Source organism: Sorghum bicolor, chromosome 6 (assembly GCF_000003195.3).
Source record: "Sorghum bicolor cultivar BTx623 chromosome 6, Sorghum_bicolor_NCBIv3, whole genome shotgun sequence".
Lineage (NCBI taxonomy): Eukaryota > Viridiplantae > Streptophyta > Magnoliopsida > Poales > Poaceae > Sorghum > Sorghum bicolor.
The window spans coordinates 33,700,290-33,770,462 of record NC_012875.2 but is presented as its reverse complement, the minus strand read 5'-3'; the positions used below and the strand labels follow the sequence as shown (position 1 = coordinate 33,770,462).

At 46.0% G+C, this 70,173-nt stretch overlaps 1 protein-coding gene and 1 long non-coding RNA gene across 11 annotated transcripts; one reads left to right on the top strand and one right to left on the bottom strand.

Annotated features, from left to right (window-relative positions):
* LOC8070793 (dynamin-related protein 3A) lies at positions 9,579-40,042 on the bottom strand. 2 transcript variants are annotated; one of them, XM_021462924.1, is made up of 20 exons: positions 39,582-40,042; positions 37,924-38,206; positions 37,793-37,821; positions 37,607-37,708; positions 37,164-37,232; positions 37,007-37,066; positions 36,388-36,501; positions 35,597-35,645; positions 35,153-35,259; positions 32,108-32,203; positions 31,928-32,020; positions 31,712-31,849; positions 24,318-24,431; positions 23,467-23,571; positions 23,330-23,345; positions 11,615-11,706; positions 11,139-11,279; positions 10,834-10,886; positions 10,639-10,738; positions 9,579-10,570 (listed from the first exon to the last, which is right to left on the bottom strand). In XM_021462924.1, the coding sequence occupies exons 1-20, from the start codon at positions 39,918-39,920 to the stop codon at positions 10,397-10,399; spliced, it is 2,274 nt and encodes a 757-aa protein (XP_021318599.1). In that variant the 5' UTR covers positions 39,921-40,042; the 3' UTR covers positions 9,579-10,396. The 2 variants fall into 2 exon arrangements, with proteins under 2 accessions (XP_021318599.1, XP_021318600.1); XM_021462925.1 differs by having other exon boundaries at positions 32,108-32,200; positions 39,582-40,041.
* Positions 42,749-46,821, top strand: LOC110436550. Of its 9 annotated transcripts, none has more exons than XR_002454329.1 (7): positions 42,749-42,956; positions 43,142-43,366; positions 43,825-44,960; positions 45,123-45,284; positions 45,757-45,883; positions 46,122-46,431; positions 46,519-46,821. It is a non-coding gene; the product is annotated as an uncharacterized LOC110436550 (long non-coding RNA). The 9 variants fall into 9 exon arrangements; XR_002454328.1 differs by having other exon boundaries at positions 43,123-43,366; XR_002454326.1 differs by having other exon boundaries at positions 42,749-43,012.

The following is a 70,173-nucleotide window of genomic DNA, read 5'->3' as shown; positions in this document are numbered from 1 at the left end:
AGTTTTAGTATATTATTCTAGCTAACTGCTATAGTATACATGTGTAATGTTTTGAATTGTTATAAATTATAGTATATTTGTAGCATATTAATATTATTCTTGTATTATTTTGTAGTATTATATTTTAGTAAATACTTTATGAATTAGATTTAGATTATTCTAGTCTATTACTTGGCTTAATATATTCTAGTAGTGTTTACCTACCAAATTTATTCTAGTAGTGTTTTGTATATATTATTGTTTGTACTATATTATTCTAGTATTGTTTTTTAGTATATTATTCTAGTGTATTACTTGGCTTAAAAGATTCTAGTATTAATTTTTAGAGCACTCCATTCTAGCTAGTATACATTGTAGTGTTTTGAATTGTTATAAATTATAGTATATTTGTAGTATATTAATATTATTCTTGTATTATTTTGTAGTATTATATTTTAGTAAATACTTTATGAATTAGATTTAGATTATTCTAGTCTATTACTTGGCTTAATATATTCTAGTAGTGTTTACCTACCAAATTTATTCTAGTAGTGTTTTGTATATATTATTGTTTGTACTATATTATTCTAGTATTGTTTTTTAGTATATTATTCTAGTGTATTACTTGGCTTAAAAGATTCTAGTATTAATTTTTAGAGCACTCCATTCTAGCTAGTATACATTGTAGTGTTTTGAATTGTTATAAATTATAGTATATTTGTAGTATATTAATATTATTCCTGTATTATTTTGTAGTATTATATTTTAGTATATACTTTATGAATTCTAGTCTATTACTTGGCTTAATATATTCTAATAGTGTTTACCCACCAAATTCTAGTCTAGTAGGGTTTTGTATATATTATTGTTTGTACTATATATTATTCTAGTATTGTTTTTTATTCTAATGTATTACTTGGCTTAAAAGATCCTAGTATTATTTTTAGAGCACTCCAACACTTTCATTTGTAGTAGTATTAGTGTATTTCTTATCTTATATAGAATATATATATATGTATGGTTGCAGACATAGAAATGGCTGATCGTCCTCATGATGATCCTGATTATATGGAAGATGCCATTCAAAATATGATCGACGACGGTAGTCAGTACTTTGCTGATTACCACGACATCATGCAAGGTAATCCTACTGAGCAACAAGAGGGCAATGCCCCTGAGCAACAACTTGTCGTGCAACAAGAAGAAAATACTGGCGAGGTATGTAAATGTAAACATATATAAATAATGCATCTCTTACATTAGGTTTTAGACTTATTACTTGGTTATTAATTTAGTATTTTTGTTTCTATATGTACGTGTAGCCTTCTGGATCGACCTCTACGGGAAGAAGCGTACCTCCACGAGGGCCAAAGAAGCCGTTGGAGGGCCGCTATGTAATCTCTGAGTTTGAGATAGCTACAGGCAGACCACTTGGTGAGCATGCAAATAAATATGTTAGTCACTGTGGATATCTTGTAAGAGATCAAATACCGATCAGTTGTCGTGAATGGAGAGAGAAGCGAGGTGCTCCTGAGATCAGTTTTGTCTCTGATCGTGACAAGGAGTTAGTTTGGAAAGCCGTCACAGACGTTTTCACCTTCGACACCAACGATGAAGAGTTGAAGGTGCGAATTTATGACTGGACTATGAAGAAGATGGCAGTACTCTTCCAGAATTGGAAGAAGTCTTTGTACAATAAATATGTCAAGAAAAATGAGACTCCAGATTTCAACCTCAAGCAATATGTAAAGCTGAGGGCCTTCTGGGATGATTTTGTGCAGTACAAAACATCAGAAGAGGGCGAGGAACGAGCCAATAGAAACAAAGAGAATGCCAGTAAAAAGGCATACCACCATCATATGGGATCAGGTGGTTATAAGAGTGCTGCTCCCAAGTGGGACCGAATGGAACAGGAGATGCTTGCTAGGGGGGTGACACCCGAGACAATAGCAAAGAATTGGAGCGAGCGCTCCAAGCATTGGTTCTACGGTCATGGGGGAAGCGTGGACCCAGACACCGGGGCGCTAGTTTGGGGCCAAGAAATCTCTAGAGCAGCAGAGAGACTAGTCCGTGCACGAGAGGCGGTTCAGTCTGGTGAGTTCAGGCCTAACAGGGAGAAGGATGAACTCACCTATGCGCTTGAAAATCCTGAGCACGGTGGGCGTACGAGAGGCTATGGGGCAGTTCCGTGGCTGCAATCATTCCAAGCCGATCAAGATACCTACAGAAGCCGCCAGAGAAAGAAGGATGAGGAGGCAGAGCGGATCCGCCGCCTGGAAGCTTTTGTTCTGCAGTCACAAGAGCGCGAGAAAGCTCGTGAAGAATGGATGCAGGCAGAGATTCAAAGGCAAGTGCAAGCAGCACTTAGTCAAATGACGAAAGGGCAAGGTACATCACAGCCTGAGGTCAATGTTAGCCCCCCAGGCCAGTTGAAAAGCAGCTGCGCATCCACGGAAGTACCAACCATTCAGGATGACACGAAGCTACACTTCCCCGTGGATGATGTCACAGAGGCTTTTACTACCTGTGAGCTGCATGTACCAGATGGGAATGCCACCAAAAAGGTGGCTATCGCTGTTGTCAACCCTATCGACCGAACGGGCACTCCAAGAATCCATAATCGACCAGTACCTGGTGGATATGCTAGCGTCTCGGTTGATAGGGTTGAGAAAGGTTGTGGCAATGTGCCACTAGACATAGAAGGGGGAGACGGAGAGAAGACCTTAGGTGAAGCTGAGAAGACATTTATTTGTTGGCGCAAGCGCTTCATAATTATTCCTCAGCATAGGTTTGTGTGTGATTTTACTTCTTATATTATTTATTATGTATTGAAATTTAAAAAAAGTTTACTCACAAAACTTGTAATTGTTTTCTTTGCAGGGACTCCTCCAACCTAAGTCCAGTTCTCTCCCCAGCGCATCATAGTGCTGCGGGCGGTGACAATGCTGGATCTCCTCCAACACCTGCGGCGGCCACACCGACCCCGCCACCGCCTCCACCACGGTCTCCACCTCCTCCACCGAGGTCTCCAACTCCTCCACCGCGTTCTCCAACTCCTCCACCGCGTTCTCCAACGCCAAAAAGATCGGCCCCACCCCCTCCACCACCTGCACCGCCCTCTCCAAAGAGTGCACGGTCGGTCCCCTCGCCTCCAAAGCGAGGTAGTAAGAAGCGGTCCGCCCAAGAAGGACCGAAGTCATCGGTCCCACCTCCAAAGAAGGCTGCCTCAGCAAAGAGAGCTAAGACGCCAGAAAAATTACCTTACGAAAAGAGTGAAGAGGAGGTAATTGCTACATCTAAAGCTGAGGTCCAACAATTTTTTGATAAAATAAAGGAGGATAGGAAAAAACGGCTTAACCTAGAAAAGCCGTACTTTTATGTGAAGCCATCGGAACTGAGGCAGAAGGTGGCGGACCATCAAAAGAAGCAACGCGAAGCTCAGAAAAAGCTAGCACTTTCGGACTATGAGCGGTCTCTGGTCAAGTCTTCACAGCCTACTAAGAAGAGAGTAGGAAAGGGGGTCCCACAGCTCGGAGAAGTATCAAAACCGGTGCCCCCTTTGATTGTGCCAAATCAATACGGCTCAAATGAAGACTTGATGCCAAAGAAATCCTTAGCGTTGTCTGAGCTAGACTCGCTTGAGAGTTACTTTGGACAGAGCGGTTTAAATATAGAAGAAATTACCGCCATTCTTGGATGCCATACATTTGAAAAAGCCGAGGTAGTTGATCAATGGAGGGCAAGATATGAACCGGGCAGGAGTCTATTCGACCCTAAGCGTTTACACGAGCTCGGCACACAAATGTTTGCAATAAACAAATGGTGCATTGAGGCGTTTAAAAGGGGAGAGAATTGGATTTCTGTTCGTATTAGACAACATCACTACTTCCGTGGAGATGACCTCATATATGTGCAGTTCGAAGAATTGCACCAATTATGCCACCTCGACGCTCTTGACAAATCTCTTGTCAGCTGCTTTTGTCTGTAAGTATTTTTTTCTTTTTATTATACTTCTAACTTCTTTAATTACATGTATATAATCCTTACACACTTAGGATTTGTATGTATATATGCAGGCACCAAATGAGAGAGCTCAGAATGAGAAATGACAATAGTATTGGGTTCGTTGACCCTTATATTGTTTTCAAGGCTCCGTAGGCAGTGTGGACAGCAGATTATGAGACAGAAATCTGCACCAATCTTATGAGGTTCTTTGTGAACCAAAAAGAAAAACAAAAAATACTCTTCCCCTTCAACTTCGAGTGAGTTATATAGTTATTAAGTGCATGCATATTTTATTTTACATTATAGGACTGACCCTATATATGTGTGTGTGTAAACAGCTTTCACTGGATACTTATGGTCATTGAAATTTCCAAGAACCGATTGATAATCTTTGACTCAATGAGAAAACCACAAGAAAATTATCAACAAATGGTAAACGTTATTCAAAGGTACGTAATGTCGATCTCAGCTAAAAAATATCATAATATGACTCTGTAATTATTAGTTCATGATCCACAATGGCTGTGTATAGGGTTTGGGAAAGATTCATTGACCGTGAACATCTCAGTGGATGTAAAGCGCCGCTTAACATAATACATCCACAAGTAAGTTCTACTAGCTAACAAACTTTCGCTAACTTTTAGCCTTCTTATTGTCGTGGTCATGAATATTTTTATATATATACATCGTACAGTGGTGTTTAAGACAAGAAGGGGGGAACAATCTATGTGCATATTACGTGTGCAAATTCATGATGGCACAAGTCAATCAAACACCCACAGAGACGCTCAGAGTACGTTACATGTCTCTTTTCATTATCTCCTGAATTATATTGAATAACTTAGATAACTAATACCTTTTTTATTTATTTCAAATTAAAGACGGAATGGCTGAGGGAAAAGGTCCTACAACAAGACCGAATCAAAGCTATCCAAGAGACGATAGCAGGATTTCTCTGCGACCAAGTGATCAATCCAAACGGCGAGTTTCACTTCAACGGCAACGAAACTCTTATACCAAACAACGATGATCATTTGTATCGTTTGTAGACATTGGGAGAACAAACTCTATGTATATATGTGTTACGAATTTTGTACATATAAAACTATATATATATAAAGCTTTTTACATATATATTTAATTTTTGATGTGGTCTATTCATTTTATTATAGGCAAAGCTTAATTATTAAGCTAAGCCTATAATTTTCATTTATATATGCTTAATATGCGTGTAATAAAAATATATTATTGTATCAGCAAAACATGTATTGAAAAACCTATTATTATATATTATATATAAACAATAAACATAACCGAAGAAGTGAACCAAAAAAAAAGAAAAAGAAACCCTTTAACACCGGTTGGTAATACCAACCGGTGTTAAAGGGTCCTGCAACGTGGCAGCCCTGGCAGGACCCTTTAACACCGGATGCTATTACCAACCGGTGTTAAAGGGGGGGCTTTAGCCCCGGTTACCGGAACCGGGACTAAAGGGTGAGCCTTTAGTCCCGGAAGGGCAGCACCGGCTCGGGAACCGGGGCAACAGGCCCTTCCCGACCGGTGCTAATGCCCGAACGTGTGGCAGTGTGACATACAACTTTTAAATGTCACTAAGTCACTATGCCTAACATATAATGTCACAAAATGGATGATATAGTAACATTCTAACAATTGTTATACTAAAAACGTTAAAAAACCATGTATTTCTTGTAGTGATAGCAAACATACCTAGCAAAACCTTTGTTGCATAGCTAGATAGTTTATTTATTCTATAGGTTTCAACTAGTGGAAATTAGAGGTCATAGTAAGAAGTAGATTTTAAGTTGCCTAATTCACCCTCTCATAGGCATCACAGTCCCAATAAGACCGAACATGTCTAATTCATGTTAGTATTGAGTCATCATGTCATATCAGCATATATAGTTGAAACCTATTTGGACCTTTGTTGGAGCCAAGGACAAGTTTAGGGACCTAGAATCAAAAGATAAATAATTTGGGACCTAGATGACATTGTCCTCCAAATTTAGAGACCACTATACTCAAATTGTTCGTTTAGTTTAGCCGCCATGTCATCCTCTTTCTCCAGCTCACGTTTTAGTCCCACAAGCCATGTTTGGCATCTTAGAAATATATTGGAGCTGATGTATTTTCTAGTGCACAACAACACCATTAAAAATTTCTATTATAATTGTAAAATTTGTTTTGGTATTCACAACAATACCCTAGTGGCTAGCAAAATGTAAGAACACAAGAATGAGCAAAAATAAAAGAACGGAAAACAATACGTCGTGTTGTAGCTATAGCCCAAGACCGCAAGAAGAATGCCCACCAATTCATGAAGCGGATGCTTGTCTACCTCCTTGTTCCTCACAGTTTTTCCAGCGGGGGTCCTTGTTTGCCTCCTTGTTCCTCACAGTTTTTTCAGCGGCGGGTGTGGGCGGCACGACGATCTAGCATGATAGTGAGTCTGCAGCACAACGGCAGCGGCGGGTGATGGCGGCGCAGGGCGAGCATGCAGTAGAACAGCAGCGAACTCAACGGCTAGTCCAATTAACATGCTTTTTCCGTCTGCTGACGAAGGTCACCGACCCACCGTGCTACCACCAGCGCCTTTGAGTCACCAAGTGAGAGAATCGATGGTCGCGACTTGCGAGAGGATGAGCCCGGTTTTTTTTGGTTCTCTCTAGAGCAGATTTTTATTTTGTGATTGGATTGGACCGAGTCGGGTAAAAAAATTCTGTAAAATACCACTTCTTTTATCGTGTGGTCTATTAATAAAAGTTTTTCAAGAATAACTTAAATTTAACTATGTTTGTACAATTTTTTTAATAAGATGAGTAGTCAAATTTAGGATTAAAAAAATTAAATGTTTTATAATTTAAAATGGAGGGAACATTTCTTGAGAGAATTCTTGTGAGCCACTATAAAAGATCATGATTCCTTGTGAGCCACTGAAAAAGTTCAACGGACTTCAATGCCACTACTCCAATTTTTTTTTGCCCTTCAGGCCTGCCGTTAGATTAAGCACTAACGGTGTCAAACTGCAAATGTAAAAACTCAAAAATACCCTTAGGTGTAAATATGTTGTAATTTTTTTTGATTATCTTAATAACTTTAAATGGAAAAAGTCAAAACTACAAAGTTATAGATCTCATCGGGATCTATAAATTTTATATAAAAATTATTTTCATTCAATAACGCAAAAAAAGATATGTTTTTTCTAAGATATATATTAACCATATCAAAACATATCTTTTGCGAAATTAAATGAAAATAATTTTTATATGAAAATTGTAGATCTCGACGAGATCTATAACTTTCCAGTTTTGAGTTTTTTCATTTGAAGTTGTTAAGATGTTCAAAAAAATTAATAGCATATCTTTTTTAATAACGGCTTTTCAATTTGGATATGTACCTTTTCAAACAGCAAATAGTTAAGATCTACAACTCATCCAAACAGCTTTTCTATCTAAATTGAAAAATTACGGGCTTGTATTTTACACCTGCTTTAGGTCTATAAAACTATGTTTCCAAGCAGCCCCTAAAGAATATTTGTATCGTTCAGTAAATACCAAATGATATAAGCCAAAAACTATTCCTACGAGCTGTTGAGCTAGTGATAAAAAAGTACATATCTTCTCATAGTTATCTCTTTTGAATCCAAACTGGTGCAGCTAATAAAATAACTAATTATTAGTTTAACTTTAAGATAATAAATATCTCACTAGTTGGACCAAATGAGATAATAGCAACTACTAGTTATCTTAGTAGCATTTTTTATTAGCTATGTATTCAAACATCCTCCAGCTAATAGTAAGCTAGCTAATACATATTAGATATGAGCTATTAGTCAGCTAATTAGCAGATAATGAATCCAAACAGGGCCTAAGTTGAAAGAAAAGGAGACATAAACATATACATGTATATATGGTCCCATTTTGTAAAAAGCATGTGTCTATACGATAGTGGCATAAAGTTTTGCTGGAACTTCACGAGTCGTATCAAGGCTTAGTGTTTTGCTTTGTATGTTTTGCTTACTAGTTGGGCTGAACCTTGCTTTTGTTTCCTCTTGTGTGTTTAAGTCTTATGAAGTTAGTTTGTACTGACTATCAGCTATGTATCATCCTCGGAAGGTAGAGTCTAAAACTTTATTCCATTATCTAAAGTAGCAGAATCAAAGTTTATATGACCACCAAAAAGGAAGGCTATAAATCAAGAAAATGTGCATATTTACATTCTGTTGAAGTGAAGTGTATTGATATAAGGTGGTATTCAAAGTGAAGAGATCAATTTCAAATGTGAAACTATTATCTTGATACAAAGCAAGAACTTGACTTGAGGAAAGATGGAAGGTTTTGTGCAACCTCTCCACTGAGGAAGATCTTTCTAGTGTTGCTATAACGTGAGGTTTAGGAAGAGCCAAATGCACAATAAGTCATACCAAACAAACCTTTAATGTTCAAATTCAGGATATATTGTGAAGGGACCATGACATCTAAAAGAAGCTGAATTAGTTGACTTAAAAACTCCTTGGCCAATTAAAACCTACTCCCTCCGTTCCAAATTATAAGTCATTACAAGAATCTTGGAGAGTCAAACCATTTTCAAGTTTAACAAAAAATATAGAGAGAAATATAAAGGTTTATGTCATAAAATAGGTACCCTATGAAAATATAACTAATAAAGAATCTAATGATACTTGGTTGGTACCAAAAATGTTATTATTTTGCTATATAAATTTGGTCAAACTTGAAAAACTTTGACTCTCCAAGATTCTTGGAATGACTTATAATTTGAGACAGAGGGAGTACTTATCAAAACCATGCAATATATCTATCTAGATGTGTAACATTTTTTTTGCTAAGTGTCATTCACCTCTACCATAAAAGAAACCCTAAGTTTTAATGCTACACAACCAAAGGAAAGCAAATGATGTGGAAGCTTAAGTGAGATAGGGAATGTAAATTAGGTAACTCCGTGAATAGCATGAGCTTTTCCAAGCGCAAGTGAGATCTCTGAGATGGAATCTCCCAAGCCAATCCCCGCCATCTTCATTGTCAAGCTCCTGACTCAAACACTACGGATCTCATCCCCTCTGGTACAAGTTAAGCAATCACACCATAAACGCAGTTATTGTGACCTTACAAAATTATACAAGTCCCTAGTGTGTAATAATGGTGCACTCAAACACCGTGTGGCAAGAGATATGCAAATCCCACTGAACATTAAGCTTAAGCCTAAAGCAAAATGCCAATTGAATATTCAAACTAGCCTAAGCACTCCGCACTAATCGTTTAATATTTCCACTGCACATATATGCTAACCATCAAAGAGTGGAAATTTGTTCGCAAACTTCTGACTTGTATCAACAATGCACCTATGTAATAATGTGGTCATTGTAGGAACATGCCGAATAAAAAGACGTGGAGGTAGCCGATTAGATTTGACCTACATCGAGTCACCTCAGTACCTCACCAATGTGTAATGCTGATGGTCTTAACAAAACTTAACCCATTGAGCGAGATAACATCATTTGTTGACAACGCTGATGAAATAATTGCATCAATCACACGCGTGCACGCACACACAAAAGAAAAAGAAAAACACTTCGATAAAAAGCACTCGTAAATGAGACTTCTCACTTCCAAGTAGTTCCAAGATATTCTGGAATTTAGATGAACAAAACACAACAGTAAAAAAAAGATCCAAGGCCAACAATAAGGATCAGTCTAGCCTACAATATTGTACATCAATATACAAAACAAACAAATAAATAGTACGCCTCAATCTCCTTGGCTTTTATCCCAAAATCGTCAAATGATTATGGCATGCCAGAAACAAGATATTGTTTTGCTTTCAATCATAATACTGATAAGAACCAAGAAAGCAATTGTTTCCAACCTATTCAACCAAAATCCATGGACTCCAAAACTCATGGTGCCTCAGAAATGGGGAGGCCAGACAATAGTTGCATGAATCCCTCCAGCATGAATGCGTGATGGATCAGTTTTGTCCAGCATGAATCCCTCCAGCAGAAATGAAGTTTCCACTTGGCGATTGCCTCAATGTCTCGTAGTTACACTAGTATGTTCCCATTCTCATTGGTGACAAAATTGATACCTAAGGCAAATTGGAATATTGGATATAGTCCTATACAACTACCCTGTTACCCCTATTCACTATTGCATTGATGTGGGCTGTGACAATTTCAACAGTACACAATTAAAGTTCTCTACCAGCAAATAGCTTTCTACTAGAAAGCAGTTTGCTCGCTAGCAAGACTGGAATTTACAGGTAAATCTCAAGTTTGTTGCTTAAAAACCTCAAGAATTGGGATCAAGGTCCACTGTTGCGGAAAGGAAACTCCATCGGGAACAGGTACATACCACTGGTGCGGATAGGCAATGCTGCTCTATAGGACCATATGAGACGCTTGATGTGGAGGGTAGCAATTAGGGGAGGATGTGTAAATGCCATTTGTGCTGTCCCCGCTGACTCCATGGATTTTTGACAGGCCAGTTGCATGTTCAGTAAGGTTGTAGCCCTTCTCAATATTATCAGCTTCAATGGGGAATTCCTCAAGTGTCTACAAAACAAAGCTGTCAAAAACTGCAGGAAATATGAAAGTACAAACAGTTAAGAAACTGTAAATACCCTATGTGCCTGTTTAAGAATTTCAAGCATTTCTTGAATACGCTGCCTTCTGATAAGTACTTCGTCAGTTTCCCTCATCAATTCATTGAGCAGGTTCTCTCTGCACAACATTCATTGTTTGAGAACAATTATAATCAGAACACTTAAAGAGAACTGTCCATAAGAAAAAATACAACCAAATGTTTACTTATGCACCTGTATAGTTTGCGAATTAAAAAGTTGTGCAGATCCCGCTTTGTATGGTTCACCTGACAAAAAACAATGCTGTCAAACAACGGTGTCCTGATTAAACAGTAATTCTGAGTATTAATAGTATACATCTACCATAAAACAAAATCCTCTAAGTACGGTAGCTTCTACATCAGGCAACAAAGCTTTATCTTCCAGACATTTGGTGGAGATTAAAGATCATAACCCTCTAGAATTATTGCATGAGGTAGTTGGAAGTATGTAGTACGAAAGTTTACTGACATCACAACAACTATGTAAGTTAAACTTACCAGAAAGTGCATTACAGCCTTTGGGATTGCATCCTCAATACTTTTTCTCACAATGTCATAGTAGGATTTGATCAATTCTTTCACAATGGCTACCTCTGTTGCATCCTGCTCAGTTTCTGATGGCTTCAAAGTAATGGGTGGCTAGTACAGACATGGAGAACAATCAGATATTGAGGGCGTGTTTAGATCCAAAATCTTTTTGTATTTTATAGCACTTTCGTTTGTATTTGATAAACATTGTCCAATTACGGACTAACTAGGTTTAAAAGATTAGTCTCGCGATTTACAATTAATAAACTATGCAATTAGTTATTTTTTTATGTATACTTAATGCTCCATGCATGTGCCACAAGATTCGATGTGATAGAGAATCTTGTAAAATTTTGGGTTTTTAAGTGCATCTATAAACAGGCCTTGAGTATTAAAACTTGATAAATTCTAATTTCCTATGCTTACTTGTGACAGTAAACTTTTACCTCTTTTAGAGGAATGATTGAGGGTAATTTGCTTGATGAATTCCCACCGACCTGTGAATTACGTATCTGACTACCACCAGTCAGACTTGTTCCTATATTTCCAAAGGAAGACAATAAAATAAAAGTTAAACTCTGAGTCTTGGGCTGCAACACTCAAACTGGTTTACACATTGTAATTTACTGTTGCCCAGACAGAGATCTCAGATTAGGGTAGAAAGCCCAAAGGGCAGCTTGGCCATAGGCCGCTTGGATTGAATTCTAAAACTTACAAGACTTGGTTCTCAAGGTCTGCCACTGCTTATATAGCAGCAGAGTGGTCAGCCACCTACTACAGCATATTCTAGGCATAAAGTAGATACTAAACTTGGCTGCTAAGCCAGCTGAAATTACCTAGACAGTGAATAGTAAATGGCAGGAAAGTAAGATAGAAGTAGCTAAGCTTAACTATCAATCTCCTCCTTATCTCCTGGAACATGGCCTTGCCCAGCGACTTGGTGAATATTCTACAAGCTGATCAGTAGTGGCGATGTGGTTGGCCTTGATGCTCCCGTCCTCCAAGCAGTCCCTGATGAAGCGATACTTGATCCAAATGTGCTTGCTCCTATCATGGGAGAACAGGTTCTTGGCCAGAGCTAGGGCAGAATTGCTGTCCACCTTCAACTCCACCACATCCACCTTCCTGCCAAGCAGCTCCCCGAGCAGCCTGGACAGCCATAGAGCTTGTGTCACCGCAGGTGGAGGTGGCGATGTACTCTGCCTCGCAGCTTGACAATGCCACAACCTTCTGTTTGATCAACTGCCAGCTGACCGAGCATTCACCCAGGAAGAACATGGTTCCACTAGTGCTCTTGCTCGTGTCAGTGTCGCCAGCGAGGTTGTTGTCGCACTAGCCAATGAAGCGCGTTGTGTCAGCTGCCCTCTTGTAGTGTAGTCCAAGGTCACGGCCACGTAGCAGAGAATGCGCTTGATGGCATGTAGGTGCTCCACCATGGGCTGTTCCATGAAGTGGCTCACGTACCCGACAACGAATGCCAGGGTATGCATGAGGTACGAGTGGCTGACAACGAGTCACCAGTAGTGCGTGGAGTCCACCTCCTCCGCCATGCTCTCACGACTGAGCCAAAGCTTCTCTTCCATCGGCGTGTGGGTGGGGTTGCAGCCCACCAGCTCGCTGAGCTCGAGGATCCACTTGGCGAAGTGAGCTTGACGGAGGGTGATGCCACTGGCATCCTGGCGCACCTTGACGCTGAGGTAGAAGCAGAGAAGCCTGAGGTCGCTCATGTTGAACTTCTCCTTCATCTGTGCCTTGAACTTCTTCACCTCTTCCTCAGTGCCGGTGATGATGAGGTCGTCGACGTAGACGCCGACGAGTAGGACAGTGTGCCCGCTGCCCCATCGGCGTGCACGCTCTGGTGGAAGCCCATCACCTTCAGCGTGTCGTCCAACTTCGCGTTCTAGGCGCGTGATGCCTGCCGCAAGCCACAGAGAGCCTTGCACAGACGGTAGACCTTGTCCTCCTTCCTGGCGACGACCAAGCCCCATGGCCGACACATGTACACCTCCTCTTTGAGGTCGCCATTCGGAAACGCGGACTTCACGTCCGTGTGGTGCACCCGTCATCCATCTCAGGCCACCACCACGTGGACCGACTCCATGCGCACCACTTGAGCGAATGCATCGTCGTAGTCGACACCCTCCTACTAGACAAAGCCCCGCGCCACCAGTCGTGCCTTATGCTTGGTCACCGCCCCCTTCTCGTCCTTCCCAAGCCGGGTCGCCTTGCGCCTTGGCATAGTTGGTTGGGCTCGCAAGAGTGAGTCAGATGCAGCTGGGCGAAGAGACACGGTGCCAGCCTCGGAGGAGACTCATCGCCAATGATGTTGGTCACCATGAGGTAGCAGACAGGTTCATCGTCATAGAACGCGTCCAGACGGTCCTCGTCATCCTCCAGGGGCATGGCGAGCTCGATTTGGGGTTGGTCAGTGGGCGGCGGAGCCAGTGGTGTGGCAGTTGTTGCCCCGTGTTCCCGAGCTCCTCCAGAGCTAGTGACGGTGAGCACGGTAGAGCTAGAGTTGCTGATGGCGATGCGGCTTGCGCTCTCCCGGCACCTCTGCTCCAGAAGTGCTACACCAGCCGAAGCAAAGCCTCCATCCTCCTTGGTCCAGTTCCAGCCACGGCTCTCGTCAAAAACGACATCACGCGACACGCACACGTGTTGGGTTGCTGGGTCAAGCATGCAGTATGCCTTGGCGCCGTCAGCATACCTGATGAAGACACTCGGGTGGCTACAGTCACCGACCTTCTTCAGCTGAGTGAGGTCCTTGGCGAAGGCGAGGCAGTCAAACATGCGCAGGTGCCACACCGTCGGCGCCTTGCCGTGCCACGCCTCTTAAGGTGTCTTGCCCAGCAAGCTCTTGGTGGCCGCCTGGTTCATGAAGTGAACCGCGGTCACCACGGCCTCCCCTGCAGAACCGAGCCGTCAAGTTCCTCTGCTTCAGCAACGCACGAGCCATGGCCACCACCGTCTGATTCTGCCTCTCCATGACGTCGTTTTGCTGCAGCAACTACAGGGCGCTGTAGTGGCGCTGGACACCTTCGTCCGCGCAATAGACGGTGAACTCCACGGCGATGAACTCCCACCCGTTGTTAGTGCACAGCACCCGGAGCTTGCACCCGCTCCCTTCTCCGCCACGGCCTGGAGGTGCTTGATTGCGTCCGCAGCAGTGTCCTTAGATGTCAGTAGGGCCACCCACATGTACCGTGTGGCGTCGTCGACCAGCAACAGGTAGTAGCGCCTACCACCAGGAGTCACTAGCGTCACAAGGCCGCAGAGGTCACCATGGACCAGCTCGAGCATCTCCCACGCGTGGTACTAGGCCTCGGCCGGGAACGGGGCTCGGTGATGCTTGGTGAGGACACAAGTGTCGCAGAATTGCCTGACGTGGCTGATCGCCGACAGCCCATGCACCATGTCGTCCTTGGAGAGCTTGTGGAGCACGTCAAAGTGGAGGTGACCGTAGCTCTCATGCCAACGCCATGCTTCATCATCCTTGCATGTGGCAAGGTAGAGCAGCTTGGTCGTGTTGAGGATGATGTAGAGACAGTTAGCGCCGCGTCAGACCTTGATGAGTAGCTGGTGGCGTCGATCCCAAATCCTCAAGACACCCTCTTTGATCTCCATCCAGCTGGCCAAGACACATGATTGAGTTGCGGAGCACCGGGACATAGTAGATGTCGTGAAGACGATGTATCTGATGCCATGGATTTTCACCTTCGACTCGTCGCCAAACCTCATCATGCCTCTGGCCGAGGTGTCTAGGTCGATGAAGACCTCGTGATGGTCGGTCATGTGATGGGTGGCTCCGCTGTCGAGGTACCAATCATCAAGCTTGTCGCCGCCAGAGCTACTGTTGAGGTAGGTATGAGCTCACGGCTCCTCGATGTTGAGGTCAACAACGGACTTAGTGCAGAAGATTGAAGCTGATGGATAAGTCTTTGTACTATGATCTTTGTGGGGCTGTAGCACATGGTCCTTGTGACCCTGCTGCATGGTGGTCTTTGCTGCCCATCTAGGACGACATCTTGGACTAGCTTTAGGACAGCATCTTAAGGACAGCAGTTAGACTAGGACAGCACTTAGATTAGCATCTTGGACTAGTATCTTGGCATATGCTTGGCTAATAGCAGCCTATAAATATGTATCCCCGACCCTTCATGTTGGTATGGCATTGTGTGAGAAATAAACCAGAAAATTGTCCCAACTCCTAGTGTCATCCTCTCCCTCGATGAGAGTTAGAATTCTGCTACTACCTAGAGTAAGAGTTCAGCGACTAACAGAAGCTTGCACCTCGCCGCTGCTCCCCTCTACATCCAGCTCTAGGAATCCGTGCATGAGAAATAGAGCAGCCGCCACCTTTGATTCCGCGATGTTTGTTGCACCACCACGCTTGCGATCACACCGAGGATGAGGGCAATCTCGGGACCAGTGGTCGGCACGGTTGCAGCTGAGGCAGGTGCCGTCGCAGTTCGCCCTACAATCATGTAGCCTGAGCATCTCCTGCTCATCTCCTTTCCTAGCCTCGCAACAGCCCCAGCCGGTAGCAGCATCAGCTCCGGCTGTCCCTGCACACTCCTCTCCCTCTGCGCAGGCGAGCAGCAGCTCATCTAAAGCAGCCCTCTCTCCACGCAGCAGCCCCCCGGTAGCGCGCCATGTCCGCAGGGCAGTCTCAGCGCTCTGTCGCCTTGAGCACGCGGAGTCGGTAGGAGGCCGAGCTTGCCACGTTAGAGAAACGCGAGCGAGCGGCAGCAGAGACCGCTGCGGCGACGGTAAGGGCATCGAGGCTAGCAGCAGCCAGAGAGGAGGCGGAAGCGGCGGCAGATGCAGCGCGTGCAGCCGCAACGGAGGTCGAGGTTCTGCTCGGCAGCGTCAGCAGCTCCATTTCTGCTGACAATAGCGTCGACGTGGACCTCGACCTGTTAGCGAGGGAGGCAGTGCGAGAGCAGGCGGTGCGGTGGGCAGCCGTGCACACCCATGAACGCAGCGGCAGCCCAGACAGGAGCGGTCGCGCTATCAACGCTCCTGGAGGATGCGCGCACGGCGGTGGCGCTCCTAGAGAAGGAGCGCGCGACAATGGCGGCAGACGGGTCGATGGAGAGCGCGGCCATCACAGGCGGCGTGACTCTCTCTCCTCAGACAGTACCGTGGTTACCACGGGTTCTAGGCTGTTGTCAGGGACGTTGGCCCTGGCGGTGGGGGGCCTACTCTCACCAAGATCAACTACGTTGAGTGGGCCGCGGTGCCGCGGTGATGAAGGTGAGGCTCCAGGTGCGGCACATGTGGGAGGCAGTCCAGTACGGCGACGTCGACTACGACCAGGATCGACGGGCACTGGATGCCCTCATTGCTGCAGTCCCGCCCGAGATGCAGTTCTCACTTTCCAACAAGCGGACTGCCAAGGAGGCTTGGGACGCAATAACTGCAGCACACATCGGCAACGACCACGCCCGCAACTCCACGCTGCAGGCGCTTCGCAAGGAGTGGGAGAACTTCGCCTTCAAGCCAGGTGAGGACGTTGATGACTTTGCTCTTCGTGTCAACACTCTGCTGGAGAAGTTGGTGTTGTTCAGTAACGACACCTACAGCGAGGAGAGAGCTGTTGAGAAGCTCTTTCGCTGCATCCTTGAAAAGTACAAGCAGATGGCTTGCTTGATCGAGTCTTTACTGGACCTCTCCACGATGTCGATCGAGGCGATAGGTCGCCTCAAGGTCATCGACAGTGATGAGACACGGTCTCTCTCGGGGCCCATCAACATTGGCGGGAAGTTCCTTCTCACTCGGGAGCAGTGGGATGCTTGCCAAGGTGACAAGAAGGGGCGTCCTCTTCCACGATAGGCGGCCGCAAGCGTGACAAGCCGCGCAAGGTGCGCAAAGGCGCCCAAGCCGGGGCGCGAGGACATGCCGAGGGTGATAGCTGCAGAGGCGCTCAGGGCGGCGCCGCCGGCCAACACAAGCCACAAGACGACGCCTGCCGCAATTGCGGCCAGCTTGGCTATTGGGCCAAAAGGACTATCAAGAGTCACGACGCGGCCAGGCCCACGTTGCACAGGTGGAGGAGCTGGCTCTGTTCATAGCACATGCTAGCATCGAGCTACCTCCAGCGGCAACGGCCGCAGCGGCTCTCCTCCACCTTGATGTGCCAAAAGCACACGGCCTCCTCGGCTACGACTCCGGCAACGACAAGACTGACGGGTGGTTCCTCGACACCGGCGCCACCCATCACATGACCGGTCAACAGGAGTTCTTCACCGAGCTTGAATCTAGCATTCGAGGCATCGTCAAGTTTGGGGACGCCTTCGGCGTGGAGATCAAGGGCGTCGGCTCCGTCATCTTCACCACCGTGTCTGGTGAGCATAGGCTGCTCACCGAAGTCTCCTACATCCCTGCACTGAGGAACTCTATTATCAGCTTGGAACAGCTGGATGAGAACGGTTCATGCGCAGAGATCAAGCACGAGGTCATGAGGATTTGGGATCATAGTTGTCGCCTTCTTGCCAAGGTAACCAGAGGCGCAAATCGACTCTATATCCTCAACGTGCAGGTGGCACAACCCCTCTATCTCGTTGCTCGTCGAGACGACGAGGCGTGGCAGTGGCACAAGCACTTCGGGCACCTTCACTTTGAGACCCTGAAGCGGCTCAGTGCCACGGAGACAGTGTGAGGCCTGCCGTGCCTTGACCATGTGGAGCAGTTCTGCGACATCTGAGTGTTGACGAAAAAGAAGCGACTCCCCTTTCCCCAGCGGGCAAGTTTCCGAGCCAAGGAGAGGCTCGAGCTTGTGCACGGAGACTTGTGTGGCCCGGTAACAACGGCCACACCGAGAGGATGACGCTACTTCTTGCTGCTCACCGACGATCTCTCCCGCTACATGTGGGTGATGGTCCTCGGCAGCAAGGGAGAGGCTGCGGATGCCATCAGAAGCACGTAGGCTGCTATGGAGGCAGAGTGTGGCCACAAGCTGCGCGTGCTGTGCACCGACAACAGCAGCAAATTCACAGCGATTGAATTCACGTCGTATTGCGCTGAGGGCATTCAGCGCCACTACTCCATGCCATACAGCCCACAGCAAAACGGCGTCGCCGAGCGGCGCAATCAGACGGTTGTGGGGATGGCTTGGGCCCTTTTCAAGCAGAGGGCGATGCCGACTGGCGTTTAGGGAGAGGCGGGGTGAAGGCCGTCTACATCCTCAACCACTCGCCTACATGGGCGCCAGCCAGCGGTCTCCCACTTGCAGGTCTTCGGCTACCTCGCGTTCGCCAAGGAACTTGGCCACATCGGCAAGCTCGATGACTGGAGCACTCCAGGAGTGTTCATCGGCTACGTAAAGGGCTCGAAGGCCTACCGCATCCTCGACCCAAAAACACGGCGCGTGCGCACAGCGCGAGACGTGTTCAACGGAGGGCGAGGATGGGCGTGGGACAAGGCGGTGGACAATGGCTCAACTTCGACATATGACGACTTCACCGTCGAGCACGTCCACTTTGTGGGAGCTGAGGGAGTAGGCAGCTCTTCTTCGCCAAGCATGCCTACCTCGGCTCCCAAGTCTCCATTAACCCCGGTGTCTTCTATAATACCACGCTCTCCGGCCACAACTTCAGCTGCGCCGAATCCCTCACCGACACCACCACAGTCGGCGACGCCACATGCTCCAGTATCGACAGCCACTCCTCCAGGCACGTTGGAGATGGATGTGATCAAGAATAACCACACCTGGGAGCTTGTTGACCTCCCTCATGGTCACCGCGTAATCACCCTTAAGTGGGTGTTCAAGCTAAAGAGGGATGAAGTCGGCGCCATCGTCAAGCACAAGGCTCGCTTGGTGGCACGAGGTTTCGTGCAGCAAGAGAGGGTCGACTTTGACGACACGGGATGGAGTCCGTGCGACTCCTCCTTGCGCTAGTAGCCTAGGAGGGCTGGCGTGTTCATCACATGGATGCCAAGTTGGTGTTTCTTAACATCAACTTGAAGGGGGAGGTCTACGTGCATCAGCCACCAGGATTTGCGATTCCCGGCAAGGAGGGCAAGGTGCTTCACCTGCGCAAGGCCCTCTATGGCTTGCGGCAGGCACCGAGGGCGTGGAATGCCAAGTTGGATTCCACGCTAAAGGGGATGGGCTTCAAGCAAAGCCCGCACGAGGCGGCCGTCTACCGACGGGGCAATGGAGGAAATGCCCTGCTGGTGGGTGTCTACGTCGACGACTTGGTGATCACCGGCATCAAGGATGCAGAGGTGGCGGCATTCAAGAAAGAGATGAAGGCCACCTTCCAGATGAGTGACCTGGGGCCTCTCTCTTTCTACCTAGGGATCGAGGTGCACCAGGATGATATCGGGATCACGCTTCGACAAACAGCCTACACCAAGCGCGTCGTTGAGCTAGCTAGGCTCACCGACTGCAACCCAACTCTCACTCCGATGGAGAGGCTGAAGCTGGGCCGCGACAGCACGATGGAGGTGGACGCTACGTAACATCGGCGTCTTGTGGGGAGCCTTCGCTACCTCGCCCACATCTGACCAGACTTGGCGTTCTCCGTCGGTTACGCTAGTCGGTTCATGCAATGACCGACACTTGAGCACCAGCAAGCTGTGAAGAGGATCATCCGCTATGTTCCGAGGACTCTCGACCACGGTCTCTACTACCTGAGGTGCCCTGGCACGGCACATTTCGTCGGGTACAGCGACAGTGACCACGCGGGCGACATCGACACCAGCAAGAGCACAAGCGGGATTCTCTTCTTCCTCGGCAAGTGCCTCATTAGCTGGCACTCAGTTAAGCAACAGGTGGTGGCCCTGTCCAACTACGAGGCTGAGTACATAGTGGCTTCCACCGCTTCGACTCAGGCGCTCTGGCTCGCTCGACTGCTTGGTGATCTCCTCGACGGAGTCACTGAAGCGGTGGAGCTCAGGCTGGACAGCAAGTCCGCTCTGGCTCTGGCAAAGAACCCTGTTTTCCATGAATGAAGCAAGCACATCCGGGTGAAGTACCACTTGATCCGAGGCTGCTTGGATGAAGAAAGCATCAAGGCGAGCTACATCAACACCAAGGATCAGCTTGCAGACCTGCTCACCAAGCCTGTTGGGAGGGTCAGTTCCTTGAGCTCTGCTCCAGGATCGGGATGGTTCAACTTTCCCACAAGACGACGCACAAGACTTAGGAGAATGATGGATAAATCTTTGTACTGTGGCCTTTGTAGGGCTGCAGCACATGGTCCTTGTGACCCTACTGCATGGTGGTCTTTGAGGACAGCATCTTAGACTAGCATCTCGGACTAGCATATTGGCATAGGCTTGGCTGAATAGCAGCCTATAAATATGTATCCCCAACCCCTCAGGTTGGTATGGCATTATGTGAGAAATAAACCAGAAAATTGTTCCAACTCCTAGTGTCATCCTCTCCCTTGATGAGAGTAAGAGTTCAGCTACTACCTAGAGTAAGAGTTCAGCAACTAACAAAAGCTTGCACCTTGCCGCTGCTCCCCCCTACATCCAGCTCTAGGAATCCGTGCATGAGAAAAGAGCAGCCGCCACCTCTGCTTCCGCGACGTTCGCCGCACCACCACGCTTGCGATCAGGCCGAGGATGAGGGCAATCTCAGGACCAGTGGTCAGCGCGGTTGCAGCTAAGGCAGGTGTCGTCGCAGTTCGCCCTACGTTCACCATCAGCGCCACATGCCTTGTTCGTTTGTCCATCGCCGCCATCACAGTCACCCTTCGGCTTGTTCTTCTTGCCGACACGGGGATGTCGACAGTGATCCTTGGATAACCCAGCGCCTTCCTCCTTGAAGGCGCGCCACTGCTCAACAATGTACAGTAGCTTGCCTCCACGGCGGGCGTCTCGGAATCTGGCGCCTGCTCGCAGTCTTGCACCGCCTTGAGTCGCACGGTGAGCTGCTCAAAATCAAGGAGTGTCTCAATCTAGTTCATGATCTGCGCGTACCTCTTCGGCATGCACCGGAGAAACTTCTCCACGACGCGCTCCTCTGTCAGGTCGGTGTCGCCTGCTCACAGTCTTGCACCGCCTTGAGTCGCTCGGTGAGCTGCTCAAAATCAAGGAGCGTCTCGATCTAGTTCATGATCTGCGCCTACCTCTTCGGCATGCACCGGAGAAACTTCTCCACGACGCGCTCCTTCGTCACGTCGGTGTCGTTGTTGTGCGCCATATGCTCTATCAGATTGGTCAGCCGCATGGCAAAGTCCTCGACTTGCTCGCCGGGCTAGAAGGCGAGGGTTTCCCACTCTCGGAGCCGTTGCAGCGTCGCTCGGCATACGCGGTCACCGCCAACCTGCTGCGCGGCGATCGCGTCCCACGCCAGCTTCACCGTGGCCTTGTTGGGGAGGGAAATGCCGAGCTCAGTGAGGACGGCGGCACAAAGAGCCTCCAAGGCCTGGTGATCGTCATCGTAGATGACGCCGCGATGGAGACCGCCTCCCACAAGCGTCGAGCTTGGAGCTTCACCTTTATCAGCAAGCTCCACTCGTGGTAGTTGGACTTGGTGAGCATCAGCCACGACATTCCTGCCCCGAAGTCGCTGGCCTGCAGCACCGGCGAACACCTGTGGCGACCACGACGTTGCTCAGCTGACGGCGACTGGCGGCAGCGATGTGGGCTGCGCGATCCTGCTCTAGCTGGCTCCAGCTCCTCCCGCTCCATCTCAGCACATAGCACTGCTGCATCCGCCACCTCCGTAGCAGCAACGCGAGTCGCGCAGTCTGTGGCACCAGAACCTGCTGTGCCGCGCCAAGGGTTGATCACTGCTCCTCCAGCGGCGGCGCGCGATCTGGCCTCACTCACTAGAACCCTAGGCTCTTGATACCAATTGTTGCCCAGACATAGATCTCAGATTAGGGTAGAAAGCCTAAGGGCAGCTTGGCCATAGGCCGCTTGGATTGAATTGTAAAACTTACAAGACTTGGTTCTCAAGAAGGTCTGCCACTGCTTATATAGCAGAGTGGTCAGCTACCTACTACATCATATTCTAGTTCTAGGCATAAAGTAGACATTAAACTTGGCTGCTAAGCTAGCTGAAATTACCTAGACAGTGAATAATAAATGGCAGGAAAGTAAGATACAAGTAGCTAGGCTTAACTATCATTTACAACTACAAAAGAAGATAGCATGGTAACTGTGAGCAGAAACATATTCAGTTCAAAAATAGAAGTTGTCCTAAGTAAAATTTCTCTAACATTGAACAAGTTTCTGGAAAATAAATGCACAAACATCTACAGCATCAAATTAGTTTCATTAACTCCATGGGATGTCTTGATCGTGCATTTATTTGGTGTTGTAGATGTTAATACATTTTTCTTCCAGGTACAAACTCATTTTAGACCAGCATGGGGCTCAAATTTCAACTTCTTGGTAAAGAAATATGGTTTACAATTGCTTGTTTCATTCAGACACTATGAAAATGAAAGGGAGGGGGGGCGGGGGGGGGGTTGAAGTAGAATGCATATTCTGTAGTTAATAGCTTTTTTTTTTACAAGTCTGTAGTTAATAGCTTTAGAAATCTTATACTCTTATAAAGCAAAACCCCACTAACTATTTCTCTCAACGTGCAAGCTATCCAACTAGGCAATCCACTATCACACCCCACTATCTATTTCTCTTAACATGCAAGCTATCCAACTAGACAATCCACTATCACACACAATTAAAATCTACTAGCTCAAGTAATCGTAATGTCCACCTTAGCAAGTCACCTATTCTCTGAACATATAAGCTGTCCATCTAGACAATACATATTATAACCTATTTATATTCCTTCTTCATACCCGCGGCAACGCACAGGGAATCCTCCTAGTTTCCAGTAATGTGTAGATCTTGATTTTGGCCATGTGTACATCCACAAGATTAGCTCTATCCAGTTTAGGCCCATTTATAAAGTGCTAAACAAGTGAACATAGTGCTTTGTTATTTTTCAAAGAATATGAGGTATTTACAATTCGATTGACCACAAATATCATACATCTAAATTAGCACAGGAGTGGCTCCGGAGCAAACAATACTACTTTGAAAAGAACACTACGCTCAAACAGCTGCCATGTCTAGTTCAACAAAATAAACAATCAACTCAATGCAACCCAAAACAACATTGCAATCCATAAAGAAAAACAAATGCAGGTGAAGCATGCGATTAGCATAATTACAGGTGAGCAATTTACCTGCTTCCATAGAAGCCTGCAATCCCAATCAAGCAGAAACAGAGGATAGACAAACAAATCAAGCAGAAAAAAAAACTGTAAAGACCTTCATACACAAAATTGTTTAAAAAAAAAACAGTATTTCAAATTCTGCTAGCCTGTTCAGATGTTGCTCTTCTGGTTGCATCTCTTGCGAAAACAGCACGTGACTTTTGGCTTCTTTCAGCTGTTAATTGTATCTCGGAACCAACAATAGTACCATCCTACAGTGAAGGGAAGCGAAGTGGTAACCAGCAATACTTTTGAGCCCACAGTAAAAAAAGACAATTCCAAATAAGTAATAGATTACATGAATGATTTGAACAAGTAATATCCTTCCCCAGCCCCTTCCCCTCCCTCTCTAACAGGCTATCTACCAAGGCGCAGACACAGCCAAAGATGAGGGTAAGTGTCATACACTTGGTCCTCAGACCCCTACCCAGCTCACACCATATCAATACAGTAATCCACATAGGTTTCAGGGTGTGAAAAATAATCCATTTTTTCTTTCAATGAATCATTTTCTTCATTTAGCGCAACAGTGTACCATGGAATTATTAAGCTGAACAAAAAAAATATGAGCAATTTTGTAAATATAAAATATAGTACTGCATTTTTATCATAAATAAGCTATTAAAGTCCAGATCTGGATCCCCCAAACTCAATGTGCTACTTGAGGTCCGGGTATCCCAAATCAATGTGCAAAACTGTCTGTGGCATGTCAACATTGTCATCTCTCTTCCTATCTCTCCATTGCCGACAGTTTGCCATTGACAAAGCCACGAACTCCTCTCCCCGCAGCATGATGACAGAATGGCCCATGGGAATAGTTTAGGGACCACTAGTGTATTCGCTCCAAAATAAACTTAAAACTTTTGTACCAGAGCAGTACAGAACATTCAAGTATACGAGAAAATAAAAGGCAATGTACAATATTTTGGTTGCAAAGGTACAAGCTGAATATGTATACCTTATGACCTGATAGTGAAGTTGATGTTTTGGGAGGTAGAACTTCATGCTTTGCAAGTTCAACGACCTTGGTGCCTCCAACAAAGCTTGGGTGTGAAGTATTTATATAATCCATCTATAAAATAAAAGGTGCACCAACTTGTCACTACTCAAAGAAACATAAGAAAATAAACAATACAGATATTAAGTACACGCAGAATAGCACAAAGGCAGTTAAATCAAATGGGTTCCATATTAGCATGTACACGCAATTTCACTAGAAAATAGCAAAAAAAAACATGACTACAAAACTAGTAAAACATAGAGTATATGAGTTTAGGCCCATGTGGCTAGGCCCATGAGGCCCATGTGTATGACACTATATTCCTAACCCTCTAGGGTTAGCCCATGTTATGGAAAATCAGAACTCTAACATGGTATCAGCAGCCTAGGGTTTTCCCTACCCAACCCAGCCACCCAGCCGCCGCCGCCGCCCCTGGCCGGCCGGCCTTCTCCTTCTCCCCCTCCTTCCTATTTCACCTCCTTTCCTCCCCTCCCCACCTCCCCTTGGGCGCAAATCGTGCGTCCAGCGCCGCCCCGACCTGCAGCCGACCCAGCCACCTCTGCTAGCGCCGCCGCCGGCGCGGCTGCCGCCCTGACCGCGCGCGCGGGCCAGACGGGTGCTGCAGAGGACCCCGGCGCCGAGGACGTCGCGCCTGCAGCAGAGGACCCACTCCTACACGCCGGCGCGCACACAGGGGACCTGCTCGCACGAGCAGGGGATGCGCTCGATGGCCCTTCAGCCGCCGCCATCGCCGCGTATGCCAGGGCTGCGGCTGCTGCCGCCGCGGCAGGCCTCGGCATGCCTGTGGACAGGGCTGGGGCACTGGCCGTGGCCGCCGGGGCTCTACCCAGGGGGCTGACCTCCACTCTAGCCGGCGCGGGTGGACTGCCCCCGGCTGCAGCCCCCTTCCCTGCACCGCCTCCGCCGCCCGTGGCGCATCGTCCGGACACCCTCATCGCCGCTCTCGTCACTGCTCGTGCTGCGGCTGCGGAGGGCCGGGCCCGCGTGCATGAGGCCGCTCTCGCTTGGGAGTGCGAGCGCGACGCGGCCGACGCCTTGACCCGCCAGATCGCCAAAGCCGAGCAGTTCCTCGGCCTCCCGGCCTCACCGGACGTCAGGACCACGTCCTCGGGATCGGCTGCGGTCGTCTGGCACGATCCGGCCGACCCCCACGTGGTGCAGCTCCACTACCAGGCCGGGGGCGTCCAGAACATCCGCCTCCTCGTCCCGGTCGTCCTCGAGCCCGAGTCGCCCTCCTACGCTCGCTGGAGGGACTTGGTCCTTCTCACCCTTCGCCGCTACGCCCTCGACGACCACGTCCTCCTCGACACCGCGGGGGCGGTCCCGACCCCCTCGTGGCTACGCCTCGACAGCATCGTCCTCTCCTGGATTCTGGGGACGATCTCCCTGGACCTCCACGACCTCGTCCGCAACACTCCGAGCGCTCGCGGGGCCTGGCTGGCGCTCGAGGGCCAGTTCCTGGGCAACGCCGAAGCCCGGGCTCTGCGGCTCGACGCGAGCTTCCGCACCTTCGTCCAGGGCGACCTCTCCGTCAGCGAGTTCTGCCACCAGATGAAGGGCATGGCGGACTCTCTCGGCGACCTCGGCTAGCCCGTGGAAGACCACATCTTGGTCCTCAATGTTCTCCGCGGGCTCAGTGACCGCTACTCCTACCTCCGGACGTGGATCAGCCGGCAGCGGCCCTTTCCCACCTTCCTATAGGTCCATGACGACCTTGTCATGGAGGAGCTTACTCAGGGCCTACAGCCTGGGTCCACCTCCGCCCCGGGGTCCTCGTCCTCCTCGACTGCTCTCGCTGCCACTCCTCTGCCCCGTCCTGCCACACCACCACAGTCGTCACTTCTTGGTCCTCTTCCCCCCGGGCCGAGCGGGGGTGGGGGGGCCGTGGCGGCCGCCGTCGCCGTGGTGGGGGACGTGGAGCAGGTCGTGGGGGCAACACGACGCCGCCACCTCCACGGGGTGCACCCTAGCCATCCTTCCACAACCCATGGTCAGGGCGCATCTCCATGTGGTCCTTCCAGGCTTCCGGTGGTGAGCCTCGCCCGCCGGCGGCCATGCTTGCGGGTGTTTACTCGGGGTTTCCGACCCCGTGGACGGCACCCCCCACGTCTACGTGGCCGGGGCCTGCCGGCTGGGACAAGGTGGCTCTGGCCAACTCCTTCAGCACCATGGCCCTGACACCACCAGTTGGGCCAAAGTGGGTCGCCGACTCTAGGGCTACTTACCACACCACTCCTAACCCCGGTATACTTTCCTCTGTTCACCCTCCCTCTCTTCCTTCGTCCATTGTGGTCGCCAATGGGTCCTGTCTTCCAATCACCTCTGTGGGTGCAGCCGGCCCCCATGGTTCCTTTCGTCTTCCTGACGTTCTTGTTACTCCTTCTATGGTTCACAACCTTCTTTCAATTCGTCGTTTTACAGCTCTGTGGAGTTTAACTCTTCTGGTCTTACTGTGAAGGATTTGGCTTCCCGGCGTCCTCTGCTCCGATGTGACAGCACGGGGCCCCTTTACACTCTTCGCTTTCCGGCATTTGCCTCGCCTCCTTCGCCAGTTTTGTCAGCTGCCTTCGCCACCACCATCTCCACTACTTGGCACCAGCGTCTCGGCCATCCTGGACGTGATACCCTGATGCAGCTCAGTCGTAGTTCCGATATTCGATGTACTCGGGCTCATGATGAGCATCTGTGTCATGCGTGCCAACTGAGTCGTCATCCTAGTTATTAGGACCGGACCGGCGGTCCGACCGATAAAAGACCGAACCAGAGACTATAACGGTTCGGTTCACTTTAAAGACCGCTTATGCATTTGGACCGCTAAAAACCGGACGAACCGGCCGGTTTCTTGTAGAACCGGTGAACCGTCCGGTTCCATTCAAACCGGAGCGGCTCGAAAAAGTTGGCGTGCGGAAGCGTGCTCTGGCTGCTGGCTGCTGGCGTGCATGTGCATGCAACTGCGCCTGGCCGCTGGGAGGGTGGACCATGCAGGGCCCATCTATCTACTGTTACTGCTGCCACCTGGTGATTCTCGATTGGAAGATTTGGAGTACCAGATATTTGAATGCATGCGTGTAGTACTAGAATTTGGTCTTGGTGGCGCTGCAGGTTGACGTCAATGCTTCTTTTTAATTAAAAAAAAAACACTTTTTAGTATGACCTTTTGAACTAGTCAAATAACATATTCATCTTGATTATTTTAACAAGCTTGTAATACCGCAATCTATTTCATCTAAAGATTATTTTTATAACAATGGTTATTTAAATTAATATTCAATATCTAAGATTGTTTTTTTAATGATGAATATTTAAATTACTATTTGAGTCCTTTTTTCACCGATTTGTAAGTGCTCCTATGTTCTTTTTTCATGTGTATCTTTTACCTATCTTGTAAAACAACTCTAGAGTTGGTTATATAGTTGTGTGTTTTATCATTTTATGTGTGCAGTGATTAAATATAGGCCTTGTTTAGTTCCAAACTTTTTGGCAAAATGAGCACTGTAGCAATTTCGTTTGTATTTGACAAATATTGTTTAATCATGGACTAACTAGGCTCAAAAGATTCGTCTCGTCAATTCCGACTAAACTGTGCAATTAGTTTTTATTTTTATCTATATTTAATACTCCATGCATACGTCTAAAGATTCGATGGGACGGGGAATCTGAAAAATTTTGCAAAATTTTTGGGGAACTAAACAAGGCCATATGTTGCTAATTATTTGTTGTATATTATTAAATTGCACCGGTTCAAATTATTTGTGAGCGGTTCAATTCATCCGGTCCAAAATAATCGAACCGGCGGTTCAACCGGTTCCTAACGGTTGGACCAGTGAACCAGCAAACCGAAGCTCTCACCGGTTCGATGTCCGGTCCGGTCCTAATAACTATGGTCGTCATGTTCGTCTTCCTTTTCCTAGTTCTTCTTCTCATGCGGCCCGCATTTTTTACCTTGTACATTGCGACTTATGGACATCTCCTGTCATCAGTATTTCTGGATACAAGTACTATCTTGTGGTGGTTGATGATTATTCGCATTATTCTTAGACTTTTCCCTTACGTGCGAAGCCTGATGCTTTCCCCACACTTGTCCATTTTTTCGCTTGGGTGTCCACACAGTTCGGCCTCACCGTCAAGGCTGTCCAAGGCTGTCCAGTGTGACAATGATCGGGAGTTCGATAACTCCACCTCCCGTGCCTTCTTTCTCCCTCACGGTGTCCAGTTGCGCATGTCTTGCCCGTACACCTCCTCTCAAAACAGCAAGGCTGAGCGCATGATTTGCACCACCAACGACACCGCGCGTACTCTTCTTCTTCAGGTCTCGCTTCCGGCTCGCTTCTGGGCCAAGAGCTTGCACACCTCCACTTACCTCCTTAACCGCCTTCCTTCCTCTGCCTGCCCAACTCCCACCCCACACCACGCTCTCTTCGGTACCCCCCCTCGCTACGATCACCTTCGAGTCTTTGGGTGTGCGTGTTACCCGAACACCACCGCCACCGCTCCTCACAAGCTGGCTCCCCGTTCGACTCTCTGTGTCTTCCTTGGGTACTCCCTGGATCACAAGGGGTACCGATGCTACGACCTTACCTCTCGTCGAGTCCTCATATCTCGCCATGTGGTGTCCGATGAGTCGATCTTTCCCTTTTCCACCACTACCACTCCCGCTTCCACCTCGGAGCTTGACCTCTCCTCTGTGTTTCCTACTGACCCGGTAGTCGAGCCACCTTTGCCGGTGTTTCCTGCAGGTACTGCTACGTCCCCTGTCGCCCGTGACACCACGGGGCCTCTACCCTGCCCGGGTCTCGAGGGGTCACCTTCCGGCCCGGCCCCTGCGCCTGACGCGGGTCCCGGGTCGGCACCCCCGACACCGGCCCCACCGGCACGCTTCGCCCAGCCGGTGCGTGTCTACCAGCGACGTGCTCCCGGTGTGGGTCCCAGGTCGGCGTCTCCGACTCCGGCCCCACCGGCACGCTTCGCCCAGCCGGTGCACGTCTACCAGCGACGTGCCCGGCTGGCGCCGCTGCCTCCGTCGGCGCCGGTGGCCCCCTCTTCGCCGGGGCCACCTGCGCCACCGGCGACATCTTCCCCGCCGGCAACACCGACCCCGCCGCCGAGGCACCCAGCTTCCCAGGTCGCGACGCCGGTGTACCACCCTCCGCTCCTTCACCGACACCCGCGTCATGTTCACCCGATGGTGACGCGACACGCGGCTGGTACCCTGCAGCCCCGGGCTCTTGCAGCGATGCCCGGGGACTCGCAGGTCTCCCCGGTACCCTCTTCCGTCCACGAGGACTTGCTGGACCCTCACTGGCGCCAAGCGATGGAAGAGGAGTACGCGGCCCTCCTCGCCAACCAGACTTGGGATCTGGTCCCTCGTCCCCCGGGCTCCAACATCGTCACCCGCAAGTGGATCTAGACCCACAAGCGCCGGGCTAACGGCACCCTTGAGCGGTACAAGGCTCGCTGGGTTCTCCGGGGCTTTACTCAGCGCCCCGGTGTCGACTACGACGAGACCTTCAGCCCGGTAGTGAAGCCGGCCACCGTCCGCACGGTGCTCTCGCTGGCTCTCACGCGCGGGTGGCCCGTGCATCAGCTGGACGTCAAGAATGCCTTCCTACATGGCGTTCTTACTGAGACAGTCTACTGCAGTCAGCCGGCGGGGTTTGTTCACTCTTCTCGTCCCGACATGGTGTGTCGGCTCAACAAGTCTCTCTACGGCCTCAAGCAGCCCCCCCGGGCGTGGAACGATCGGTTTGCTGCCTTTCTACTGACTCTGGGGTTTGTAGAGGCCAAGTCAGATATCTCTCTGTTCATCTATCACCATGGCACTGAGACTGCATGCATATCTGCTCCTCTATGTTGATGACATTGTCCTCACAGCCTCCAGTGAGTCACTCCTTTGGCGGATCATCGCCTCTCTTCAGCAGGAGTTTGCTATGAAGGATCTGGGTGCACTACATCACTTCCTCGGGGTCACTGTTGAGCCTCACCCTGCTGGATTACTCCATCATCAGCGGCAGTACACTCTTGATATCCTGGAGAGAGCTGGGATGACTGACTGCAAGCCCTGCTCCACTCCAGTTGACACACAGGGCAAGCTCTCGGAGGCTGAGGGTACACCTGTGACAGATCCCACTGCATATCGGAGTCTTGCCGGGGCACTTCAGTACCTCACCTTCACCCGGCGGGATATCACCTATGCAGTTCAGCAGATCTGTCTCCATATGCATGATCCCTGCGAGCCACACCTCACCGCTCTCAAGCGGATCCTACGCTACCTCCGCGGCACCGTCGACTTCGGTCTCCTTCACCGACGGTCGTCCTCCACTGAGCTCGTCGTCTACACTGACGCTGACTGGGCCGGGTGTCCGGACACCCGCCGCTCCACCTCCGGCTACGCCGTCTTCTTAGGCGGCAACCTGGTGTCTTGGTCGTCCAAGTGTCAGCCGGTCGTCTCCCGCTCCAGTGCCGAGGCGGAGTACCGCGCTGTCGCCAACGGCGTGGCTGAGGCTTCCTGGCTCCTGTAGCTCCTCGCCGAGCTCCACAGTCCTCTCTCCCGTAGCGCACTGGTCTACTGCGACAACGTCAGTGCGATGTACCTCTCCACCAACCCGGTTCAGCACCAGAGGACCAAGCATGTGATCGATCTACACTTCGTCCGGGACCGGGTCACCGTCGGCGATGTTCGGGTCCTCCACGTCCCGACCACCTCCCAGTTCGCCGACATCTTCACCAAGGGTCTCCCATCGTCGACCTTCACCGAGTTCCGCACCAGCCTCAACATCACCAGTGGCTAGTTGTGTCTGTGGGGGGGGCTCGTGTACTGTACTTCTTTTCTTTCGTGTCCAGTCTGTAAACTCCGCTGCGACGGTAGTTCAGATTGCGGGGGGGGTGGTGTTAGAGTATATGAGTTTAGGCCCATGTGGCTAGGCCCATGAGGCCCATGTGTATGACACTATATTCCTAACCCTCTAGGGTTAGCCCATGTTATGGAAAATCAGAACTCTAACAAAACATCTGATTTGTATGATTATGACTTTGAAGCAGCAAATGAAGATCTTCAAAAAAAAATGATTCTTTGTGATTTGACAAGGTTTATGAAAAACTGGTAACGGACTCCACCTTACTACTTCGAAAAGGATACAGATACCTAATAGCACACAATAAAATATTTTAATGTTCAATGCTAAATAAATTTGGACACAAAACAAATTCAATGGTTAATGATTACCTACTGCCAGAAGAATACAATTGAGGGGACAAACAAGACAATTTTTTTGGGAGCAATCCAGTAGCTACATGCTATTGGAAGATCAGAACATAGGAAAGTAAACGCTTGCCTCCATTTCGATGATATGGGTTATCATTGTTTCTGCAGGTCGAAGGCCATCTCTCAAGAAACTGCAAACGACTTCACTCATCCGCTTTTTAAGAACTGGAAATTTCTGAAGTTCAGTGATTAAGCAACCATGGCTAATCTGCATCAAATAGGATATTCTAAGCACTTTAATTAAAGGTTCACAGGATACAAGCATACAAGAGTTATGAACACATACTTTGATTAATTCATCATAGATAAATTGGGCACACTGAAGACTTGGGTCAAGTAGGCGACCAATCTGCTTTCGCACAAGAATCTCAAATGGTACCTAAAACTCAAAAAGGAAAACACAAGGATTATGTAAAAAGAACACAAATTAGTAGAAATACCAAACATAATCTAGCCAAACACAAACCTCAGGCAGAAACATAGCCCCTTTTGGACCACCAGAATTCTGGATGGTTGTGCGGACATCATCATCAGTAATACTCTTGCAAGGGTCAATTTCCTGCTGGTATGAGTAGGTAATTAAGAGGTGCAAATTACAGAAACACCAGACAAGGCAGAAGGACAATGCATATTCTTGCTAATGAAATTGTGGACATAAATAACGGTTTGTTGGGTAGGAAGGCATCAGAACCAATTAATTCAGAACGACAGGAAATAAAGATCATTTTTCCAACACATCCTGGTATCAAACAAAGGATAAAGTAGTTGTACATCAAATAACTCGACAGCACAAGTATGAATGTATGTTATTGGAAACCTAGAAATAGACTGAGCACTTTCATTGCAGAAAAATATTCTTCTATCACACAATGCACTGCACACTTTTTTTTTGTCCTGGAGCATGTTAATAAGGGAGGCAAGAGGCATAAAGTCAGACTTAGCAGCCAAAAGGTACTCTGACCGAAGCTTAACTGCTGTCTGCGTGAAGCATAACTTTACTGAAACATCCAGTAATAGGACGGCAGGAAACTTTTTTTTAATGCAATGGCAGGACCTCTGCCTTTCAGTTAAGAAAAAATAGAATTGACCCAGTTTATTAGGTAAACCAAGCCTAAAACATCAGTCGCAGTTTATTAAAGGAAAACAGGTGAAAAAACTAAACACAACAAACCAGACGGCTAATCCCGAGCAACCCACCTACACATAACGATAATACACAGCCGACAGAGTGCACTGCACGCCATCGTTTGCCGAGCTTATCACAAGTTATAGCGATAAGAAGCTCCGACTTCCCACAACGAACATCAGCCGAAGCCCTAACACGTCGCCAGCTACTCAGTACTCACAAGCCCCAGGCTCCAAAGAAAGTGAACACAGCTTGTCATCATTGCCAAGCTTTGTTGCAACCCCACAACGAAAGCAGCTACAACTTCGCCACGGATCCACCCTAGGAAAGCCATAGATGTGCCACAAGCATGTAGCCAACCCAAGGTTTGCAGATAAGAGTAAATGTCCCACAGGGACCAGCATCCATCAAGGCAGTGCAGGATCTTCTAGGCGGCGCCTGCAGGAAGGATACGACACTAAGCGCCAACTTCACCTGCCTAGGGACCCTAGGCGGAGTTTCCTCAGAAGAAGAGGGGAGGCGCCTCGACGATGCTTCAAGGAAACGACCCCTAGAGGTGTCACCATCATCCGCTCTGGCTAACATCGGCCAAGGCTTTTGCCCAACACATCCCTCCTCATACCTACACACAAAGGCCACACCACCGCTTGTCAGCCGGTCCTGCAAACACTGCGGCGTGTGGTCAAGCACACTATGCGGTCAATGCAGCTGGTCCTGCAAAGCCAGGTGAAGTTGTCCATCGTCTGCCACCGCATGCAGCTCGCAAGCTAAACTCAGAGCCATTGCAGATGAAAGGCCATGCCCATGACAGGTTCGTTGTGGCCAGCCATCATGGCCGCCCAAAGACGGACCACGCCGACGTCACCACCAACGCAAGCCTGCTCGCCACCTCCTATGCTACACGGTCGCAGGCCTAGTGCTCGTTCGCCTCGCCATCAAGCACCCACCCCCAGTGGCTTTGCCTGCCCCCATGAGCAGCCGCCCCCGCACCACCTCGCCACCGCCCGCCCGCCAAGGAACTCACACTACCGCCAACCTAAAGTTGACTGAGTCGCTAGAACAACCTGGTCGCGCTTGTAGGTGAAGCCGACGACGCAAGGGACGCCGGCCACAATAGATCTACTCTCCACCGCCTGGGCCCAATCCAGCCATGGTGGCGGTGGATCTCGGCAACCCCCACCCAACTAGAGCCAAGCATGGCTCCATGAGAGCGAGAGCAGGCCACAGTCACTCCGCCGCCGTGCAGCCGCCATTAGAGATGGCAACGGGTATAAATCTGCTGGGTTTTGTTTTTGTTAGCCCAAACCCATGCCCATGAATATAAAATTTGCTCGCTAAAAAACCCATGACCATGACAGGTTTAATTTGATGCCCAGACCCATGCTCATCGGGTCATGGGTACCCATCGGGTTGCCCATGGGCATAACCACATAGCAACGAAGAAAAAAATCGAACATGAAAATCATGTCTCAGAACATGAAATTATATTCATTCTTCTCATTTTTCACTTGAATAGGCATATCATCTTATATATGTCTCTGAACATAGTAGTTTAGTAGAAAAATTTAGGATATTGTGTACTGATATGATTGCTTCACTATGATGGATCCAGTTTTAAAAGCCCATGGGTTTACGGGTTTGGGTACTACATCCCCATACTCATGCCCACAAACCCTTTGGGTCTAGATTTTTGCCCATTAATAAACCCATGGGTAGAGAAATTGACCCATACCCTTTGCCTAATAGAGTAAAAACCCATCGGGTTTCGAGTTTCGGGTACCCGTTGCCATCTTGAGCCGCCAAAGGTCTCACCAACACAAGCCTGGCCCAAGGGTTGTTAGATCCGGGATCCAGCGGTACGAGGTCAGCCGCCAGAAGGAGCAGCTCGCACAACACAATGGCAGACAACAGCTTGACGGTGCCAATAAGCACGAGGAAGAGGGGAGAGAAGGCCTCGTCGTCGCTTTCCTTGTGAGCCCACGCACCGGTGGCGCGCTCTGGCAACATCAAGGGAAAGCGGAGGAGGAAAAAGCAACACGAGAAAGAAAATCCAAGGTTCAAGTCTAAGTGTCTAACCCTACGGCTATGGCAGGTATCAAGAGGGGGGCATCTCGTTAGAACTACATTGCATGTAATGTAAAGCTCTAAAGCCCTTAGTCTATATTAACATTACAAATGAAATAATGCATTATTAACCAAAATAAGAAAGGATAAAGGTCACCTTCCATGGTGGTTTTGTGTTATTCAAAAGATAGCATATTGCTTCAATGTCCATTTCTCACTCGTATTATAGAATTCTTATCCCCATGGTCTTAGTGACTAGTGAGTCATATTCTCATTCACATGCCTGCTAGATAAATATTTAAAGTTGTTTCTTTCACAAACCTCCAGACTCTTGACAAATATTGACTGAAAAATGTAGTGAACCCTTGCTCCACCAGAAAGTTTATCTGTAGATACCCTGTTTTTCCCCTCTACCATTGAAGAAAAAGCTGAAACTAGGAAAACAATAAAATGTTAGAATAATATAGCTTTGAGAGAATTTAAACTGAAAGATATAAAGAAGACATCATCTTGCATGAGAAACGGCCTTATAAGATAAACATCAAATTTCAATGCAATGCAATCTAAAGAGTAACACAATAAGAACAAGTAAAGTATTCCTGTTTTCTTAAAAACACACACAAATGATTTCTAGTTGTTGCAACCGGAAGAATGTAAGACCAATTTTAAATTCTTTAAATAATGAATGCGAGCAGTTGCAACCATCGTAATAGAAATACAAAATGTTGTCGTTAAGGTTTTCAGGCAGAACAAATTATTCTTCACCTTCACAATATTTTCTCAATATATTCAACAGTTGGACTCCCTGACCAGCCTGCATCCACCAAGATTAAAAAAAAATCTAAGATTAAGAGGGTAATAATGTAAGTACAGTAAATTTTGAAGGTTTCCACATATGTTCTGAAAAAATATCATAAAACCATGTCAAGAAAATATTCTAATTTGATGTTATCGACTACACTTTTAATGTCCTTCTGTTGTCATAAAGAAATATATTAAAATGTATAAGTGCAAATAAATGTACCATAAAACCATATCTCATGGAAAATTTAATGAAACTAAAAAATTCGACCTGCAAGGGTAAGACATCCCCAGGACAGCATTAAGAAGAAGACCTTCTCATGCAAGTCGAGAAAACCCCCGAACCCCTGTCCCACCCATACAGAGTGGCACCGTAGCCCATGTGAGAACGACCACAACAGGGACCGGACCTTAGACCTGTGCTTTGGCATGAGACAAAAGAGGGGATTTTTTTTAACCCGAGCCTAAAATTCGCTCCCACGGGGAGTCAAACCCAGGACCTGAGAAGTGCCACCGGGTTCCTCTAACCAACTGGACTAGAGGCTCTTTGGCGAATTTAATGAAACTAATTTGATGTTGTAGATGTTGGTGCATTTTTGTGTAAACTTGGTCAATGTTAGAGAAGTTTGACTTAGGACAAACCCCAGTGGATTGCAATTTGGAATGTTGAGTGTATCTCTAGTGCTCCATGGCAATCCATCATGATGCATGCTTTACAGTTTTAGAAGTATGAAGGCATCTATCAATATAATTACCGCTGATTCTACAGTATCACCATAGGCAGCATGTTCCTTCGCAACTGCTACCAACTGAGCATTTATGCGAGTTTTCAAGCCTGGAAGCATATTTGTGATGTGCTTTAGCAGAATCTACAAAAAGGACCATGATAAATCGTAATCAGTTGAACAGATAAAATCATTAGAAACGTACTAATATTATTTGTAGAAACACAACAACTTCACAAGTGTAAACAGGTGGCTACAGAATAACCACAGTCAGTCAAGTTGCAGTACCAAAGCCTTAAATCTTGAAGTAAAAATATCAAGCATCATAATAAATTCATTAAGCATTTTGTGCTAATTATAATCTAAGCTTCAAGACTTTTACTGTACTTTTACTGTGTTCCTGACTATGCCATATAGCATTGCTCATTTCAATTTAAGCATGAGGCATGAGAATTTAACTTCGAGTCATTATCCTGAACTAGTTGAGACTGATTCATTCTTCATCATATTAGAGATTGCGACAACTTTTCCAGAAATCCTAAAATTTTTAATGTTTCTGCAGGAAATTAACAGATAAAATCCAAAGGGTGGAAAGGAACTTGGTATACAGAGGCAAAGTATAACGAGCAGATATTTAACAGTAATATACCATATTTAGCTTTTTGGCCAATTGAGGAACACCACAACAATGTGCCAGACCATTGTAAGCCTGTCAAACACAAAACAATGAACCAGATTTTTAAGAAAGTGTGCTTGATCTACAGTAAAAAAATGTTGCACAGATAAAATTTAATTTCCTGACATACAGGTAGAGTCGAGAAGAATTTTTCCTCAAAAGCAAGTGCATCTTGGACGCTTCGATTGAAGTTGATATCCTGTTGCAATCAGCTAGTTAAAAGTAAGAACGTAAAACTTCACTACTTCAGAAAAACAGCTAAGCAGGTACCAAAACCCTGCTTCTAAGATCAAGATCATAAACAGAACAAATGTAAAAGCAAATCAATAGTTCTAATATCACAAATTTCATTTTTCTTTTTAATACAACATAATGATCTCCTATTTTTGTTCCTTGTGATTGGAGACATCAACCTAGCATTGTGTGAGGCCATAGAACCAATTAACCAACAACAACAAAGCTTTTTATCCCAATCAAGCTGGCATTGGAAGGCTATAGAAATAACTACTATTGAGAGAGAACACAAACTGACAATCAAATATTACAAGGCCTGTGGTTCAGCAAAGAATATACCTCTTGGCTGCGATTCACAACACCTACATAACCAAACTTGAGTGGAATCACATTTCCCAGCAAGAAGTTACGAGCATCAGTGCCCCTGTCCATGATATCTAACTAAAGGCATTGAAATGAGGTTATCAAAATGACCATACAGTGATCAAAGGACTATACAACAAGTTGTGTACAGTAAATAAATACCTTGGTGATAACACCAATTGTACGAGACCCTGCCAGTAAAACAGCAAGCAGTTAAAGGTTTACACTTAATTAGCTGTCCACTACTACAAAGGAAATAGTAATCAAATGCATTATTTAAGTTAATTAAGTACCATCAGGATCAGCAAGCCTTGCCAGTTGGAGCGCATCAGAATTAGCTAAATCAGCATTTGCAGGAGAAACAGCCAATATAATACAACTTGGATGCTTAATGTATTGCATGATCATTGCTCTAATTCTTGACTCAATATCACTGGGCTGGTCTCCAACTGGCACCCGTGTTATTCCAGGGAGGTCAACCAAGGTGATGTCTAAGACATTTGGTGAAAAGATTTTCAGACGAATTTGTTTCTCAGAAACCCCTTTATTATCTCCAGCTTCTTTGTCCGTTTCAAGCTGAAAGCAATCAATTTCTTTCATCACATGAGAACATAATAAGGCATAGAAGTTTTTTTTTTCAAATATGGTACCAATGTAAGAATAGAATAATAAAGAGTGGCATGGGAGTTCAGCAATAGTGTCCAATAACTGCAAGAGTAGATAAACAAAAGAGGAGTGAAGTAAAATGTTAAGAATTAAACTTTTTATTGTAGGACTCAAAAAATAAGGAGCGAAGTACACTCAAAACTGATTCAAAATGCAATGGACAATATCTATACTAATCAAGTAGATTATCACACTGGAGAGCATATTTTTGTTAACTTTGAGTGCATCATGTAAGTATTCCTCATGAAATGAACAATCAATAACAGCACGTGGCTGTCGCACACGGTAAAGCACATTTCTTAAGTACTAAAAACAAAATGTGCACCCTTGCCAAACAACGGCAGCACAGGATAGGTTCTAGGTAAATAAGATGGCCCACTCAGATAGTAACGTCCAGTCTTTAGCATTTCATAGTAGAAAATGGCTAATAAATGTAATTGTGTATATAGTAATAAAGCAATCCACAGTAATGCGAATGTATGCTAAAATGGCTCATGTTGTGATCCTAGGCAAAAATCAAAATAAAGTGTCAAGTTTTTACATGGTCATCATCTTTTCCACTATACAGCCTTAACTATAACTATGTTAAAAGTTCACAAAAATCTTCATACTGAGGTAATACTTGAAAAATAAAACATCATAGCACAAAGATTTAACCAAATTTTCCTTCTTTTAGCTTTTGCCAATAATATTGGCTCTATCGATATGCTATCGCACAGCATCTCCAAAAGCTCCTTAAAAATTACTTGATAAGTCGATGATTCTGCCGAGTGAGCAAAATAAACAGGGAGCTCTATTTTTGCCTACCTCCAATAGTTTCTGATAATTAACTTACTAAAACTCGAAAACCAGGTGAGAGGAAAACCCGGGCAGGAAAGGAGGAAACCACGGTGGAGGGGGCACCTGGATGGATAGCGAGTGTGGAACACATGTGTATATATATGAGTTGAGGGGGAATTTACCAAGTGCTTATCTTTAGGGAGTTGAGATAGAAAATTGTTGGAATGCTGTTATTTTTTCCTTTTTACAACAAAAAAAAAATAGGGAGCTGTTTTAAGGAGCTCTTGGAGATGCTCTTACATTTTTCTTTAGGAAAGAAAATCTGCTAGAGTTGCTCTAAATCAGCACATATATGAACTACAAGTTCAGAGTGGTTTTGCGGTTGCAATTGTACCCAAACAAATACCCTTTTCAGCTAAATAGGAGTAGATCCCTAGTGTCTCAAGCATTGGACAAAACACATCGCCTATATGCAGCCCAAAAAGAGACGAAGCTCGGCACTTACCTGGATCTCGCGCTTGATCTGTTCGAAGTCGTGGAACTGGCGGCCGGGGGCATGAAGAAATTCCCCCCATTCCTCGGGGGCCGCATGGCGCACGAGCTGGAGCACGAGGGGGCAGCGCGTGCAGATGTCGGGGCCCCGAGGGAGGAAGTCGCGGCCGACGAGCGCCTCCAGCACACTGGACTTGCCGCTGCTCTGCCCACCGATCGCTGCCACCTGCGGCAGCTCCAGACCAGCGGCGGCGTCGCCATCCAGCCGCGCGATGATGTCCTGAAGACTGTTGACCAGCGGGATCACCGCCTGCCCCACCGTCTCCGGTACCGCCGCCGCTGGCTTCGGCATCTCCACAGGCAGAGTAGGGTTTTGAGATGGATGATTGAAAGGGGAGCGCCGGAGCGGGGTTTCTCCTTTTTCTTTCTTTCTTTTAATTTGAATTTTCTATGGGTTCGCAAGGTTTGTGTGCTTTGTGTGAGGCACCGGCTCGTAGAAATTGCTACATGCTCCTTCCTTTCAAAAGGAGAGAAATCAAAGATATTTAACTTTTTCGTAATTTTTAAAAGCAGAAAATCAAACATATTTAACTTTTAGCTAAATATATATTAAAATATTAATATTTATAGTATATACAAATATTTATATTCATGGTATAAAATTAAATTGTTGAATCTATTGTCACAGTAAACTAATTTACATATACAAATGTTGTTGATATTTTCTATAAACCTAATAAATTTAAAAAAAAAGTTTGGTCAACATGAATAACATAGTGACAGATGAAATTTGATAACTTTTGAATTTTATTAATAGGGTAACTTTTTTTTGCCCAACTCTCACTATTTTCCTAATATTTTCATACGAGGAATCAAGTTTACAATCAAATACTTTATTAACTATTTTTTTTTGAAAATACCTCATGTGTGACATGGTTACTATTTTTGCTATATTATTGTGTACTCCCTTCATTCTAATTTTACCTAGACCGATAGCTTTTATCATGTATTTATATATACACTATTTCTAGATATATAGTAAAAATATCTATATCTATATTTAATAATAAAGAAGCAAAATGTCAGCTCTTTATTTGGTCTATTTATTTTTTGGTCCGTCTCTCTCTAACTATCGAGTAATGAAGAGTTTCTTTTGTTTTGACTTATATTATATATATAACTCGAGTTAGAATTCTAATCTAAATAGGCCAAATCATGTTCGATATTGAAAATTAAGAGTAAAAAGTCCTCAAGTTCCTACTGTATTTTTCGCAAGTTTTTTTAGTGGACCTTCTCAACCAGAAATCCTAATAATCTAAATAGAAATCCTAACATGAATAGAAAAAAATAAGAGTATAACTTTACTCGACCCTCTTAACAAGGAATCCTAATCAAATAGGTCCTCTATTGAATAATCTAAATAGGAATCCTAATATGAATAGGAAAGGGATAAGAGTATAACTTTATAAACGTGTACTCCACTTCTAACACGTATGTCCTTACACGTCCTGATTCTTTTCTATGTATTTATTATTCTCTCTAGTGTAAAAAAAAATTCTTCTGTGAGTGTCCGACGTTCTTCGGTCTCTAGCATTTCCTATTTTTATTTTGTACCAAAAAAAACTCGCCTAACCACGTGCTCCGGGTTCCAGAATCTCCCATTGCCATGTTTCCGTATTGCCGTTCGACAAAAACTTCTATTTCTTGTGTCAAAACATCGTGCATGTCCGTATCCTTCCCCAATTCCCTTTTTGTTTTCCTATTTTCTATTCTATTTCCTTTCTCACTGTTAGTTCCGTACTGTCTATTCTTTTTTTCCTCCCATTTCTTCTTAAAATAAAACAAATAAATAATAAAAAGTTTATGATGGGTATTTCAACTCTTTATTCTTCTCAATCCGTTCTTGATTCTTTTTTTCTATTTTCCTTTTCCTTTGTTAGTTCCGTGACTTTTCTGTGTCTTTTTTCTTCCATTTCTTCTTATAAATAGAGTAAAGAAATAATAAATATTCTATTATGGGTATTTAAACTCATTATTCTTCTCAAATGAATAAATACTAGGTGAATTCCCCGCACGTTGTTGCGGGATTTTTTTAAAAATAAATCATTATATACAATAGCATTACTATATGGTATTCAATATATTATGTATGTATACATATATATGAATTTGACTTGCATCTATTTTATTGTATTAGATCTAGTAAAAAATTGCTAAGGTAATATAAGAAAAACTAATATTTGGTTACATTATAGAGAAATTGGTGATGAAATAAATATTGTATGTACATGACTTGTATGTTAATAGATTAAAGATTTAAAATATGTTACATGATATATATGACATGGTCATTTTTTGTAATTAATATGGGATGACATGGACTTAGTGGTGAATGATGTGGACACCTTGTATGAAGAGATAGAACATTTAGTGGGTCACTTAGTGGGCAATGATGTGGACACCTTGCATAAAGAGAGAATTCATCTAGTGGAGTTTAGCTTTATAAGAGTATATGATTTCCATCACTAAGTTGTTATAATATAATTTGGTTAGGAAAAACCTTACTACTATTAGAACCTAATTAACCAATAGTCTAACGAATTAAATCATGACTAAAATCTTAAGCGTTGTCATCTAATTTAATCTATATCTATATACTATATTTACATACAAAATATTAAATAATGAAAATTCATTCTTCTGCTCCTTCTATAAACTCATCTCCGGGTCCATTTCCATATGTAAACTAATTCAAATCCGATGAGACATCTCTACCTTGCACTTACACCTTCTATGCCATTCATATGAGTCAAAACAACCCGTATCTGGGTTTTATGTCTCAGTTTTCAATGCATGTATAATTTAGAAACATTATAGAAGAGTTTCATCTAAAAAACAAATTTTTATCACCTCTCTCTTTATCGATACGGTGCTACATTAGCATATTTAATGCTTATAAAACTTTGTTGAAAGCCCCATTGAGATTGTTCTAACAATAGTGTGAAGTATTTATTACATATACATTCAGCGGGAGCTCCCCGGAAGGCTACCGTGGCCACGTCAGCCGAATTATTTTGGGCCGTTTGATTTCGCCTTCAATGGCCAGATTTCGTTTGAGCTCCTGTTCAATTTTGTCGGCATGTGTTGATCAGCTGCCCAAATATCTCGCCCATTCCCGTAAAAAAAATCCCCTCGGTCTCTCGTCCCCGTCTCTCCTCCCGACGCAACGGCGACAGGCGACGGTGCCACCCGCGGGCGGGCTTCCCCTCTCTCTGTCCCTCTCCTCCAGCGTTGCGGCGTGCTGGGCGGGCAAGGGCCAAACCGTGGCCTCCTCTTCACGCGGTGGCGGGGTGTTGGCGCCCTCCGCGGGCGCTCGACGAAACCCTAGGTACCTGTTCCTCACCGCCGGCGGTGGCGGCGAACCTCACCGGCTTCATCCCACCGGTGCCCCCTCCTGAAACCTCTCGAATCCTCTTTCCCTTTTTCTCTACTCTCGGCTTCCTCTTTCTCTCCCTGTCTCGTCACATGACGACGTACCGGCCGGCTCCTCTGAGGCGGCGGCGCGGTGTGCAGGGTGGCCTCCCCCCAGAGGGGCGCCGGGGCCCTGGCACAGCAGGCCCCATGAGGACGGCGGTGGCAGGGGGAAACCCTAGGTCACCTACCGGTGCGGTGGCCCCGACGCAGGTGGTGCGGACGCGTGCTCGACGGTGTGCAAACGGGGTTCCACGGTCGTAGCGGCGACGCAGGGCCATCCCTCGTCCTTGCCTCTCTCTTGATGCGCAAAAGTCCAGCCATCAGGTATGGATGGCTATGGGTACTTTGCCGTTGCTATATGTGCTTCAACTTTAATGTTTAGTTTCCTAGAGTCGCAGATTTATTTCTTCAGATTTGTTCAATGGTGTATGTGCAGTTGTAGTACAATATTTGAGGAAGCGGCCTGTTCAATCATGTTGCCTTTATGAGGCAGTTAGTTTTGTTGTCATAGCACATGAACTGATCTAATTAGATGCTTCAGATCACTTGATTGAGGAGCCACTGATGGTTATTTCTTTCCATCTGCATCGACTGATAAGAAGTAACATCTTTCCGCAAAGTGAAAGCTACTTTTATTTCACTCTGCTTTTGTTCCAGGGAGTTTTATAGCTCCAAAAAGCGTTGTTACAATATATCAATTTATGATTATGTATATTTACTAAGTTGTACATTTGGTGGTTTAGACATATTCAAATATCGTCAATCTTTTGTTATTTTTCTAGGGAGACAGAATGTCCAAATGATTCAGTTATCCAGTCCCTTTTATCAGCAGTGGATTCATTTGGTGCTGACTACAAGCTTCTTGGGATACAGGCTTCCAGGGAGCCAACGACATGATATAAGAAACTTTTCATGCTTCCATCGGCCCAATTCTACAATGGCATTGTCAGGTTTTATGTGTCTCACAAAACTCATTCGCGTTCCTGCACTCAAATTACAGTTCAGTGTACCTAGAGCAACTTTGTTTTTACTTTCCAGTTAGCCTTTCACAACTAGACTTAACAGATGGAAACATGCGGACAAAGTAATTTAGTTGGAGCTATTGGAATTTACGGCTCATAGTACCTGTTCTCTTTGCGTTTCCTTACATCTAATTCTCATGGATTTGCCATGTTTAATTTAATTCTAGGAGCAAAGGAAGGGATTACACAGGATGGCCATGCGGTTCTTTTTTCTTAATGTCCTAATTTAGCTATTAGTTTGCAGATTATCATTAATATACCTGGCCAAAGCAGTGGAAACAACAAGCCCATACCAACCAAGCTCTTGAAAATGCTTTGACTCTCCAAAATTCTTGGAATGACTTATAATTTGGAACAGAGGGAATACTATATAACCAAATAATAATACTACCTATATATGGCACCCAGCGTGTAAACATATTTGACCATAAATGTAGTGGATATAGAATGGATGGTTAGTACCTACTATAAAATTTATCACTACCGGTTTCTGAAAGATATATTTATGTACTCCTATTGATCGTTTAGTACTCTAGCCAAATTCCTTTTGACTTTTCATGCTCATAGGTCATCCAACCTTGTATTTATTTTTGGTGCTCCATCTTCCTATCTATTAATTGATATCGGTTTGTTGCCAACCCTTCTCTGGCACTAATCGGTTTAAGAGTTTCCCCAACCATATCGAAGACATCTATATGTTCCTATCCTCACTTCACCATCATAAATGAATTATACAGGTGTCGTAAGAGTTCTTGCAAGCTGAAGCTTTTGCAAACCTCAGTAATGCTATTGGAATCTTGGTCATCTCCAGAGAATATTCAGCCTCAAGCATTTTGCCTATGTTTTTAATAATATTCATGTCCTTGCAAAAAAAAGTTACTTTGACTGCTCTTCAGGTAAGTTACCTGTGCACTAAAGTTTTTTTATTTTCTGCTCTCATACTTGCCTTTAATTTCCTCTCTATACCTATCGACCGTCATCCACTTCGTCCTAAAGCAAACCTTGTGCTGTTTAACTACAGACTAACAAGATATGCAATTAACCACTCTCTTTCACAGTTCAAAATTGTGTTACACGCACTGCTCCTTGTGTAAAAGGAGACCAGCTAAGCACTCTCTTCGAGAATTAAAAAATGGCTTCCAAGACCTGATGCTTGTGTTCAAGGAAACCAGCTACAGGAAGGCTCACATACTTTCCTTCCGAGGATGCTGTGTCTGAAGGTATGTTTTTGGGCATGCTTGACCTTTTTGATAGAATCAAAACCACGACAACTGCAGATGGTGCCCTTAAATATGAATTTTGGAAAGTATTTAATCCATCCCAAATTATAGGATGTTTGACTTTTTTGACACCAAGTTTGACCATTTGTCTTATTCAAAAAAATTGTACAAAATATCACTTTTTTTGTCATGGCTTGGTTTATTAATAAAAGTAGTACATGTATTACAAACTTGGGATAAAAAAGTCAAAGTTGGGATGGAGGGAGTATATGTTACTCCTTTTTATTGTGAACTTCTTCTAATTGGTCCACTGGAGTTATGGATGGATCTGTTGAATTATTTACCACCCACTTCATAATAATCAAAGCAATACTACTGTCGGTATCTGTAAATAGTTCTGTCTTACTCAAACTGCATGACTGATATTCATTTTATGCACTTCATTATGTTGGTTGTCCTAACCGGACTGTAGGTGGTGAGCTTCTGAACTAAACTTTCAGCCTATGCGGACAACATCTCTATGTCGAAATACCTGTACAAAAGTGTTGTAGATCTGTCCGGTATTTTTTTTGGCAAACATCTGTCCATTATTCTGACAGGTATGAAGAGTATCCTGTTTTGTGTACTATGCAGATCAATTTATAGGCCAGCCAATGCTCATTACTTATGTTGTCTTTAGTATCCAGTTCCATTGTGAGACCTTTTTGTGCCAATATTTTAGTGCCAAACTTAGCACCCAATTGGTTAACTCAAGAGTGCATTGTGTAAATTTTAAACATATATGACAAAGGATTTCAAATTTGTAGTGGAAAATGCTTATATAATTTTCTGGAACAGATACTACTACATCGATTATATTCACTAAAAAAGTTGTTTCTTCGGGGCATCAGCTGAAAAGACCATAGGGTGCTAAGTGGAAGCCAGAACATACAACTCTCTACGGGAGGTCATATTCCCTTTGTTGAATTTTTGTTCCAGCCTGAACAAGAGCCGGACCAATTTAGTGGTGGCTATTATGGGTATCCCCAAGGATACCATCCATATGGTTGCTTGCCCCCTCAAAATTCTTCCATATACATCTACACAACAATATCCAAGGTATCAAAGTTACCAACAGCAGCCAGCATTGCAGCCCCCACCATAACAGGTAAGCATGTTGCTCAAGGCCCTACCACAACATTTGTTAGTCCGTGCAATTATGTACCACTAAGATATCTTGTTCCTCCCTTTGCAGTAGGAGTAATAATGGCCTGAGAGGATCGTTTGCAAACTGCCCCCAGGGGCAGCATCTTTGGTGCATCAGCACGACAATCTCCTTACTTTTGCACTGCTATATGTATGTTCCGTAGAATGTGTTCAGTTATGTCCAGGGAAACAATGCTATCTATGATTCTGTCTATTGTACAACAGCACCATGCACAAAGCCACATTTACATGTACACATATACAAATCCTGTGGCATCGCACGTACTGTATGCCTATGCTTCATTACTCCCTAAGACCATATGTAATATATTCTTATTTGTTGTAAGACCAATTACACACACACACACACACACACACACATATATATATATATATATATATATATATATATATATATATATATATATATATTTGCCTATTACTCTTAATTAACTTATCATATAATTTTAATGTGTAACACATATATTGTTTACCCACGCGCGCGCAGGGGCGCGCGCTTTGTACTAGTATTTCAAGAAGTATCGTGTTCCGCTGAAACACATAGGCATGCTTGCTATTTTCTATTCTATCCGCATCCACCACCTTGCGGTTCTACGTTCTTCTATTTTTTGTGTTTTTCTTATAAATGCTAAAAACAAATAATAATAGATATAATACCATGGATCTTTGAATCCTCTTTCTTAAAAAAACAGAGATTTTCATGGCTAAGATATATAATTTAAATTTTTAATTAAAAATATTATAATCTAATTCACCCAAGGTACAACTAATCAAATGTAAAATGAAAGTTTGAGCAATTAAATTTAGCGGACAAACAAGTTTTGAGGTTGGACATGTCTAATTTCTTGCTGATTTTGATCCTATTAGAATTGCGACTTTTATGGGTCTACAAAAGGAAGTCGTGTAACTCATATTTAACTGTACCAATTGTACCAACATATGTATATTAAGATATGTTTACAAATAAATATTTATATGCTTTGTAATAGTAGAAAATATATAAAAAATTAATTTGATATTGGATTAAGAGGACAATGTCATATTATTGTCAATATTAACTTATATTATAGATGTAATACTCATCTAAAGTAAACTATGGCTTTAAAATTTTGTGCAACACAAATAGATATGTATAATTCTGATCACTGTTTTTCATGAACATTTGATGCTTTTCTTTTTTCGTTGCAACGCACGGGTATGTTTGCTAGTATCTAAAAAGTTTAAAATGTGTTATGATTTGGAATGGAGGAAATAATAACAACTTTATCTGATCTCATCTTATTAAGACTAAAAAGCATCATTGTTTGTTCCTACTATATTGATTTGTGAGTACAATACTTCATCCCTTTCGAATAATCACTCTAAGGTATAAAGCTATCTAGCATAAGGACATGTTTGGTTACGGGCGGTAAAGTTTACCGCTCGTCACATCGAATGTTGGACACATGCATGAAGTACTAAATGTAGACTATTTACAAAACTAAAAATATGGCTAGAGAGTAATTTGCGAGACAAATTTTTTGAGCCTAATTAGTCCATGATTGGATAGTAATTGCCAAATAAAATAAAAATGCTATAGTACTAGTTAAACTTTAACAACCCCAACCAAACACCCTAAGTCGATAAGTCAGACTTGTGTAACCCATCCGACTTAGTAATTCAACTAGGTTTCTTATATCCCTCGCATTTATCTTAATTCAATTGTTTGCAATAATACATTTAGGGGCAGAGCCACGACTTAGAGGGGGGCTACTGTTGACGGTAGATAAATACTCTTTTTAACCGTCAACATAGCATGAGAAAGAATTAAAATGAGAATACTATTTAGCTATAGGGGTTATCACTAACAGAATTCCATAAGTTTTGGTGATTGTCTATTTCTGTAGGGGGTTATCAGAATAAGAACAAAAGGAGGTCCACATATCATATTTACATAGAGAGAACATATGAAACGCCAACTCAAAAATACTCCAGAAGGCTCGGGAATACACCACCTGAAAGGTGGGGCCCACCTGCCATAGGGCAGGGGCGGCCGCTCGGAGGTCTCAACCAATCAGGTTGAACCTCACCGATCCTGCCTCCACCGACTTTGAGGATTAATCTTAAGCGCACGTTTAAGTCGGTTTGATCCAAGGGTTGTGGTGCTTCCTAGGGGGCTATAAATAAAGACTCTGACCCCTCTGGAGGAGGAGAGATATAGAGGAGTTCATTATTCTCTGAGAAGAATTAGACAGAGAGGGGTCCCTCGAATAGATCTGTCTCTATAGGATTCTTAGCCACCGTCTCAATTAGATCTCTATAGTTCTTTAGCATATCTACATAGGAATAGATCTACAAGGAGTCAAGTTAATCTTGGAGTCCGGATCAATCTTCAGTTTTTGGTAAACTCTTATTCTCTTTGTTATATTTATATTAGTTCTTGCTACTATGAATATGACTTTGATTTATTTGAATATATTGGAATTGACTTTATTCTATTTCCTTATGTTCTTAATTATATATTCTTAGTCTACTTTGATTATATGCTTAGCGTAGTTAGATTAGAATTATATTTATGCATAGGATCAGATAGCGCTTACTCATTGGACCGATGGGTAAGTGATAGATATTGTGTAGGCGAGGTGCCTAGACTATATTTATCCGCGATTACCCCTTATAGTCCGGAGCTTGAGATAGATCGCGGGAGTGACAGTCCTGTTGAGTCCTTTGTATTCCTTCTCTCGATTATAAGGATTGTATAGCACCATTATTACAGGGAAGTTCTTGCTATGTTCATGATCTTTCTTGCTAATATCACTATGCATAGATATAACCTTTTCTAGTGATGATGCTAAGTGTACTTGCACTAATCAACGTATGCTTTGACAATATAGTTAGAATACTTAGGATTTATTCTTGTAGATTGTCCTAATACCATGCTAGTGCTATAGACTTAGAGTAATCTAATTGAGATGATTATCATGTTTATCTTATGGCTATGAATTCTTATTTATCCTCTGTCACTTATTATTCATATTCATATATTAATCTTATGTGACACTTACCCTGCATGAGAGATAGATAAAGACATGGTTAAGGTCTCCATGATTACGTGCAGTGCTCATTGCTCATTATCCATTGCAAGTCCCTTCCTAGTGGTAAAAATGTAAATAACGATACCCAGAATACTTCTGGTTAAAATACTACGTCGTTATTATTTGTGCGCTTGCGGATCCTTTATTTATTTATTTATTCTTAGAAAGCATATAGATTTAATACCAGCACTTCTACATCATGTTAGAGATGACAACCTAGCTTAAGTGATGTTAAGTAATTTTGACGTCATTGCTAGGGATAGGTTTAAGAGTCTATTTTTTATTAGTTGCGTTAAGAAATGTCAACAACTACACCTCAAGACATGGTCCAAAAAACCAACAACTCCTCTCCAAATTTCAATCCTAGAATGGCCCAACGGAAAGAGGACTCTGGCGTTTAGCCCTAATCGATGTGAGCCTAACCTTGTAGAGTCACCCCTATTCCCAACTCCTGAGCAGCGAGCACCGAGTACATAATGCCAAAGACCCCTCCTTCTACCCCCTCCGTCTTCCTCTGCGAGGGGCTAGGGGCGTTGGTGCCCTTCGTTCTCCCCCTCAAACTTCTGGACAATGGAGTTTATGGATAATAATATGTGAAACATAAACACAAAATAGAATAGAGATATTTGAAGAATACCAACCTAAGACATATTGATAACACAGATTCTAAGATAACCGGCGTAAAAGTTTAAAGATACAAACCTAAATACATGCAAATAATATAGGTCCTAAGATAGCTAAGATGAAGGTTCAATGTTAAGGAGACAAGAGAAATCACATCTTTAGAATTGGAGTTATCATTATCTTTTCTAAGAAGGTACATTGAGTATGGATACTGACGTAATAGACACAAGCTCAAAGCATATCTAGAGCAAAACAGGCATAAGCCATAGCAGTATCCAAGTAGAACTGAGATGTTTGATCATTACAAACTCAACACACTAATAATATAGGTCTTAAGCCATTTTTAATGGAGTTTCATGGCATAATAAAAGTAGATGTCTAGTCAAAGCTGTTGTTTGCTCGGGACGAGCAAAAGTTAAGCTTGGGGGATCTTGTTGATGGGAAATAAGACCAAGTTCTATACACTCAAAAGCCTATCAACAGTCCTCGATTCAAGGAAGATAAGCATCACATGAACATATTTATCACTAATAAAGTTTCACTTGTACTCTTAGCTTGTTTAATGCAGGAAAGAAGGAAATGAGCCCTATGGGCCCCATAACCTAGGTCGACCGACCGGGGTTTGGGCCCACCAGGGGCTCCCCTCCATGGCATGAGCCATGACATACTCCAAGGTGTCAATCCCAACCCTTGGATCCTAGTGTGCTTGCCCTCAATGGTTCAAACACTTAGCACATGGATCCTTAGGCCCACATGGAAGCAAGCAAGTATGCAACTAGACTCAACTTTGAACAACACTTCACATGACAAGTGGGGACACCACCAGGAGGCCAGTGGTGGGCCAGGGGCCCCAAAGGTCGGTCGGCCGACCGACCAATGGGGTGATGCCACTGTTGACACTTGCTAACACCACTTGAATGCTAGGTTGTCATCCCCAGCATGGCACTAGAGTGTACTATGGTATTTATACGCACACAGATAAATTCGCAAGCGCACGGATACCGTTGTAGCTTTTACCCAGTTAAAGGTTTTATTGTATCCACAGGGAAACGGGAGAACCAACTACGCTCTAACTTAACCAAGATAGATAGATAGGTGTGAATAGGAAAGATGGTAGAATTGAATAAGAACAATATTAAAGGTAAAATGACAATGGGGGAATATAGAGTAGAGCAATCTAATATATGGGCGATAATAGGAGAATAGAGAGGATAACTATGGTTTCTCTACTTCGAAGGGGTATGTCTATGTCTGGGACGAACTACGTGATAAGATTACACCACAAAGGATGCTTATCCATAGGCCGATAAACCCTACCAGTCCTGCTAACGGGAGGTGGACTACAGAGGACCAACATAGCTGTCACATACGCGGCCTACCACACGATTCGGCTAGACAGGGGATATCCACAAGTAATCTAGGTCTAAGCACCACGCTTACACCTATACTACAACTCTCACCTATAGCGTCCTATAGATTAAAGTACTCAAAAGAGTTGTGAACCAGAACATACATGGATAGTAATTGCATAATGAAATAGAAGTAGATTACCAGAGTCATCCCATGAGCAAGCTTGATTAGAGCTTGATCATGGCGAAGTACAACCAGAGGAAGAACCGACAGGCTGGCCTCTCCTCCAATCCTCCCTCGCTCTCCATCTCGCTACTATCTAGATCTACTCTAGTTTAGAGATGAGAGGAGAGCTCTCATCACCAAACCCTAGCTTTTGCTCTATCTATGAATAATGAATAAGAATGAAGGGGTGCCTCCTCTAGGGGACAGGGGGCCTGCTTATATAGCCCCTCCAAATGAATGTGGACCGTCGGATCAAACCGACCTTAATCGCACGGTTTTCCTTGATCCTCAAAGGCGGTGGAGCATAATCCTCGAGGCGGAGCCTGATTGGTCCAGATGACAGGGCGGGCGCCCAAGGGGGGAGGGCGGGCGCCCTGTCCCCGGGCCCGCTCGGCTTCTCGTTCGTTCCCGTGGCTTATGGAGTCTTCTAGATGATAGAAAATTGCACGACACGTTAATATGTCTATGTAAACCCAACATGTGGGCCTTTCCTCCATATTTCCTGATAACCCCCTGCAGAAATAGACAAACACCAAAACTTGTGGAATTCTGTCAGATAAAACCCTAAGTCTGGGTGTTGGTTGTATTTGGATCCTTTTCTTTGTTTATTTGATAATTAAATTTGGTACTTAAGGACCGTCAACAACTCCCCCAAGCTTACCTCTTGCTCGTCCCTGAGCAAGGATGGACTCAAGAGTTTTTGCAGTGGTTTCATGCCTTAAAGGTATACATGTGTTCAAACAAGATCTCATCTCTGGGTTAGGGTAAACTGTTAAGATTTAAACTTACTCGTTTTACCTTTCACCATGGGGCTTGCAAGCGTCACTTTTGTCTTGAGCAGTTAAAAGATAGAACAGTCTAGTCAAGCGCCATGTCTCTTATTCTTGATCAACTATAGCTCTAGAGTTTTTGTAGATTTTCAAATAAAACTCAGAGATTCATTTGTATGACTTTCTCAAATCTCTCTTTTGTGGTATTTTTGGATCCTTACCAAAGCAGTGATGGTATATGCCTTCTCTCAAAGTATGTAGTATTTGTGGTATGAGGCATAGTGATATTGCCTTCTCTCTCATCCTACTCTAATGAGGCTTTGATATCTGGAGCTCATAGGTGGGAGACAGCTAATACATACTTACAAGACATTTATTGCATAATCAAACCATGGATCTAGAGAAACAAGTCAATAAGTCAAATCAAGATGTGCATGTGTGGCGAATGAATGGTGTATGGTGATGATGGTGAAAACAATGGTGAAAGTCTAATTCTATTTTTGCTCTTTTGAGGGGATACGTACCTTCCTTGCACTTTGAAGCTTTTTGAGGGGAATGAGATGCTCTATATTTTATTTTTCTTTTCTCTCAGGTGGGTATCTTGTACTCCTAATTCTACTATCGGACACTTGTCCATTTTTACCTCTCGTCTCACTTTTTCTTTTCTTCGAGGTTCCGGGCACTTGCCCCTTTTTATTTCCTCGTATTTTTTTCTTATTTTTTTTCTTCTCTCTTTTTTTAGAGCACTCACCCTCCTGGAATAATGTAGCAAGTGGTAGTAACCAAAATATCTCGAGCATTTATTTCACTGGGAAAAGCAGGAATGGGATAATGTTTTTGGCTATTCTATTCCGGATAGGAGTAGAATAATTTTGGGTGAATCTGGAGAGGGAAATGAGTGGATGTATGTGGATGCGTACTTCCGGAGTAGAAGCAGCATGTATGAGTGAACGTGCAAGTGGATCTTGATTTTAACCGCATGACAAGTTCCTAAGGGTCTACACAGCTTGACCACACTCAATGCTCATAAGTAGTAAAAAGTAAATGTAAGGTTCATAGTCTAATAAGCATGTATATGTGGCTGTGGTAGGGTTTTAAACTCTCATCATACAGGAACTCATTATGCAACATTTTAAAGATTTTCAAAGATAAAATTATCTAGAATTCTAGCATCTCTAGGAACAGATAAACAACAGCTCAACCTTCTAAAAGGTCCTAATATGGCTAGAGGGGGGTGAATAGCCTATTTAAAAAATCTACAAATTCACTAGAGCAAGAGGTTAGTAAATAACAAAGCGAAGCTTTTTGCTCTAGCTCTAAAGGGGTGTTTGCAAGCCACCTATCCAACAAATCTAGTTGATATGATCACTAAGCACACAAGAGCTATGTCTCTACTTACACAAGAGAGCTACCTAAAGTTTCTATACAAGTATGTAAGCTACTCTAGTTTGTAAGAAAGTAAGAGAGAAGGTTTGATCTTTATACCACCACGTAGAGGGGATGAACCAATCAATAATATGAAGTCCAATCACCGGGAGAAATCCAAAGCACAATCACAATGAAGAGACACGATTTTCTCCCGAGGTTCACGTGCTTGCCGGCACGCTACGTCCCCGTTGTGTCGACCAACACTTGGTGGTGCGGTGGCTAAGAGGTGTAGCACGGACCTCGTCCTCACTAGGACACCACAAGAACCGACCCACAAGTGAGGTAACTCAATGACACGAGCAATCCACTAGAGTTACCTTTCGGCTCTCCGCCGGGGAAGGTACAAGACCCCTCACAAACACCGGGAGATGGCCACGAACAATCACGAACTCGTGGCAATCCTCCTCCGCTGCTCCAAGCCGTCTAGGTGGCGGCAACCACCAAGAGTAACAAGAAAACCACAGCTAGAACGATCCCCAAGTGCCACTAGATGCAATCACTCAAGCAAATGCACTTGAAATCACTCCCAATCTCATAAAGATGTTTAATCTACGAAGGAGATGAGTGAGAGGAGTTTGCTTAGGCTCATAAGGATGTCTAGTAGTCAAGAATGCCAAGAGAGTGAGCCCCAAGCCGGCCAAACATGTATTTATAAGCCCCTCAAGCAAATAGAGCCGTTAGCTCTTTCACTGGGCTGAACACGGGGTCACCGGACGCTCACCTCCTGCGTCCGGTGCTCCAACGTCAGCCGCGTATCAGAGTCTAATGGTCACCTGCAGTGCACCGGATGCTGAGCAAGTTGGCACCGGACGCGTTCGGTGCACACCAGTCTAAAACACAAAGAGGTCTGCAAACGCGCGAGGTCACCGAACGCTGAGCAAGTTGGCACCGGACACGTCCGGTGCACACCGGTCTAAAACACAGAGAGGTCTACAAACGCGCGAGGTCACCAGACGCTGAGCACCGAATGCTCCAGCCTACGTCCGGTGCTCAATGGACTTAAACTTAGAGAGCTCTGCAAAACGCTCAGGTCACCGGACTCACATTACCGGACGCTCCAAACTGCATCCGGTGCCTTGCGTCCAGTGCCTTACCCTAGCTGGGCCAGGCACTGTCTACACTGGACGCTCAGACTCAGCGTCCGGTGCTCCAGAAGCCAGCGTGCGGTGAGTGTTTCTCACTCCCGCGACTTGTCCAACTTTCCCACCGGCGCAATAGAAAATATGCACTTCATTTTCTCAAAAAGCGCCGAATCCCGCCGAGCTTGCTCGGCGGGAGGGAGAGAGGAACCCATCCTCTCTCTACCCTTCAAACTCCACCTCCTTCTCAAAGTGTGCCAACACCACAAAGTGTAAACCAACACGTGCACGTGTGTTAGCATTTTTCACAAACAATTTCTTTGAAGGAGTTAAGTTAGCTCACTAGGTTCTAAATGCATGCACATGAACAATGACACCTAGTGGCACTTGATAACCGCTTAGCCAAAGAATTTCCCTCTTTATAGTACGACTATCTATATATCCTAAATGTGATCACACCCTCTATGGTGTCTTGATCACCAAAACCAAAACCCTAAGCAATACCTTTGCCTTGATCTCCATAGGGTTTTATTTTTCTCTTTCTTCTTTACCAAGTTGAGCACTTGATCATCTTGTGGTCATCACCATCATCACCATGATCATCGCTTGCTCCATCACTTTGCATGTACCAACCTCATTAAGTCTACACACACTTAGCATAGAGGTTAGTACTAGGGTTTCATCAATTATCCAAAACCAAACTAGGGCTTTCAGCTTCCCATATCATATCCGTTAACGACTTAGACTTTAGATCAAGTACTCTTCCCACAAATTCAGGTTTAGAGCAAATCTTAATTCATAACAGTCATACCTAAACTCGAGAGATAATTCAATTTTGTGAACTAGTCATGGCAGAGCAACTATTCATCATTTCCATGTGAGAGCTTATCATGAGGGTTCATAGCAAACTTTATTTATTTATTTATTTAGCAAACTAAGCAAAGATATATATAAGCATAAAATCTTTATTTGGGTTTTTATGATTATGCATCTTTTTTTTATTATTTGAGTAAAGTATAAACGCGAGTAGAAACAGTTAGCTAGATAAATGGGGGTGCTCTCCCCCAAGCTGGATTTTGACGTAATTTCTTCTGATGTAGCTAGCAGGTGGCGGAGGTGTATTTGAATGTCGGCAGCACCCTGACAGCGATTAGGATTCCTCCGTCTGCTAGTCTTTTTTGATCCTTGAATTCTGTGGAGCTCAAATAGACAACAAAGCTTTGTGGAACTGGTTAAGTGTTAGCATAAAATCTCTTTGCCTTTATCATGTTGAGCTTCCTCTAATAAATATTACTCTCTTTGGTAGGATCATAAATTTATTTTTATATTTTCATTTCTATAGGACAGGAATATATTTATTTTATTTTTACGCCACCACGGTGAATGTACTTATGGGTTTTATGCCACGAGCATACTCACATGGGGCTTACTATTTTTAACATTTTTATTTTCTTTTCAAGATAGCATGATTAACTTACAAGCCATTTAAGGAAAGTAAATAATTTAAGGGAAAAGGGAATGCAGAAATGATAAATATGGATAACTACCAATTTTACCTTTCGGCAAGGGTTCAATGTTTTAAGTCTTCTAAACAAGACTTCTCACCGTGTTCATTCTTTAGGTGTGTTATTTGATTCAGGTATGGACCTTGACGTCTGCACCTCTTGATACGGTGTCACCCATGTTCTTCGTTTGCCCTGCGGTTCGAAGTGCGGCGTTGGCAGTATCTTGCTCAGTGTGTTTGTGCTCGTAGATCCAGGTCCTTCACTTGGTAGAGTCTGAGATTTGAAAAATCCTCCATGTTTCTCAAAATGTGTCCTGCTTATAGAGACAAGGCAGAGATCAAGTGCATGGGTCCTGTTGGTGGAAAACACCAACAGAACCAAAAGTATATTTATTCTTCTCTATCCTTGAGCATAGGGAGCAAGACAAAGTTGATGGGTGATAAGTTTATGAGTGTAGCATTTAAAACATTTGTCAGATCAGATCGCTCAACCTTATGGAAAGATAATCTATCTATGTATATGTCTTTTTCTTTATATCTTCCCAAAGATTGAATGTGCAACATTTTAGCTCATATGATCAAGAGTGTGGGATCATGGAGGTAGTACTAGGAACAAAGATTAAAGGACTAAACATGCTGAATCAGTTGGGTTGGTTAATTTGGAGTTATAAATCATACATGTTTGTCTCTTTATTTATGTGAATGCTAGAACCAAGGAGAAGCTTATAAAAGTGACAGTCACATATCTTAAGATGTTACCTTAATTGAAGAGTGATGGTACCATCTCACCTTGTGGAAGCTTCCCATTCGTAGTGCCTGTGTATCTTGTTTATGTACTTCGTCTCCTTCCATGGATCATCTCTCTATGATGAATGAGCTATGTCCTTCTTGTGCAAATTGTTAAACTTCATGTGTCTCTCTCTTCATCTCTGATGTGAGTTTATCTCAGGACTTCCCAAATCGATATTGAAAGTTTTTCTGTAGGGGTTAGTGTGACAAAATATACCAATGTCTACACAAGCAGTTTTTAGTTCAATAACCGAACTAGACTCCATGTCTAATCAGATTAAGGAAGGCTATTTAACTGTAATACCCGATTTTAAGGACAACATCAGATATGCACCATATGTGAGTTTTAGAGATCAAATCTCACATATAGCTACAAATAAAGGGTAATATCAAAAGACAATCCATAAGTTATATAACATAATAATAAATCAGAGATAACCTTAAGCAGTAAATAGCGGATAGACAACTCCAACTTCGGATATTAACTTCACTCTACAGGATCCAACTGACTAGTTGATCACAAGCCCAAAACTTCTCCTGAGGGGTGTGGGGAATAGCAAGAGTGAGTCCATGTCGAACTGCACAAGTATAGCAACTAGATTGTATAGATCCCACAATCTCATGATCAATGTGACATAAATAATGTAGAGCATTAAACAATAAATAATGAGTATATTTAACACACAAGAATCATCACCGTCGATGCAAGAATCCCCAAGGCCGCTCTTGACCGTGAGCACGGCTAGTATACCAGTTTTTAACACTCTGCAGAGGTTGTACATCTTTACCCATGAGTCATGATTTACTCTTTCGCTCGAGGTGATCAGCCTCTTAACCCACTACCAAGGAAGGTCGGCAGGGATCACTATAAAGTCTTTCAAAGGTTCGTCTAACAAGTTAGGGCCGCTTGGTTTCATTAGTCAGTCCATGTGATTCACCCGCAGGAATCCACGGTCTGCTATTCCCCAATTGTGCCACATGGGTAACCGCTAACGAGCTAGAAAAGTTACTCATACTTAACTAAAGCTAGAGCCATTATAGTCCTCATGGTTGCTCTGTTGTCCCGGTTATCACTTACAGATAAATCATCAAGTGGCTAAAAACTCATTTTTATCATTTATTACTTAACATTAATCTAGCCACAGGATCATGGTCACAGAAATAAAATCCAAATGCTATACTTGCCTTAATCCAAATGCTCTTGTTGATCCTGCTGGTCTTACTAGTTGCCAAGGCTCTGATCTTGATCACTGAAGCACTCTTGATCACCACGAATTGCTCACCGACTAATTCCGATCATTGATCACAAACATACGACAACAAACATACACGAAGCAAACAAGGCTACAATTAGAACAGTACACCAATCATATAAAAACAGTATGAAAAGTTTATAAAAAGATTCTACGCATCTCTACGATCACACGAACGTAAAGATCACAAAAATCGGAGCTAAAACGGAAAAGTTATGAATTTTCTAAGATTTCCTTTAGAAAAATAATTAATTAATTAGGGTCACGAAAATAAAAAGTTTTAAACTGAGAAAACAGTGTTACTAACATGTATAGCTCATTAATACGAATCCAACGCAATTTGAATGGGTCAAAACAGAGTTAAGATGAATATTTTATGGCCAAAAGAATGTCAGTGGCAATTCTGTAAATAGTGAAAACGTATTTTTTGTCGAGGATATCAGTAAGGGGTATCCTAACTGATGTACATAATGGGATTGCCCGTACGCAAGTCGAGGCCCCCGACTCGACGCTCTACCCAGTCACGCGTATGGTCATCGACGACTGCAGCCTCGAAGACGGAAAGGGCGTCGAGCGAATCGATTAGGGCTCGAGCGCCAACTACCGTCGAATACGGAAACAGGCTCGAGCGAATCAGGAGGCGTCGAGCGCAAGGACGCTGCCCACCGCGTGACGCACGCACGGGAGCCAGGGCATTTAATGCGCTTGTCGCGTTCCTACCTAACACGCCAGTCACGGGAAGCGTGATAGGGAACAGGCACCCATCTCGTCATTCTTTTTGCAGCCTTCCCCACCAAACGATCCAGAGCATGTCAGGACGCAGGAAGCAGGGTTGGAACGTCTAATCAAGCCCCCCTCGAGATGTCCAAGGTCAACGCTCTGGATAGCAAGGCGCTACACAGCGTCCGACCCTCGACCAGACATGTTTCCTTCCTAGGGAAGGGTTGGGCGTCGAATGACAACACTGCTACCACCCCGACGTATCAGCTGCCATGGCGTACAGGCGTGCAGCAGACAAACCAGTCCAAGACGGCGCACAGAGCAGGATACAGGGGCACGCGTAATCATCATCAAGCTACCAGGACGGGACGGCTCGAGACCACGCCGGTATGGAGGCCTCGAGTGGGTCCGCACGCCATACCTCTATCGACCCCTACTCTGACGCCTATAGTTGTACCCTAGGTCTCTCCTTGAAACTATAAAAGGGAAGCCCGGGAGCGAACACAGGCATCACGCAACACTACACCCATACACAGTAGAACTTCCATACTCCATCTCATTCCATACCACGCTTGTATTCACCCCTGTACAAGCACTTAGGTGCAAAATAATACAAACTCTCATCTCCCGCTGGACGTAGGACCTTCTCTTGCCCGAACCAAGATAAATCTTTGTGTCTCCTTGCATCACCATCTGGAAAAGGGAGTACGCATACAAATTCACTCGTTGGTGTGACCCCCCGTGGGGAAAACATCGACAGTTGGCGCGCCAGGTAGAGGTCCTGCGTGTTCTTTCACCGATTTCCCATTCCGTTCCAGATGGCCACTCTCGCCTCGCCGATTCCGCGCTCCACAGTGATTTGGTTTGGGAGTCTCGAGTTCATGTCTACTAGCTCCGGCTATGACATGATCTTGCTCTCGATCAGAGGACCAGGAGGAGCCCGCGTTGCGCCAGCACGGTTGAGGGCCCCGAGACGTCCTTGCCACCACGCCTCCCTGCCCAAGAAGAGGCGTGGACAGCACCACCGTCGCCCCTCTGCCTCGTCACGACCGGCAGTTCGTGCTAGGCAGGAGGTGACACGAGAGCCGATAGCGCTGCACGCCGAAACCGTGGGCATGACGGCCCAACGCTACGAGGATCGTACGACGACAGGAGGTGACGCGCCCCGCGCGCTCTCCCCCACCGCCAGGTTACTCACGCATGGGCTGTTCGCCCCAAGAGGAGCGTTGCCGTTCAGTTTGGACAATGCCGTGGCGTCGCTCGCCAGGGCGATATGCCCAAACGCCCAGACGTATGTGGAAAGACCAATGGTCCTCCCACGCTACCCTGGAGCGCAACAACCAACGTCCGAGCTATCGGATTTCTCCCAGGTACGAGGCCTCCGTCGCCTAGGCCCTGGGCGATACACGATCACCTCTGTAACACCCTAGGTGTTAAGCATGCACTCAGTCTTATCCAAGTCATGCATAAGCATTCCCATCAATCATAAGCATCATGAGCATGTCATCCTTTTAAGAATATGATTTTATGTGCATCATTTCATGTGTTTTAAATATGTTAAAAATGTGATGCTTGCTTCTAAAATTGTGAAATATTCAAACTAGGTTGAATTATGTGTAAGAAGAATTAAGAATATTTTTGTGCAATTTTTGGAGCTATAGAAATTGAGAAATGGAATTTATACAAAATTTCCAAATTGGATTTATTTAAAAACCTAGGACTAAGTTTTAATTTGTAGTCCAAATTCTATTGGGAATTTGGTCTTGCTTATTAAAGCAAAGTTGTAGGGTTTTTATTTTGGGACAACTTTGCTTTTGGAAGCAAGAGGTGAAAATGCTTTTTAGCTGGTCCAAAAGAATTTAGAAAGGATTTTGGAAAAGAATTTCAAAAAAAAAGAAGGGGGGGGCTGTTCACTGGCGGGCCGGCGCCAACCAACCGGTCCAGCCAGCGAAGCCAGCCCAGGCCTGCCGCGCCGCGTCCACTCCCCTCCCCCGCGCGCGCTCGGACATGGCCGCGCCGCGCGCGCCCGACCGCGTCAGGCCGACGGCGCCGCGTGGCCGGCATGCGCTGCTCGCCGGCGCCACGACCCCCCCTTCGCTGCGGACAGCGCCACCTCCCTCGCCATTCTCTCCTCCACCCGGTGCGCGCCCCCTCGCTCTCTCTCGCGCTCTCCTGCCTCCTCTCCGCGCGCACCATGCCGCCGCTCGCCATTGGAGCTCCCCGAGCTCCGCTCGCCTTGTTCCCGACACTCCGTCGCCTCTCAGTGCCTCCTTCCACCTCTCCGAGCTCCGCATTCGTCTTCGCGTGCTCGGACGTAGCTTCTTCGCGCAGGTAAGCGGTTCTAGAGGGCCGAATCGCTCGCCGGAGAGTCCGCGGCCTCGCCGGAGCTCTCCGCGGCGTCGGCATTGTTGGTTTTCCCCCTCCCGACCCTCTCTTGCCTCGCTAGCGCACGCATTGTGGTCGCCGTGGCCCCCTGAGTCGCGAGAAGCCGCACTCGAGCGCTCTACCGGGGCGTGGTGGCCGGCACCGCTGCGGCAGCGCCGCCGGTCCGCCATTGCCGGTGGCCAGCTCGCTGTGCGGGACTTCAGAGCGAGTAAAGGGGTGGGATCGAGTCGCAAGAGGGAGGCGAACGCGTTGGTGCCGTTGGTTCCGGCCGGGAGGCATCGCCGGCGACGAGCCGTCGTCGGGGATCCTCTCCCCTCTGCGCCCTGACCAGTGGGCCCGGCTGGCAGGCGGGTCCGCTCGTCAGCGACCGCGGGTGCACTGCACCGGGTGCACCTAGCCGGTCGGGGTGGATTTGAATTGTTTTCAGAAAAATAATTTCCAGAAAATGAGTTATGCATTCAAAAATCCATATCTTGAGGAACATAGCACCAAAAATTGTGAAATAAATTTTGGTGTATTCCTTATTTCCAGATCTATAGCCTAGTATGTTTGCATGTCATGATTAAGTAACTTTTCTGTGTGAATATATTTAATCCATGTTTTTGTTAAACTTGGAAAATGCCTAGTAAATAAAACATGGCTCAGAAAAATGTGAAACTTGATTTGTTGGCTTTGCATGTGTGTTTACTCACTGAGAGAATATTGTTACATATTATTTGGTGTATAAATGAAATTATGGTAATTTAAATGCTTGCATGGCAGTGGTTTATGATTTTTAATAATTAATTGGGTCATGCAATAAATCTGGGAAATTTTGTGGGTATTTCATACAATATTAGGTGAATGGTAAAAATATGAAATCTGTTGTTTGACATTTATATCACAGTGAAGTAATTATACTTACTTTATTAATTAATCTTGTGATTTTTGTGGCTCAAAATAAGTAACCAAAAATTATGAAAAATTTACAGTAGACTTTGTGATTAGCTAGTAGTCTCCTGTAATTTTTGTGGAATTTATTGATGAACAGAATTGCATGTGAATTTTAATGGGCCTAGAAATGAATAAAGAAAATTATGAATGGTTGCGTATATAGGTTGAATGGAATAAGTTGGGTTGGTGTATCTTTGAAGCATCATGGGGGTTGCTGGTTGCATTTAAAAAAAATATATATTTGTAGAAGAGAATGCAATATACGTGGATTCAATTGTTTATTCTTGGATGATGTTGACTACCTTGTAATAAGCATGACCAAGTGCATTACCTATGCATCATGTCATGACTCCTTTGGTACTTTCTCATACAAGCACCCACTCGGGCATCTCGCACTCCACTCATGAGCACACATGCATCATACAGGCTCGCAGGAGAACGAGGTGGGGCCCGAGGAGCCAGAGGAGATTCAGGAGCAGGAACCTCCGGAAGCACAGGAAACCGGAGAGGAACTGCAAGAGTGTCCGGATCACCGACCCAGCACCTTTGAGAAAGGCAAGCCCCGGAGCATTCTAAGTCTCCCTATTCTCGCTAACTTACAATATATATTACACTTGTTCTACTATGTTGCATCTAAGTGATAGGAGTTGCCTGATACCGTTGCTGCATGTGTACTCCTTGTTATTCCTACTCGTTCACCTACCTTGTCCTATGTAGATAGGCACGGAGTCTATGCTTAACTTGCTTAGTCCGGTAGAAGTCGGGTGATTTCCTGTCACCTGCGAGATATAGGTGGATACCTGCTTGATTAAGCATTGGTTGCTCGGGGAAAAGAATAACCAAGTGTGGGATGAATTTGGAGACCGGGCAGGGTCTTATGGTGGGTTGACCATAGTGCCCCTGCCTGTGTCGATTAAGGACCGATCGTTGACGGCCCTCTTGTCATGTTGAACGCATGCCCCACACTTAGCTGGAAGGATAAGTCATTCCGACCGCGAAGCCTGAACACTATCCGGGCCGGGAATCGAGCCGCCATGCGCTGTATTGGTGATGGTTGAGGAGAACGACGAGGGCGCGACGCGCAACCTTGGTATACCTTGGATACCTCGGTCGCCGGAACGGTCCTCGGGTACTGGCGGTGCCTGCCGAACCCGCGAATTGGTCTTGGATAGTGTAATACGGTGATCTGTAGCTCACTTGATCAGTGAGTGTGGTTTGTGTGGGGAATACCTCGCCAGCTGGTTAGAAATCGATTCGAATCGCCATCGCTCCTGGATAGTGAGCACTTGACATGAGCTTCGTCCTCATAGTAAGGACTATGGAACACTTGGGCTATAATGAAAGGGTTTATGAATGCTATGATGAGGTACTATCATAGCCTTATAGTTGCTTGTAATAGTGCAGGTGCAAACCTAGATAATAGGTAATGATACTTACAACTTGGGCAAATTAAAAGAAGAAAGACTTATGTAGGTTATGATAGTGTAATATCGCGGTTTTGCAAAATGGTTGTCAGATACCCCACTATATAGCCTTCATGATCCTTGATGAGTCTTTATTTTAAGTTTATGACGGATAAGTCTAGCTGAGTACCTTCTCGTACTCAGGGTTCTACTCCCATGTTGTTTTGCAGATGGTCAAATGTACTATGGTTATTGCATCCTCTGTCTGTACCCAGCCATGGGTGATGACTAGACCAAGGGCGATGGTCACTCCGTCTCTTCTTTTGCTTTTGTGGGAATGACCGAACTATGGCACTGTATCAGGCTTATCGTGTGTGTTGTATTTTCGAACTATGAAGCTTCCGCTACTTGAAGAACTTGGTTTGTAATAACTTAAGCACTCCGATGTAATTTTTGGAATGTTGTAATCTGGATGTACTTGTGGATGGCGACCGCTAAACTTATTACGATCTTGGCTGTTATGCGATGTGTGGTTTGAAATCCTTCGAGATTTCACGGACTACCGGGATTATATGGGCTTAAGCGTGATGGTTCGACTATGCAAATGGTCACTATTAGGCTTAATCTCTTATAATTTGGTCGGTTCTGTTACAACCTCGCTCAGGCAACGGCTGCTGGAGGAGGGACGTGGATGTTTCTACACCGCCGAGCCAGACTCCGACTCCGAGACCGATAGCTACGACCCTACTAGGGAATGCTATCACATCGATGGGGCGATAGAAACTACCGATGAGACGCAGGATGCTGCTGCTGGCGGTCGAGCCCCCGCAGCAAGGGAAGACCCTAGGATGCCTGGGAACGACGGACAGGTCGACCCACCACCGCAAGAAGACAGAGCCGCGCAACTTGCGCAGCTGCGAGAGCTCAAGACAAAACTTGATGAGGATCGTGAACGCCTCGTCCTGCTCGAGCAGATCCTTGAGCAGGACCTGTCTTACCCGCCTGGGGCCTCTCGACGTCGAGGGGCGGCCACAGAAAAGCACGATGAGCCAGCCCAGAACGAAAAGGAGGTATCAGTCCATCAGCAGCTGCCCCCTCGAGGAAAAAAGACCACGCTCGTCCTCCCCGTCGACAACCATCGATGACACGACGCACGATGCGATATTGAAGAAAATCATCACCCCCTCAGAGACCAAGGCACGTTACCCACAGATCCAGAAGCTAATCTACGCTGTAATCCTCACCCGACGCAAGCTGCAGCACTACTTCCTTGGCCACCCTATCACGGTGGTCTCGTCTTTCCCCTTGGGCGAGATCATCCAAAGTCGAGAAGCCACGGGAAGAATCGCCAAGTGGTCGGTCGAGCTCATGAGTGAGACTCTCACTTATGCACCACGTAAAGCTATCAAGTCACAAGCCCTGGTGGATTTCATCGCGGAATGGATAGACTCCCAGCTCCCCCCGGCTCAGGTTCAGTCAGAGCTGTGGACGATGTATTTCGATGGGTCTCTCACGAAGATGGGAGCTGGGGCGGGCCTGCTATTCATCTCGCCCTTGGGCGTCCATATGAGATATGTCATTAGGATACATTTTGCTGCGTCCAACAACGTCACGGAGTACGAGGCCCTTGTCAATGGTCTGAAGATCGCCATCGAGCTAGGAGTCCGATGCCTCGACATTCGAGGCGACTCCCAGCTCGTCATCGACCAAGTGATGAAGACCTCGAGCTGCCACGACCCGAAAATGGAGGCGTACTGCAAGGAGGTCCGTCGACTCGAGGACAAGTTCCACGGGCTCGAGCTCGTCCACGTCGCCCGACGCTACAACGAGGCGGCCGACGAACTTGCCAAGATTGCGTCGACTCGAGGCACGGTGCCACCTGACGCGTTCTCAAGAGATCTACATGAGCCATCCGTCGACTTGGGCTCGGGGGCTGGTGTCGAAGCCGCTCCTACCCAGCAATCCGACACCGTCGAAGCGCTACTAACGGCAGCTGAGGTAATGGAGGTGGAACAGCGGCCCAGTCGACCGTTTGATTGGCGCACGCCGTTCCTCGACTGCCTAATCCACTGCGAGCTACCAGAAGACCGATCTGAGGCCTGCCGTATTGCTCGACGGGCCAAGTCATATGTAATCTATGGTGAGGACAATGAGCTATATTGACGAAGCCCGACGGGGGTCTTGCAGTGTTGCATCACCGTAGAAGAAGGCCGAAAACTCCTCGAGGATCTACACTCGGGGGCTTGTGGCCACCACGCTGCTCCTCGGACCCTCTTGGGGAACGCCTTCCGACAAGGCTTCTACTGGCCAACGGCCGTAGCTGATGCCATCGAGCTCGTACGCTCATGCCATGGGTGTGAATTCTACGCCAAACAGACGCACCTGCCTGCCCACGCTCTCCAGATGATCCCTATCACATGGCCGTTTGCGGTATGGGGGCTCGACTTAGTAGGGCCTCTACAAAAGGCAAAAGGGGGGTACACCCACTTGTTGGTGGCCATCGAAAAATTCTCCAAATGGATCGAGGCTCGACCCATCACCAACATCCGCTCCAAGCAGGCCGTCCTTTTCTTCACCGACATCATCCACCGGTTTGGGATTCCCAACGTCATTATCACTGACAACGGCACTCAGTTCACCGGCAAGAAGTTCTTGGACTTCTGTGATCAGCATCACATCCGTGTGAACTAGTCTGCAGTGGCCCACCCTCAAACTAACGGCCAGGTCGAGCGTGCCAACGGCATGATTTTGCAAGGGCTCAAACCGAGGATCTACAATCGCCTGAAGAAATTCGGCAAGAAATGGGTCGAGGAGCTTTCCTCGGTCCTCTGGAGCTTAAGGATGACGCCAAGCAGGGCCACAAAATACACCCCATTCTTCATGGTCTATGGCTCTGAGGCTGTACTCCCAACGGACCTCGAGTATGGATCCCCTCGAGTCAAGGCATACAACGAGCAATCAAATAAAGAGACTCGAGAAAACGCGGTCGACCAACTCGAGGAAGCTCGAGACATGGCCCTCCTCAACTCTGCCAGATACCAGCAAAAACTTCGACGCTACCACGACAAGCACGTGCGCAAGAGGGACTTGAACGTGGGTGACCTCGTCCTACGACGGCGGCAAAGCAATCAAGGACGCCACAAGCTGACTCCACCTTGGGAGGGCCCATACTTAGTGGCCGAGGTCTTGAAGCCGGGGACATACAAGCTCGCGGACGAAAAGGGGGCGATCTTCACCAACGCGTGGAACATCGAACAGCTACGTCGATTCTATCCCTAGAATTTCAAAGCTTTATGTTCCCATGTACATTCTGTACCAAGGCCTTGTAAACGAATGCATGAATAAATAAGGTCTTTCCCTCGAGCAATTTACTTTTTCACGAGTCAAAATCTCGACGTTAGAAGGGAGTACCAACTATGACCCATCATAGTCGATACCCCCTCGGGGGCTAGCAAGGGGGTGACGCCCCCCAAGTGTCGAAAAAACCAAATAACTCTTTCGTTCCTATCAGTAATCTTGTATGGTCGAGTAGTAGAGGCACCTCGAGCCCCTTAAGGGCCGAGAGACGACGAGCCTGAGAACTCCTACGCCCCCGGGCTACGGAAACTCTACTCGCTTCCTCACCCTTGAGGCAATCGAGATCGCCTTAAACAAAAGACCAAACGAGGAATACAAACATAGGCGCAAGGGGAAATAAAGGAGCCTCGAGCGGAAAGACAGATAAACATTTGACAACCACTTAAAAACATTGTATTACTTAAAGACAAATTAACAGAGTACTATACAAGGGGTCCAGGCACCCAGAGCAGGCTCGCAGGCCTTAGTCCGCATCACGGCCCTCACCACCCTCGCCTGCGCCTGAGCTAGTCTCAGGGGGAAGTACCTCGGGCTCGAATAGCTTGGCCAACCTCTCCCCAGGGACCTCTGTGTCGTCGATCAAGGCGTGGAGCCTCTCCTCGTTTTCCGCGTCAGTCTTGGAGATGTCGGTGACAAAACCATGAGACACCACCTCCATATCATAGGAAAAGCCCGAGCAGACAACTGCCATTGCCCGCTTTACCCCAATATGGAGGGCGTCCCGCACCCGGTCCCTCAGCGTAGCACCAAGGTAGCATAGCTGGTCGACGAGCACGTCGCCTGGAGCCTCCTCCCTAGACTCGTCAACTGGCTCAAGCTCCCAGGAGGCCGAGAGGTCGCTTATCGCAGTCCATAGACGACCATTTAAGGCGACCTCCCCCTCGATCTGGGTCTTGATGGAGCGGGCCTCGACTTGGGTGGCCAGCAGCTCATCTTTGAGTCCTGCAAGGACCAACATGAAGAAATTAGATAACACCCACCACACCTTAGAAAAGAAACTCGATAGTAGAAACGTACCGCGGATGCTCTCCTCTAGAGCCGTGTTTTCGCCAACCAAATTGGTGTTGGCCCTCTGACCTCCCTGTTGGAGCACGCCAGCTCGGTGTTGGCGACGCGCAGATCCTCGATCGCCTTGTCGGCCTGCGCGATGGCTCCTTCCTTCTCCAGCAGCGCCCTCTTCAGACGATCGACGTCGTCAGAGAGGCTGCGGGATCGAGCCCGCTCCACCTTGAGGTCTTCGAGGGCCTTCTTCTTTGCCTCCTCCGCGGCGCCCCTGGCAATCCCGCTGTTCACACACTCCACCTTCATCCTCTGGAAGGATTCTCGGATGAGTCCAGGTCGGTCTTGAGGAGGCCCTTCTCCTTGTCCAGGTCAGCAAAGGCATTCTTGTAAGACAGGGCCTCCTCCCGGGCTTTGGACGCGGCTTCCTCGACCGTCATGGCCCACTCCCTCAGTAGCGCAGCCTCTTCCACAGCCTTCCTTGAGGCCTCTCGAGCCTCGACCAGGGCAGCCTCCCTCTCCTTCTTCTCCTCCTCGAGTGCCAAGAGCTCTTTATAAGCCTTGAGGAGTTTCTCCTGTGACTCCAGGAGTTGGTTCTTGAGGATGGGGAGCTGCTCCCAGCCGCCTCTCGTGGCGTGGATGAAGCTCGACTTAATACGGGAGGTCTCTTTCAGGTCGTGCGAGCCGGTGGTCGAGCAGTTAGAACACAAAACCAAATGCTCTATAAGGATTAAGGGCTGAAAAACACTTACAAAGTAAGCCGGTGCGAGCCCGTTGTTAACCACGTCAGACAGGAGCCCCACCGTGTGCTTCATCCATAGGCGAAGCTCCTCGACGTGCTCCCACTTCTCCGCCTCCTTCCGGTCGTCCAAAAAGATGTTGGGTTCGGACGGGTCGGTGGAAGCCCGGATGCGGATCCGGTCGGGACACCAGTTCTCCATCTCCTGGTCGGCGCGCGTCTTGACGCCTCGGATGAGCTCCTCAACGGTTTCGAGAGACCCCCCGTGGTGCAGGAACAGGTCGACAATAGAGGGGAGCCGCCCGTCGTCATCCACCGTCTTCCACGTCCCAGTCTCGCTCCCGCCACCGCCTCCCGACGTCCCGATCTCATTTTCCTCGGAGGGGACGCGCTCCTCCCACGATCGACGCCCCCGGAGGAACCCCAGAGCGATCCCGTCGATACCGTAGATCGTCCTCCTGATCTCAGAATCGGGGTCGGCGGGAGTACGCATCATGCAGGCGAGCGCCACTACGCCGCCCGCCCGCCATGACTCTGTTGGGATCGCGGCAGGTGCCCCCGGACGGAGCCACGCTGGGGTCGGAGGTCCAAAAACTAGCAGGCCCTCCTCCTGGTTTCCAGGCTCCTGTGGCACTACCGGCTCCGGTTGGGGCGGATCAAGCGGCTCTGCCAGCTGCTGGCCCCCCTGCTGCTGCTGCTCTTGGAGCTCCTGCGGCTCCTGTCGACGGTCCTGCTCCTACGACTGCCGCCGCGTCTCCTGCTCACGCTCCTCCTCCTCTTTCTTCCACTGCTCCTCAATGGAGCGAAGCCCGGCAGGCCAGGGCGTCCGTCTCGCGGTGGGAGAGGCCTCGACCTCCTCGTCCATAGGGCGGGCGTCCCACGAAGACCCGTCGCTGCCAGACCCGTCACTTATAGTGATCGGATCCGCCTCAACCCCCGATCGAGGAGGCTCGGGGGCTCCCTCTTGCCCTTGGGGCTGAGGCGCCTCGGCCCGTTTTGGCGACGACGGGGTAGACTCACCCGCCAGGGGATGGGGCGAGGCACTTTCGGC

What these genes read in the sequence shown, in the direction of transcription:
- LOC8070793 (XM_021462924.1), bottom strand. Translation starts at nt 39,920, where the DNA reads ATGCCGAAGCCAGCGGCGGCGGTACCGGAGACGGTGGGGCAGGCGGTG. An exon ending in AATTCTTCTCGACTCTACCT is followed by an intron (nt 37,067 to 37,163) that starts GTATGTCAGGAA and finishes TGTGTTTGACAG; the next exon opens with GCTTACAATGGTCTGGCACA. An exon ending in TATTTGTCAAGAGTCTGGAG is followed by an intron (nt 32,204 to 35,152) that starts GTTTGTGAAAGA and finishes TACTCATACCAG; the next exon opens with CAGGAAATTGACCCTTGCAA.